Genomic DNA, 65,256 nt, shown 5'->3' on the forward strand with positions numbered 1-65,256 from the left:
TATCCACCTTCTGAAGCCTGATTCTGTTATTTCATCACACTCATCCTCCATCCAGTCTTGTTCCCTTGCTGGTGTGGAGTTGTGAACACTTGTAGGAGGAGAGATGTTCTGGTTTCAGGTGTTTTCATCCTTTTTGCGCTGGTTTCTTCCCATCTTTGTGGATTTATCTACCTGTCATCTTTGTAGTTGCTGACTTTCAGATTGGGTCTCTGAGTGGACCTCCAATTTGTTGATAATGAAGTTATTTCTGTTTCTTAGTTCTCTTTCTAACAGTCTGGCCCCTCTGCTGTAGGGCTGCTGAGGTCCACTCCAGGCCCTGCTTGCCTGAGGATCACCTGCAGCAGCTGCAGAACAGTAACGGCTGCTACCAGTTTCTTTTTCTGCCATATTTGTCCCAGAAGGATACCCGCTAAATGTCAGTCTGATCTCTCCTTTATGAGGTGACTCTTTGAATATACCGGGGTCAGGGAGCTGCTGGAGGAGACAGTCTGTCCTTTACATGAGCTCAAGTGCTGAGTTGTGAGCTCCGTTTTTCATTCAGGGCTGCTGGGCATGTACGTTTAGGTCTGCTGCAGCAGAACTCATAAACACCTTTTCCCCACAGTTGCTCTGTCCCAGGGAGTTAGGGCTTTATTTATGAGGTTCCGTTGTGCTGCTGCCTTTTTTTTTTTCAGGGCTGCCCTGCCCAGCAAGGAGGCAGCCTAGTCACTGTCTGCCTGCAGAGGCTTTACTGAGCTGCTGTGGGCTCCGCCCAGCTGTCGTGTGAACTTCCCTGCAGTCCTGTTTATATGGGTGTAGTTAGAACTGTCTCAGCATTGGTGGCCCGCCTCTGTAATGGTGGACTCTGGCTGTAATGGCAGGTTGCCTTGGCAATGGCGGGCTGCCTCAGCAATGGTGGACGCCCCTCCCCAGCAGAGCTGGACTGTCCTGGGTTCAGCTGTGCTTGCTGTGAAACTCTCAATCCAAAGAGTTTCCAATTGCTGTTCTTCTGTCCGGGTGTGACCAGCCAAGCCTGATCACCTGGCTCCCTGCCTCAGAGCCTTTTGCTCTCCAGTTGAACGATCGACTCTCTCCCAGGTGTTTCAGTCACCTGTTGAAAGGGCGCTGGGGTCTATGTGATTTTCCCTGCATGGACTCCCTGCACCGGCTGAAACAGTGGCGCTGAGATTCGTGGGGCCTTTTGTTTGTTTGTTTGTTTTTGCCCAGGAATCTCCTGGCCTGGCTCCCTGCCTCAGATCCCCCTTTATTCAGATGAATGGGTGACTGCACCTTCCCAGGGCTCCAATCGCCAGCCAAAAAGGCACCCAGACCAGTGTATGTTGTATGGAGAACCGCCGCACCAGGGCACGGGCAAAGCAGCCGCGAGGGCCGAAACAGCCGCGCCGGCCAAAACAGTTGCGCTGGCGACCGGTGGGGCTCCTCCATCTGGGAATCTCCTGGTCTGTGGGCAATAAAAATCCATCTGGAAATGTGGTGTCCACTCACCGTCTGCACTTTCACTGGGAGCTGCAATCCCGAGCTGTTCCTAAACGGCCATCTTGGATCCGGATTTTCCACTTTGCATTATTGCTACTAATTTTGCAACTACATTCAAAATGAATATTTGCTCTGATTAAATTGGCCCCTTGACCTTTAACCCTGAATGCTGGCCACCCTCTTTTTGTGTACTGTGGCTTTGCTTACTTGCATAGGGTTCTAGGAACAAAAGCTCTTCCGCCTTCAAACTCTTAGTTCTCCAATACATGCCCATTTCTCCACCTAAATCAACTCCTGGATATCTCCTGTTATTTTGTTTGTATTGATTTTTTTCTTCCGTATTAATTTGGCTATCTGCTTATATTTAGGAAAACAATAATTGAAACTGGGACCTATCATTAGGTTTGTTAAGCAAATCTCTTCCCATCTTAGGATACATGCTGGGCCTGCCAAGGTGATTCTCATCTGAAGTCTCTGCATTAAGGCTCTTCTCTTCTTTGTGGTCCTTCTCCCACTCAGCCATCTCAATTCAGTATTGGCCTTGTTTCTTCAGACTCTGATCCTTGGCAAGGGAGAAAGCTTGTTGTATGGAAAGAAAATAGGTATTGGTTGGGGAGGGCATGTTAGCCCATGTCTGTAATCCTAGCACGTTGGGAGGCCGAGGTGGGCAGATTGCTTAAGCCCAGAAGTTCAAGACCAGCCTGGGCAATATGACAAAACCCCATCCCCACAAAAGACTTAAAAAATAAACAATTAGCCAAGTGTGGTGGTGTGTGCCTGTAGTTCCAGCTACTTGGGAGACTGACCTGGGAGGATCACTTGAGCCCGAGAGGGGGAAGTTACAGTAAGCCAGGATTGTACCACTGCACTCCAGCCTGGGTGACAGAATGAGACCCTGTCTCAGAATGAATAAATAATAAATAAGAGCATAGATTTTTGAATCAGACAGACATAAAACTGAATCTTAGCTCTGTCACCATCTGGGTGACTGTGGAAAAATTTTTGCAAAATTTTGATCCCAGTTTTTTCATCTATAAAGCAAGTATTAGTTATACTTGCCTTCTGTTTGTTGTCAGGATTAAGTGGAATGTCTGTAAAGCATGTATTACAAGCACATAGCAGAAGCTGCGTAAATGGCAGTTATAAAGTTTATCGGCCCACCACCCTGAACTCTGGCCTCAGCTCTTCTTTCCATTCACACGATTACTATTTCATCAAGGCGCTCTTAGTCCAGGGCTTTCAGACTTAGTAGCCCCCTAAGCCCAGCACAGTCATGGTCAGAAATTCCAATGACACGTTGAAATAGTTACAAAGAATTTATTAAAAGAGAGTAAGAACTTGTTTGGGGCCTGTTTGATTCTAGAAGATCAGTTCTCCATTAAAGAGCCCTCCTACCAGTCTCTTGCGACTTGATGAAAATATCCCCCTACAGCTGGCTTCCTGGGTTATGATCGGTGTGGTCACGCAGGTCCCAGCACCCAGAAGGGCCCTGAGCTTGGTTTAATGCTTTGTTGTTGCCGTGTTGAAACTTGTAATAATTCTCTCTTTGAACCTGTGTTTGGTACGTAAAGTCTAATGGGACAAGAGTCTGTGCATGAGCTGAGGAGATACAATAGGCATGTCTACATTTTCAATATCACATGATCACGGAATTCCAAGTGCATCCACAATGAGTGGGACTTCAGTGAGACTCAAAGCAAGTACCAAGTGAGTGTATGACATCAATGACTGACAGCTCCAAGAAGGTATCACTTTCCATTTGATGCAGATCTTGCTTCTCATATAGGAAGAAGGCAGTGGTGTTCTAAGAAACATGAACAGCCAAGGAACTCTGTCATATTTCTCTTATGTTACGTCCCTATATTAGCTAACCACTTTTGTTGAAAATAACAGAAGGAAAGGGAAAGAGAGGGCAACCTGGAGTTGTTTTACCTTTCACTGCTTCCATTCTCATCAATAAACCAAAGGTAGAAAGTGTTGGTAGAATGTGCACATGTCAAGAAATAAAAGAAATTGCATTTAAAAAAAATTTGTAGCATTTCCACTGTTCTGATAAGAACAAAATGCATGTATGTATAAGCTATGAAGTATGAATTGTCTCATTTTAATAATCCTGCTTATTTAAATGCTTTTATAGGGCAACTTATAAAAAATCAAATCCACACTGATAATTTATAATGTTATTTTTTCTTCTTTTAGAGTGACATTAAATAGCAATAAAAAGCATCATGACAAGTCAAGGGAGAGACCATGGAATAAAGGCAAAAGTACCTTTAATGTCACCTTTTTTCTTGCTTTTTGAGCAAAAGGCCTTACATTTTCTTTTTGCGCCAAGTCTCACAAATTATGTAGCCAGTTTTGCATCTAACTATTCTCTTTTCTGCAGTCCCTGGGTAACTGCCAGGGGAGAACTTTGGCTTTTTTAAAAGGTTGTAGAATAGATGTGTTCTCAGAGAAGGAAGGCCCTATGCATATGAACTTTCTTCCTTTTGTAATGAAACCCCTCATTATTAAACCAGAAAATAGAAGCCAACTGGTTTAAGGCTTTCCCCTTGTCCTCTCAGCTTATGTAAATGTTTGAGGTGTTACTTTTCCATGCATCTGGGAAGTCCGATGACTTAACACACTTTTGCATAAACATAAATGATATATTTATCTTGAGGTTCCTCTTTCTGCAAGTCTAGAACTAACATTTGGGTGGGGGCTGTTTTTAAATCTTAAGTTCATGCCAGCTTTGGAGGTTTCATTAAACATGACAAGCAAGAGTTGAATGGAGCTGATTTGTACTGAAGGCTGATGTGTGCACAGGGTAATCACGGAACATATGGCACAGGTCACAGAGATTATATAGGTAAATTTTCTACCTTGACTCAAGAACAAAGGCAAGAAATTATCAAAGGCAGTTTCTTGTTTTTAATTCAGATACAAAGTGATATTCTGGGAGAAAGAAAGCCAATATGAATCTCAAAGTTTCTGGACATTGTTTTGGGAACAGATTTGGAAAATTAAATTCTGGTGCATAAAATGCAACATTAATAGAAAAAGAATGAAACCTCAGTATGGCCAAGGAGCTTTTAGACTACGCTGCAGTCTCTCTCCATTTATGGCACATCATTCCCCTTGGTTCCACTAAGCCAAATTCCTGGGAATCAACCTAGAAGGTCTCCTTCGCTCCCAATCAGTCACTACTTTTACTGAGTTTCCTACAAAACAAGTTTTGCACCCCTCTTCTCTAGCACATCTGTGGCTCTGGCCCTCTTTACCTAACCTAGACGATAGTCACAGCAACCAACCACTCTCCCAGTCTCTCCTACCGTAAAGTTATCTTTTACACAACCACCAGGAGGATCTATCTGAAACACAAACCTGAACATGTTGCTTGATTAAGCACTTCAGTGGCTTTCAGCTGTTACAAGATAAAGCCCCTGATTATGGCACCAAGGCCTACTAGGGCCTCACCCTCCCTGGACTGACAGGATTTTCCAGTAAGGAGAATTTTATTCTGCAAATATACTAAACTGCTTGTAATTTCTTGAACACATGCTATTGTCTTATGCCTCTGCATATTTTCTGTTTCAGTCTAAAGCCATTTCTTCATTCCCCTGCCTATCCTCTCTGTGTCTAGTCTTCCAACCCCATCTCCTTTTGCTCTTCTTCCTGTTCCCTCTTCCCTTCTCATACTTCCTCCTCTTCCTGAGCGCTAACATTTACTAAATGCTTACTACCTTCCAGATGCTGTACTTAAGATTCCACACATTTAATCCTCATAAATTTATAGATTGAAGTTTATTATATTTTACTGTTATTCCCACTATTTAGAGATTGAAAATAGGTTAGAGAGTTTGAGTGACTTAACTAAGGTTACATAGGTACTAATTCTTTTTTTTGTGTGTGTGACAGAGTCTTGCTGTGTTGCCCAGGTTGGAGCACAATAGTGCGATCTCGACTCCTGGGTTCAAGTGATTCTCCCGCCTCAGCCTCCTGAGTAGCTGGGATTGCAGGCACCCATCACCACACCCAGCTAATTTTTGTATTTTTAGTAGAGACAGGGTTTTGTCATGTTAGCTGGGCTGGTCTCAAACTCCTGACCTCAGGCAATCCACCCACCTCAGCCTCCCAAGGTGCTGGTGCTGGGATTACAGCCGTGAGCCACCACGCCCGGCCCATAGCTACTGATTCTTACCTGAATTTGAACTCAGATTTTCATGACTCCACATGTCACTGTCTTAATGTCTGTGTGCTCTCCTCCAGTAAAATCTCCCTGAATGTTTCCCTTTGTTGAGTATGGTAGTCACTTTCCAGGATGATAACCAGATCTGTATCCTCTGCTTCTTGGGCCATAGCTAGACTATTTTTCCTGCCCCTTGAGATAAGCAAGGAACTGTGACTGAATTCTGGCAGATGAAAGGTGGGAAAGATGAATGCATGCCACTTTCAGGAATGGCCCCTAGAGCCTCCTGGATCATTTGCCACACGCTGTCTCCTTTTGCAGAGAATTTGGAAGCCCTGAAGATGGTGGTACCATGAAATGTGAGGAGCCTGGGATCCTGAATGACCATGTGGAGCAGAGCCTTGCCCTTTACCCTAGGAGCAAGTGATGGGATGTTTTGTTTTGGAGAGCTCCTAAGATTTCTAGGATCATCTGTTACAACTGCTAGTGTTATCTTCCCTAGCACATAGGCTTAGTGCCTATTAGTTCTAATGTTGCCTTCATATTATATGGAAATTATCTCTTTATGCATCTATCTCTTCCAGTATGTTACTGGGGAAATTTTACAAAGAGAGACACTTTTACCCCTAACCTGTATGTTAGTCAAGAGAGAGACACTTTTTCTGATCAAACTTTGCATTTGGTATACCAAGTGCTCAATAAATGTTAGTTGACCTAGAAACATATTAGTAGTAAATACTAACACTAATAATTAACATATATCGAGTGCTCATATGAGAAAGGCACATTATCAGGTACTTACACTTATTGCTTTATATAATCCTCATGATTTATGAATGTTACTTAAGTGCTTACCATATATTGGTTTCTCTAAGATGCAGTGGGCATACGTTAGTGAACAAAACAGAAAAAGTCCCTGCCTTCCAAATGGGATCTAATTAAACTTCAGAACTTCTGTACAGCAAAAGGAACAATCATTAGAGTGAACCAGCAACCAACAGAATGGGAAAAATTTTTGCAATCTACCCATCTGACAAAGGGCTAATATCCAGAATCTACAAAGAACTAAAACAGATATACAAGAAAAAAAAAACCCATTCAAAAGTGGGTGAAGGATATGAACAGACACTTCTCAAAAGAAGACATATATGAGACCAACAAACATATGAAAAAATGCTCATCATCACTAGTCATTAGAAAAATGCAAATGAGGTATCATCTCATGCGAGTTAGAATGGCGATCATTAAAACATCTGGAGACAACAGATGCTGGAGAGGATGTGGAGAAATAGGAACACTTTTACACTGTTGGTGGGAGTGTAAATTAGTTTAAACATTGTGGAAGACAGTGTGATGATTCCTCAAGGATCTAGAAATAGAAATTCCACTTGACCCAGCAATCCCAATACTGGGTATATATCCAAAGGATTATAAATCATACTGTTATAAAGACACATGTACACGTATGTTCATTGTGGCACTGTGTACTATATAGCAAATGCCCGTCTATGATAGACTGGACAAAGAGAATGTGGCACATATACACCATGGAATACTATGCAACCCTAAAAAACGATGAGTTTGTGTTCTTTATAGGGACTTGGATGAATCTGGAAACCATCACTCTCAGCAAACTGACACAAGAACAGAAAACCAAACACCGCATGTTCTCACTCATAGGTGGGTGCTGAACAATGAGAACGCATGGACTCGGGGAGAGGAGCATCACACACTGGGGTCAGTTGAGGGGAGCTAGAGGAGGGGCTAGGGTGGGGAGGGATAATGTGGAGAGAAATGCTGGATATAGATGAAGGGGGAGTGGAGGCAGCAAACCACCTGGTTATGTATGCACCTATGCAACAACCCTGCATGATCTGCATGTGTACCCCAGAACATAAAGTACAATAATTTTAAAAAAGTTCCTGTCTTCATAAAGCATAAATTATAGGTGAAACAGTCAGATAAAGAAATGAGAAAAAATTTAGAATATCAGATGGGGACAAGTGCATTGGAGAAATATGAAGTATAGTAGGATGAAGGAGGGTGATAAGGGTTGGGGCATGTTGCTATTCTAAACAGGTGGCAACAGAAAACCTTCTAAAAAAGTTGGCATTTGAACAGGCACTGAAGGCTGTGGCTGCCAGCGGAAGGGCATTACAGCCAGAGAGACTAGCAAGTGCAAAAGTCTGGAAGAAGAAATGTGCTCACAGCAGCTGTACAAGGTAGGTGTTATCTTCATTTTGCACAGAAGAAAATTAAATCCAGAAAATGTAAGTAAATTGCCTAAGAGCTTATACTAATAAGTGGCACATTATGGACTTGAACTAAAATCTCCTGAATTTAAAAAGCTATATTCTATTTCAATACACTCCCTCTGTGCAAGTTTTATTAATTACAATAAAAGAATACAAAAAGAATACATACACACACACACACACCCTTCTAAAAGAAACATGGCGGTAGATACTGAAGAGTAACTGTTTCCATAGCAATTTAAGCTCTTTCTGGAGTGACTTCTTGTTCAGTAGGAAGTAGAGAGGTATGTAGTCTCTTTTCCACTAAACAGACCACCTACAAGACACAGAGGTGAGCTTGAGTCTAATGAAGTCATGACAGCGTGGCTCTTCTGGAAACTGGGTGATGCCAGTGGAAATGTTGCTTCTTCCAAGCTATGGCCTTTGGTCAGTCTAACCTTGTAGTACTGAGTGGCAGTTATGCAGCTTTTTGACTTGGGAACTTTTGCAGTAGCAGCAGAGGCCCCGTGGATCTTGAGTCAGCTGTGGTGACAGCAGCTGCCCTCTTCTCAGGCCAGTTTGGCAGTTCACTTCTGGAAGTTGTCCCTAGAGGCTCAGCCTAGAGCCTTACTCTCTAGTCTTTCTACTAATACCCTAAACAAATTCCTTTCTTCATCAATTAGTTAGAAAGGCCTCTGTTGTCTGCCACTGAACCCTGACTGGTACAGCAACTGGCACAAAGATGGGGTGAACATGATTCTCTTTGATGATTTTGATCAGGCTTCCAGTTTACTTTCACTTGTATGCATATGGCCTGCTCACCTGTTTTGTTCCCATGATCCACGTTCTTATCCATTGTAGTTTTGTGAGTACCATTTTCTTATTATTGTAGCCATGCCTTCTTTTGTCTCTGCTACTCTGAGACTGCATCATAATCAGGGAGTCTACTTCTGATGCAATGTCTTCACCTTTGTCCTTGACCTGTTTCTATTATACTTTCCAAAGGTGCTGGTACTTTCATCACTGAGGTATTTTTCAATGCTCTGTGGAAATACCCTTTTAAGACATATAGGGTACATGTGAATGTGATGTGTGATGAATCTACTGCAGCAATCCCATCTCTAGAAATCTTTGAATTCTTCCTCTACATAATACCAAGGAATTGTTATTATGTCAACTTTATTTTTCCAAGGCCATTGTTGCCTACAGATTTTGATCCACCAAGAGGGAAACTAATTAGAATCACTTCCAGCAGCCTGATCTAGTCCATTGAGTTGAGAGTCTCTTCCAAGTGTATCTGCATCAATTTATTTAGCTTCAAACGGAATTAACGTTCATTTATCCTTGGCCTACTATTCTCAGCAAAATATACAGATTTGTGCATTAAAATTAATAATTATAAAAAATTCTGTTAAATCTAATTCTTCCTATTTTGGGGATTTATTGTGCACTTGTCTATGACACGTTGGGATAGTAAATTAAATTGTTGCTTCTATACATTTAAGGAAGAAGCCCAACATTTGATAGGCCTCTGGATCTTGGAAGCAACAGACATCTCATTTTGTTGCCTTTTCTGATTTAATAACTAAATAACTCATGAACCTACCATCTTGGAGTGGGCCCCTGAGCAATCAAGGGGTCTTTAGCTTGTCTAGGCTACAGTGCAAGCAGCACTGACCTTGGCTTTTAAGATCCAGCATATCCAAAGAGCCCAGAGGTGTTGTGACTGATCAGGGTGTTGTGTAAAGGTTACAGTAAGGCTCTACAGGAGAATCACAGTTGAGAACTATAGGATTTTGGAGCGAAGCTATGTTCTCTTCAAGCAACTTCTTTTTTTCACTGAACACTTGAACATGGCCCACCAGAGACCTGAGCTATTCCCCATGAACTGAAAGCTGTCTGATCCACTAAGCAAAAATTCATGACATATTGAGGATTATTCCATCATTAAGTGGAAGTGATTTGCAGGAGGTCTCACTCCAGAATGGTCTGAAAGCAATGGTAAGTTGAATAAACACTGAATAGCTCATATCCTGCTGCCCTTTCACTTCTCTCTCTGAACCAGCAACTACGACCTGGTGGTGAGTTCCCTATGACCAATTGAAAGAGGAGGAAAAAAACTATCCAGATTTATATATGCCCTCATCAGCTAAGGGTGACAACTGCAGCACGACAGCCACATTCGGGAATCCCTGGAGGACTGTGGCAAAATGGGTATTCCCAGTGGTCCACTTTGCCTGGAAGATGAGATGTCCAGAGGTGAGGATCTGCTCTGATTCATGAGCAGTGGCTAGTGTTTGGAGCTGTATGGTCAGGAATTTGGAAAGAATAAAACTGGAAGATTTGGGAAGAATCATATTGTTGGATGTCATTGAATGGATCCAGAGTAGGAGAATATTTGTGTTTTATGAGAATACTCACCCAAGGCCTTACTGAGGAAGATCTCAGTAATCAGGAGACTGTGATCACCTGCTCTGGCTGAATGTCAGGCAACTCTTTCTCCACTTACTCCACCGATTGTTCAAAGGGCTCATGAATGAAGCAGCCTTGGTAGAAGGCTCAGAGGTCATGTAAGGATTCGGTAACATAATTTCACCCAGGCCACTCTGACCACTGTTGAGTGCCCAGTTGACAGACATAGAGGCCAAATCAGATCCTCAGAGGCCCATGTGCTCTGTGGTAGTAGATTGTTTTCATTGGATACCGTCCATCAGGGAGAGAACAATGATTTTCCCCACTGACATAGATGATTCATTCATTTAAAAATATCGATTAAACACCTACTATGTACTAGGCAGAATTCTGGGTACCTGGGTATGTCAATGAACAAAGAGAACAAAGGTTGTTGCCCTTAAGAATAAAAAGTAAATCTGGGTAACGGAGACTGGAGGTACTGAAGATGGGGGGAAGTAGTTTCCAAATTTAAATGAGACTCAAAGCCTTGGTGGTTATCTGGGAGGAAGAGCATTCTAAGCAGAGAGCAGCCCATGCAAAGGCCTCAAGCAGGCATTTACCTGGTGTGTGTAAGAAGCAATGCAGAAGGCAGGGCTTCCTCAGTGAAGTGCTAAGGGGAAGAGTGGCAGGAGACTGGAGGCAGTAGGGGTGATCGGGTGGAGACTTGTGGGCACCTAGGGCCTCTGGCTTTCACCGTAAGAGAGATGGGAGGCACTGCACGGTTTTGAGCACAGTGACTGCAGTGCTGAGAACGGGCTGCAGGGAGGAAAGGGACAAAGAAGGGAGACACGAAGCCACCGCTGTAACAGAAGTGAGCGGCACCTCAGACAAGGGTAGAAGCCTGGGGTGGTAAAATGAGGTGGTCTTCTGGGTGTAGATATTTTAAGTCTTTATATGGAAAATTAAAAGCATCCAAAAGTAAAGAATAGTATAAACCTTCTCTTCTTCCCATAACATACCCATCACCCAGCTCCAGAAATGGTGCACACATGACTGATCCTGCTACATCTATACCTATCCACTTCCTACCCACCCTCCACCCTCACCTCATCGGGTTATTTCAAACCAAATCACATCATTTTATCTACTAATTTAATGTACGCTGAATCTACATTAATAACCTTTCATCTGATACTTCAGTGTAAGCTCTAAAAATGAGTATCCTTTTGTTTTTATGAAAACATCACTAAAATAAACTATCGCGTCCAAAACATATGACAATTTCTTAATATTAGTGTACAAGTTTTCCTTAGTATTCCATGAGTAACTTTTTTCTTAACTTGATTTGAGTCAGGATCCAAACAAGACCCATGCATTCCTTTTGGTTGATATGTCTCAAGTCTCATTTAATGTATATGCCTTCTCCTTTTCTTTTTCTCTTTTTCTAGGGTGATACATGTGACAAATTCATACATTCATATAATTTGTAAAGATCAAATCAGTGTAATTGTGATATTTATCACTTTAAATATCACCTTAAATATTTTTATGTCTTTTCTTTATGTTGGAAATATTCTAATTAATTTTCATTTTTCTTTTCTCTCTCTTTTTTCCTCCCTTTCTTCTCTTTTTTTTTTTTTTTTTTTTTTTTGCCATGTATTTGTTCAAGAAGCCAGGTCATTTGACCTATAAAACTTTTCCTCAGTTTGTGTTTTGCTGGTTGCAATCCCATGATGTTATTTAAACAAGTTCCTTTTTCCCTATGCATTTTCTGTAAACAAGTATTTAGTTAGAAAGACTGGAATGGATTCAGTTTTAATATTGGGGGCATGGATACTTTGTAGGTGGTATTGTACACTTCCATCAGGAGACCTATAACATTTGGCTGCTGGTTTTTGTCAATTATTCAACCAGTAGGTGTTATCATGAACCATCCATATGAAATTGTGATTTCCCATTTCTTTCCTTCTTTCTTCATTTATTGCAAGAATTATTCTCACATGAACTAATTAGTAACTCAAAGACACAGTTCCCACAAGAAAAGCAACTTTATTTCCTTTCAGTAGGGAATGGTATTTAAAGAATAAAACCTCTGCAAGGAGTGCTTATTGCTAACGGGTTGGTAATTATTTCTAGGCCTTTTCAGTGGACAAATGTAGGAAATACTTATCTTTTTTTTTTTTCTTTTCTTTTTAAAGGCAGAGGTCATTATGAGTTTATACTAATATTTTCAATTCAAATTTAGGTTTGCAGAGTTGTCACTTAAGTTTTTAATTTTATATGTATGTCTCTTTTCTCTAATGTTGCAAGTCTTTGCCCCAATGATATTAACATAATTATCGTTTGCTTTTGGAAACACAGGCTAGAGCATGCATCTCCAGCTCTCCTGATGTCCTCTTTCAAATTCCTCTCTCTGTAAACCATTTCAGGTGGGTTCTTTTATCTGCAAGTGAATCCTGACAGTGTAAGCTGTGAGGGCAGAAGTGAAGGGGTTTTGCATTGTCTGTGCAGTACCTGTGTAGCCACTCACAGTTAAACAAACGGATGCAATTGAGTCTCCAGTGAGAGAATTGTTGTAGATGTATTAAGCAGAGATCCAGGTCACCCAGCCTTTTTCATCTCTGTGCAAATCCTAGTTCACCAAAATTTGTGCTTCTGTTTTTCAAACCAGTCCTTCTCTCTATGCCTCATCTCTAAAGCAGACTCTAGGGAATGTATCAGGTTAGGCCCACAGCAAGTAATACAGTCTTCTCTTAACTGTGGATCATAGTCATTTTAGTGAAGTCTTTCAGAGACCATCCCATCCCAACTTCAGAGTAGATGAATGAGTACTCCTGGGAGTGAATGCATATGGGTGAAAAGAATTGGAAAGCTGGAATGAGTTGATCATTCCAGGGGCTGTGAGGACTTCACTGGGCCTGGGGCTTTGGATAAGGGACAAATCACTTAAGTAGGACATTCTCCTAACTTTTCATTCTCATGACATTCTTCGTCCTTAGAGCAGACCTTTCCAGCTGAGTTATCTGGGTGTTGTGCCTTCACCTCAGCGTAGACAACTGAGACATCCTGGAATGGAAGAAAGAAGTGGAAACAGAGAGGGAGTGTGAGGCAGCAAGTAATGGTGGAGATAAAACAGTGGGGAAATAAAACTCACCTTATCCTCCAGAAGTGTCCCGGAGATATTAGCTGTGGAGAGAAAGAGAATCGCTCAACTATGGCCATAAGGATGAAGTTAGAACTCAGTCTGTCAGCTGATTCCTTAGAGTCTGGGAGCCACTGGGCCCTGTCCATTGATTATCCATTGATTATCATGTTTCCACACCTCATCCCTTAGCATGTCCTTCAACACATTTGACTTTTCATTCTATCATTTCTTAACCCAGCCCCCTGCAAGTTCTTTTCAAGCTCCATTGATCTGTTAATTCCTCCCTTAGTACCACACTAAGAAACCTCACACCTTTCCTCTACCAGATATTGAGAGATTATTTTTCTCTTAGTTTTAGTTCCTACTTCTCTTAGCTTACAATACTGTCATCTCACTACTGGCAATGGTTTGGCAAGTTCCCATTACAGTGCTCCAGATGTATGACCTGTGAAGAGAAACTCTCTCCTGCATTAGCAAGGTGTAGTTCTTGATTTTGCTGCCTTGGTTTCCTAGAGATGGAGCCAGAGTGAGGGGAAAGTTCAGCAGATATGAGTTGTTGAGCCATGCCTATTAGAAACTAAGAGTCTCAGAGTAAAACGTAGAATGATCAGAGCAGTGTAGTAATTTTATGGAGAGATAGAGCCTGATAAAAACATACACTCCGGGGCACTTGACATTTCTCTGTTTCTTACTGTATTGTTACCATATTCTTACCCCAAACCTTTTGAGGTTACAGATATTTTTAATGATATGATAAAAACTATGTACTCTCCCCAGAATAATGGTCATATGCACAAAACTTTGCATATGATGTCAGGGGCATCATGTAAACCTTGAGGAACAGGTGAGGAAACCATTCTACAGATCATTAATACTTCAAGTTTCTGAAATATAATGAGTCCATCCACAGAATGCTTGGCTTAAATGGTGTTTTGATAAATATGTCAAGGAAAGAGTGTATTTTGTATTTCTACTAAAAATACAAAAATTAGCTAGATGTGGTGGCTCATGGCTGTAATCTCAGCTCCTAGGGAAGCTAAGGCACAAGAACTGCTTGAACCTGAGAGGCACAGGTTGCTGTGAGCTAAGATCACACCACTATACTTTACATTGTAATGTCTGTACAATCCAAGAAGGAATTAGACATAATCCATACTCCAATTCCTAAGACACTGGCATAGAAAGAGGAAGAGGGCCGTATTTTCCAAATGGAAGTTAAGGTCATAAAGTTGAATGAGTATATATGCATGCATGGTGCAAAAAGAAGATTATTAGAAACATAGACTTCCCTGGAAAATGTAGAAAATTTGTAGAAAATCTAGTCTGTAGTCATTGTATGCATAGTTACATGGACACATTGTCTAACTTAATTATAGGACAAGAAATATGCTGTGCCAACCCAGAAAATTTGTAACCTTTGGTATTGTCCATTTAGATGAACAGACTAATGAAGAAAAGCAAAATGATCAAGGTAGCTCTGTAAGATAAGATGTACTCAACCAACCCAAGAAAGGTAGTGGCCATTCTAATTCTCCCATTCAAAGGGGAGCCTGATTCATGGAGGTAGCTCAGGGAACCAAGTGAAAGACAAAGCAGGGGATCAGGTGATATATGTTGGTCAAATATAGTAATAGACTGTTCATGCAGCAGATATAGCAAGACAGAAGACTTGGTCTTAGCTTTGTCTTTTGCTGGCTTTGTGACCTTCAGAAAGTCCTTCACCTCCCCGAGTCTTATGTATATTTCATTTCCATAGAATAGCTTCAGCATCAGGTTACAACTGAAGTTCCTAGGCGATTTTAACTTCCCAAGTGAGGTACCATGGGTAGATTTATACAAGAAGTAGAATTGTTTGTTTCCTTGGCTCTAAGGACCCAGGTTAATCAATCAAAGCAAGGAAGTGTGGGGAGGAAAATTATTAAAGGTTTGTTGAAGAGATGTCTTTAGAAGGATTGATCAGTTGATATCCACTGTGTCTCCGCTTTGACTTTCTGAGGTGACAGTAACAGGTGGAGTTTGCTATTTTATGGCCCCCAGCCAGGTGAAGGAGGTCTCAGAAATTCCGTTTGAACTTCTGAAGTGATTTTGAAGTGATTTTCCTGATACTGGGATACAGACCTCCCACCTGAGAAAGCCAAAGTGGACCATCGGTTGCAGTTACTTAGAGTAGTGTTTTTCTAACAACAGATCTCAATTCGTCAGTGGGTCTTAAAATGGATCTGAATAGGATTAAAGAAGTGAAGTAGAACTTCAAGAGACAACTCAGTTTATTCCGACCAAAATGGACCCACGGGGACTGGATATATCTTCCCATTTTAAACAATGAGAATAAAGGACAAAATGGTGGTTTTCACATATTGCACCAGTTTACCACCGAGCTGTGCATGGACTGGGAGTTCAGAGCCTGGCTTCTGGCTTGAAGCTTTCCTGACTTGAAACAACAGAGACCAAGAATTCTGTTTTACTGAAGCAGCTACAACTTGCAGGACAGTACCAGAGAGACAGGAGGAATGCAGATTGAAAGCTCCAGAGGTCTGCAGAGAGTTCTCCTTAAGTCTTCGGCTGAATACTGATAGGCATATTTGTAAGAGGAAAGTATCTTAGGCCAGGGTAAGAACCACCAGAAAAGAAGAGGCAAAATAATACCAGAAGCTGATGCAGATCTAATTCATGGACCTTCTGATGTAGAATCCCCAGAAATGCATCGCTTTACTATCAGGCTGAATTTACCCTACTGTAAAGGTTGTTTGAGACTCACCCTTATAAAGCTTAAAAGCAAGCCTCAAAAGAATCCAATTCATTCCAAATAACTTACTTGCTCCAAAATAAAATTTAAAATTTGACAGTAATTAGAGGAATACAATACTGTAAAAATCACAGTTTCCAGCTCTTAATTTAAAAATGCCATGCGTATGTACATATATATGATATATATGTATAAATATTCTCAGCACAATGCCTACCACATAGTAGACATCTTAAAAACATTTATTCATCCAGACCTGAGGGCGACCTTAGTACATACACTATAGTGATCACAGTATCTATCAGAAGGATGCTTAATTTTCATCCCGATCATTGCAAAAGTATACCAGTATTTCAGTGTCTATCTTTCCGCCTTAGAATCTAAGCTCGCCTTTGCAGGGATTTTTGTCTGCTTTGTTTGCTAGCCAACTTCCAATACTTGCAATAGTACCTAGCACATAGGAGGTCCTCAGTAAATATTTGTTGAATGAATGAATGAATGTGGTTTGCAGCCAGAACCTCTTCCCAGAGACGTACCTTCCCCTTCTTCTCCCAGACGAATAATCTGGATCTCAGGGTATATCAAATCTTCCTCTTTGGGATGTACTGGAAAGAAAAGACATTTTCAAGGCTGTTTCTGTTAGTATTAAGGTACTACAGATGCCTCTTCCTAAGCATCACCTCCACTCTTCTTGGACACACAATAGAACAATTATCTGGGAATATCTGGATTTGGGACACTTTAGGGAGTCCAGGGGCATTTCCAAGGGCCAAAAGCATATTACCTTTCCATGGCTGAGGCCAGGAACAGCTTCCTAGAGGGGAACCCTCACCATCGACATACAACCGCTGAAGCTCCACCTGGGCAGGGCAAATGGAATAGGAGGACTCTCCTGGCGCCGGAGTGGGAGGGATCCTGTGAGACACAGAAACACATAATAATCCCTGGAACATTGTAACATGCAGGACAGTGAGATGCCCAGGGAGAGAGGCAGAGGAGAAAGAGGATTTGGGGAGAGTCAGCAGCCAAGAGGGTACTGGAAACCCTGGATGGTTTAGAGTTTCAATAGGTCTATATAGAGTGAGATTGTTCTTTTGAAACAGACCCTGGAGCTCTGGAAACAAGGATAGACAGTCTCTGACATCATAGTAACAATCATTGTCTCATAGTTGGAATGATCACTCTTGGTTGGTTAAAAAATAGTGGCTTCCCAGCCTGGGCAGCATAGTGGGATCTTGTCTCTACACAAAATAAAATGAAGTTGGCCAGGCATGGTGGCATGCGCTAGTAGTCCTAGATACTTGGGAGGCTGAGGTGAGAGGATTGCTTGAGCCTGGAAGGTCGAGGCTGCAGTGAGCTGAAATGATGCTATTGCACTTCAGCCTGGGTGACAGAGTGAGATCCTGTCTCAAATATACATATACTACCTTCTTCATCATCAGGAAAGAGTGATTAAATGTCTTCACTTTATCGTTGGCCTGGTGAGGTGACTCATACCTGTAATCCCAGCACTTTAGGAAGCTGAGGTGGGCAGATCACTTGAGGCCAGGAGTTCCAGACCAACCTGGCCAATATGGTGAAACCCTGTCTATACTGAAAATACAAAAATTAGCTAGATGTGCTGGCTCATGGCTGTAATCTCAGCTACTTGGGAAGCTGAGGCACAAGAACTGCTTGAACCTGAGAGGCGCAGGTTGCCGTGAGCTAAGATCACACCACTGTACTTTACATTGTAATGTGTGTACAATCCAAGAAGGAATTAGACATAATCCATACTCCAATTCCTAAGACACTGGCATAGAAAGAGGAAGAGGGCCATATTTTCCAAACGAAAGTTAAGGACATAAAGTTGAATGAGCATATATGCATGCATGGTGCAAAAAGAAGATTATTAGAAACGTAGACTTCCCTGGAAAACCTAGAAAATTTGAAGAAAATCTAGTCTGTAGTCATTGTATGCATAGTTACATGAACACATTGTCTAACTTAATTATAGGACAAGAAACATGCTGTGCCAACCGAGAAAATTTATAACCTTTGGTATTATCCATTTAGATGAATAGACTAATGTGAAATAAGAAATCTATTATTTTGTATGTTGCAAACTATGAGCTGACAAGCACAGTTCTAGAAAGCTTCATTTTTCACCAATTGAAGGAATGTGAAAATGGGGGTATCTAGCCACAGGGCCAAAGAGAAATAACTTGACCTAATTTTGTAACCCCACAGTTTTGCATATTGTGTACTTGGGAAACAAAAAAGGAACTGGTAGAAGCTGAGGTCTCACCTGGTTTCATCTCCCAAGAAACGATCTCCTGCAAAATAAAGCAAAGATGCATTTGTGTCAACACAGAAAGCCCTTCTCAAATACTTCGCATACAGGAGCCATCTAAGAGAAGTCATCAAGAAAGTAAATTCAAACACCTGCCCAGTCCTGAATTTTCTTGAAAATGATGTGAAGAAAGATTGAACAAAGCAGATAACTTGTTGAGGCCAGGACTGCCCACTCCTGAGTTAAATATGCAGTTGTTTGAGAATTTATTAAGACTCAAGTCTGTGTTGAAATCCCTCAGGAAATATTACATATAACCAAATTGTTACTTGCAGAGTAGTGTGCTGTGGGTGAACTTCGAGGAACATCTGTGGCCATGCCCAGAGGAGCATCAGTGTCTGACTCAGGCTCACTAAGGAGATTTGGCCAGAGATCCAAAACTCCCTACCTCCAACCCAATACAGGACACACAGAAGGTACTGTCAGGAATCTGGAAAGTTGAAATTGAATTAAGAGACAGATTTGAAGCATGCGGGTAATTATTCTAGAGCTGAAAAAGGTTCTGTGCCTGTCTTCTACGCCAGGTTTCTTGGCATCCAAAGCTAGCCTGAACTGGGCTGAGGTGAGAAGCCTTTGGAAGTATGCAGCAGACAGTGCCCGGGACAAACGTCTCCGTAAGGCAGGGGAGGCTGACCTGGGGAGAGAGGGACTGCTGGAGCATAAGACAGCAGGCTCAAGCTCCGACCCAGAAAAGTCTCTTAGGGGAGAGAAGGATAGAAATTAGCCAGCTCTATTCTCAGTCATTTCTGCAGAGCCCTTCAGTTCATTTTGAATCTCCATTTATGGTGGATTTGGGATAGGCTGAAGTATTCAACTGGCCAGTCTGTATGAACCAAGAAACCGTCTCAGTAAACAGTTCAGATAAAGTTTTTGGAACTTCACATTAAAAATTCCGCTCTTCCTCCCTTTCACTTGATACTTAATCAGACTAGATATGAGCAGCTCTCATTCACAGCCTCTATTTGCAAAACTACCCCTTAAGGACGGGGCAGACGTGAGTGTGTGTGAGCGATGGGGGTGGCGACTTGGGAGTGGTGGCCTGGTGGCTACTGAGGCTGGCTGCATGCTGAGTTCAGGGGAAGGGACGGGGCAGGAACTCTGGCAAAGAGAAGATCACAAACCTGGCTTCCTCTGGCGCCAGCAGTGAAACAGCAGGACCACAGCCAGGAGAAGAGCGCCGAGCAGACCCCCAATGGCTCCCGCGGTGACAAGGCCATCTCTGTTGCCTGGAGTCACTAAGGGAAAAGGACCTGTGTGAACCTTAGTGGAGAGGTTCAGGGCTTGGGATTGCCTTTTCCTCAGCTTGGTTGGGTACTGAGCCCTGGAAGAGAGAAGAATCTGAAGGACTAGGACTCATAAAGAAACCTTGGGCCGGGTTATGGCCAAAAAAGCTCATCGTGGGTGGGCCAGGGCCTGAGTGGAAAAAGAAAGAGCTCCCTCTACCTTCAGTGAATCATTTTAGAAACTAACAATTTAGAGGAAATCCTAATGCATTCTGGTAACCTGACTTCCTATGAATTCCCCCCAGACACCTGGAGAGCTACCATGGGACTGTGGCTTGGCAGCACCTAACTTAGGAAACAAACTGTCCGATAAAGAATGAAAATTCATCACTGATTAGGGCACCAAGTGAACGAACAGAGACTCTGTTTTAAAGCTCTGCATTAAAAAAGCACATTGGAACACACAATGAAATGACATCAGCTTCCTTTCTCATAGAAGCCCATGCCTTGTGTGCTCTGAAGGGCAGGAGAGAAAAGAACTGATGGGAAAGTACAAACAATCAATAAATTGTTAGGGGCTTTTGATATTTCCATTAGGGATTAGGGGTCCATTCTCCTCTCATCCACAGAAAGGGAGGTTTCATTAAGTTTACTCATTTATACAGCAGATATTTACTGAGGCTACCCTGTGCCAGGCACTGACCTAACTCTTGAAGATATAGCAGTGAATAAGACAGTAAAGTCCCTGTTCTTCTGGAGTTTATAACCCAGGGAGGAGAGACAAGCAATAAACAAATAAATAAATTTATACCATGCCCTGTGGTGATGAGCTAAAGAGCAAAAGCAGGAGAGAGGGACAGAGGTTGGGGGCTGGTGCTTTTCATACGTATTCTTGGTCCCCAGGAAAACTAAATTCAGACCTCAGACACAGGTGCCACAGCATTGACAGAGAACATGCAGATAGTAGAACAACAGCAACACTGACCATGATTCCCATTTATTTTCATCTATGATTTCTGGCACAGAGGGGCCATTGGCCAGGAGTGGCGGGTGACATTTCTGACATTATCCTTCCCTTTCTGACAACACCAACAAACCTGCCCTTTGACCTATGAGTGGTTCTACCTATAGACAGTATTCAGTGGGCAGCCAGCTCAGCCTCCCAACCACAACAGCTGAAGGAGTAGGGTGGAGAGCAGGGGAGAAATCTAAGGACAGAGAAGCCTGGCCACTACATCCTGTATCAAATCTTTCCCCATTGCCTGCTGGGGCAGTCTTTCCCCATTGCCTTCTGTGCAAAATCAGAATCAGCCATGTCCAGGTCTAGAATTCTGGACTCAATGGGCAGAAAGCAAGTTACTCTCTCTTCCTGGTAACCCTGTTTCCTAGAAGAAATGGCTACTTTGGGGAAAGTAATTGAAATCTGCCTCAGTTAGAAAGGCACAGATTCTAAATCCAGATTGGTTAGAATTCCTGCTCCTCCATTTACTCACTGTGTGGCCAGGGAAAATTATTTAATCTCCCTTTGCCTCAGTTTTCTCAGTGAACTGGGGCTTATTGTGACTATTTACTGTTGTAAATGAGTTAATGCATGTAAAGTGCTTTGAACAGTGCCTGGCACCTAAGTGTTATGTCTAGGCAAGTACTAGTTTTTATTTATTGTCCTAATACCATGCCCTAGGCCCTCAGGAACTTCAGGCTGCTCTCTGATTAGCTTAGAGGACACCTCCATAGGTTAAGCTTGCTCCCCATAGTCATACCCCAGACAACCTCAGTCCATGAATTGAATTGTGCCGTTCTCCCCCAGATTCATATGTCGAAACTCTAACCCCAATGTGATGGTATTTGGAGATGGGGCCTTTAAGAGATATTAGATTTAGATGAAGTCATGAGGGTGGGGCCCCAATGATAGGATTAGTGCCCTTCTAAGAAGAAACACCAGAAAGGTTGTCCTGCTCTCTCTCTCTGCCACTTGAGGACACAGCAAGCAGGTAGCCTTCTGTAAGCCAGAAAGAGAGCCCTCACAAGAATCTAAATTATGTTAGTGCACCAATCTCAGACTTCCAGCCTCTAGAACTATGAGGAAATACACTTCTGTTGTTTAAGCCCCCCAGTACATGGTATTTAGTTATGGCAGTTCAAGCTGACCAAGACAGCCCACCTTAGCCCAGTGCATGTGGCTAGAGCAGAGTTTCTCCCTTGTTATAAATTCTCCTATTTCTAAGCACAGGGATTTTGCATAAAGTCCATGAATAAAAAAGATTTAGGATACTCATTCTAAATTCATATTCATATTCCAGTAATATTCCATCAAATATTACTGGATCCTTGATGTCCGTTTAATCTCTGTTTTCTTAACAGATGATCATTAAATGACATTAAATCATTAAAATGACATTAGCTCAGCCTCAGTCCTTCTCTGCTGGGAATTACACCCTTTGTTGTTCCCGGACTGAGAGGCAGACTGCTGTGGCACTTAGTTCTGGGGAAACACCTCAGTCTCTTAACCTGGTAGGGCCTGCTTGATCACAAGACTTGCCTCGAGGGAGCTGAAGATAAAGTTGAGCAGCATGTGGGCGGTTAGCATAGCAACCCCTTGCCAGAGCCTCTGACTAAACTGTTCAGGTTTATGTCTCTGACTGTCAGAGCTAACCTCATATAAACAGTGCGGCTGTCTGCTTATTTAGCATGGTTGACAGTGGATATTTGACTGCGTGGTATTTCTTTGGAGAGCTTTGACATGGCTCTCTGTGTCTCAGAGCTAAATGACTGCATCAAGGTTCAAATCTAGGCTGCCATGTGTAAGCTCTGTGGCTTTATACAAATCACCAAACCTTTCTGAGTTGTTCTTTCCCTTCTGTAGAATGGAGATAATAATATCTTCAGAGGATTGTTATGATGATCAACAGAGATGATATGCACAACGCTCACTTATTCAGCAGATGTTTACTGAATGCCTGAGTCAAGCACTATTCCAGGCACTCAGGATACAACTGTAGTAAAAAGAAGGATCCACCCGCATGAGGCTGATATGAGACACCTGGGAGAAGGCAACAAACAGATAAGGGCATTCATGGCCTGGGAGTTGGTGATAAGTGCTGTGATGGGAGAATTAAGCAGGACCAGGAGAGCGAGAGCTGGAAAGAGGACTGCCATGTTACAGAGCGTGGTTGGGAAAAGACTGACAAAGTGAGTAGAGTTCTGGAGGAAGTGAAGAAGTGAGCATGAGGATATCAGGGAGGTTGCAGTGTAAAGGCCCCGAGCTGGGGTTGGGCCTGGAAAGTTTGAGGAAGAGACAGAGGGTCAGCATGGTGGCAGTAGAGAGGGCTAGACAAAGTGGTAGGAGATGAGGCCAGGGTGACAGGAGGGTTAGATCATGCAGGGCCTGGATGATCTAGGTGAGTCATTGAGAGGGTACTGGCTATCTGCTGAAGGACATGGGAAGCCAAGGAAGGATGCTAAGCTGAAAAGTAACATGATCTGACTTACTTACGATTTAAGAGTTCCCTCTGATGCTGCATTGAGAATAGACATATAGAAGACCAGTTAGGATGTCATTGCCATGATCCAGGCAAGGAATGCTGGTGACTTGGACCAGGTGGTAGCAGTGGAGACTGTGAGAAGTAGTCAGATTCTGGCTGTATTTTGAAGGTAGAGCCATTAGCACTTGGAAGTGGATAAAATATGGGGGATGAAATAAGAAGAGGCAAGGCTGATGCTTAGATTTTTGGCCTGAGCAACTAGGGGAAGGGAGTTTTGTATTTACTGAGAGGAGGATTTAGGCAGGAACCTTCTGAAGTAAAATCCAAGAGCTTGGTTTTAGATGAGTTGTTTGAGATGTTAACTAGCTGTTCTTATGCACTTGATTTAAATACTTTAACATATGAGCCTTGAGTTCAGACTTGAGGTCTAAGTTTTAGTTCAGTTTGGGAGTCACACATAGATAGAAATCATAAGGGCATTTAAAGTTACGAGACTGAATGAGATGTTATGGAAAGTGGGCACAGCTTGTCTGAGAACAGATCCCTGGTAGTTCCCAAAATGTAGACGTTGGAAATATTATAAGGATCAGGAAAGAAAACTTTAAAAAGTGTCTGGTGAATAGGTAAAATACCAATAAGTTATGTCCCAGAAATTGAGGAGGAAAATGTTTCGAGAACAAGGGAAGGATCAATTCTTTCAAAAGCTGGAGGTAGATCAAATAAAATGAAAACAGTTTTCTACTGGCCTTAGAAACATGGAGATCATTAGCCATTTTGGTGGAATGAGGCAAACCTGGTGGTGATGGGTTTAAGAAAAAAATAGATGAAGTAAGGAGAGTGAATAGAGACAACTCTTTTGAGTTTCATTATACAGGAAAGCAGGAAAATTGAACTTTGCAGTAACTTAGTAAAAGCTTGCTTTTTTCCTTTTTCTTTTCTTTCTTTCACTTTACTTTTTTTTTCTTTTTGAGAGCCAGGGATGCAACTAAACCTGAGATTGAGAAGCGATTGAAGTCCAGTAGAGACCATTTCCTTAGTGCCAAGGTAGCTGAGTGAGAACATAGCTTGGCCCAGTGTGGCTTCTCGGGGATGGAGGAAGAGACGTAATTGAGCTAAAACTGTGAGATCCCAAAGTAAGGCTTCTCTTTTCAATGGACAAAAGTGGGCTCTGTATCTGCTCTCCATGCTTTTGAGTTTCCTGACCCATATACAATTCGGCTGCCGAGAATCCTTCAGGATTCTATTACGGTAATGAAGTCAAGGAATGCCTTGTGCTTTTGTTTCTGTGGACCTGAAGCTGCTGGTCTGATGTGTGTGGATGATTGACTGAAAGGAGAGGTGTAGTTGACACTGTAGGGTGACACTGTGGGGTGACAGAGCTGTGCCCCACCCAGAAACACTGCTGACAAGATAAGGCTCCTCTTGAAGATTAACACGCAATGGATCCAAGCACGGAGAAACAAAATCACCTCCAAAAGGCAAAATGGCTCCCGGCCAGGCCAGCATTACCTCACTACAGGACCTTACTCTGACCTGACTGAGTTATTAATATTCTAATGGAAGAAATTGTTTATCACAGTGGAGTGTGGCAAAATGGAAAGACAAAAAGCAGAGTCACAGGATAATGTTCTCTATCCCCACCCTTAATTTGAGGAGGTCTGCTGAGAGTAAATAATTAGGTCAGCAGAGAGAAAAACTCACCTCTCACAGTAACGTTCAGCACCACGCTCTGGACAGGGCCGTAGCTGTTGTCTGCTGTACAGTAGTATCCTCCTGCGTGGCTCTCTCCGATGGCAGGGAGCTCCAGCTCTGCTCTCGGGGAACGCTGAATTTTCCTCCCCAGACACTCCTGTGTGTCCTCTCGGTGCCAGGAGAAAGTGGTGTCCCCTGTGCCTTCAGCCATGGAGCAGACAAGGACCAGTGTCTCCCCTTCAACCGCCTGGCCCCCTGAGGGCTGGCTCTCCAGGAGCACCCCAGACACAGGGATCCCTATGTGAAAATGAGACCACAGGTGGGGGGCCACATGTAAGGGAGGGCAGGGCTGGGTAGCTGGGGTGTTGAGCAGGGTCACTTTTTATGTGACTTCAAGATATACTCTTCAGCAGGTACTAGCATGGTGGCCAACAGACTATGAATTTAGGGCTGAGAATATCACTAAACGTAACAAGCTTTCCATCCTGATATACAAGGCCCCAGGAAAGAAAAAAGGACTAACCCAGAGGAAGCATTTGGGTTTTGTCTGACATCTTGGCTGGAGGTCTGAGTTGTTTTGAGGGAGAGGTAATAGCAATAGTGGCCATCGTGGCACTTGGCTGGACCACATCTGTTTTTAAAAGTCCTAATTTGGTACCTAAGTGATATTTATTGGGTCTATCTATCTCCTCTTCTCTTCTGCTGTACACATCATCAGCACCCACATTGTTTGTAGCTACTGAATAGGAAAAGGTAGATGCTTGCCTAGCATCTAGATCTAGTATTCTAGAATCTGCCAACTCCCTAGCAGGGAACCTTGTTTTCCTGTTTTGTTTTGTTTTCCATAGCTCTCAAACCTAACTCCATGAGTCAGCTGTGATTCTGAAGTGATAAGAGTTTCAAAGGAAGACTGAGTTTTTAGGAAAATGGAGATAGAAAAGTAGTCATGTATTTCTTGTATTATAGTACTTCATTTTCTGGCCTAAGTCTGGTGCCTCTGTCAGGATGATAAAATCCACCTCTTCTACATAGTCCCCATGCCTACAGAGCCCAAGGGGCAGAGAGAGGCAGGGAAGATACCTGGCTCTCCAACACTCACGTTGCACGTGGATCTGTAGCGAGGGACTACGCTTGTGGACGCTACCGATCACTGTTTGAGCACCGCACCAATAGGATCCCGAGTTTTCTCTCCAGATGGTTGGGATCTGGAGTTCCGGGGACTTGCTCCAGTTTGACAGGATGACCCTGTCATCTCTGAAGAAGATGAAGTGAAGTGGGGTGTCCGACCGCTCTGGAGGAAGCTGTGTTTCACAGCTCAGGTTTATAGAACTCCCCTCTGTAGGCTGAGAGTCTGTGACTTTCAGCTCTGGATGTGGAAATAGTTCTAGAGAGAAGACGTAAATCAATTTCTGAGCACAAGAATATTTAGCACTCCGTGAGAGACAGGTTTGGATGCTCAGTCCCAGGATACTTCAGACACACAGCAAGACAAACTTATCAAGCCCTCTACCACATTTTTTCTTCCACAGGTTTATTCACATCCAATTACCCTACTTTCTCTGCCTCTTAGAGGACTTGTGCCTCTCATCTATTCAGAGTTTAAATAGTAATCCATAAATTCCTTCCTTACATGCTCAGTTTCCTGACCCTGACATTACTAACAAAATTTATATGAGGTGAAAGATTTACCTTTAATTTTAATAATTTTGTTGTTTGATTTAAATACATTTTTGTCTCCATATCCAAAGCATTGATAATTGCCACTGTTATTTGAACTTGCTTGTGGGATAAGAAAATCCGAGCTTTTATTAGATTTGAAAAGAGTTTTTTCATTCCAAGTGTATTTCACAGCAGTCAATTTCTCGTTCCTCCTTTTCTTGCATCTCAGAACCAATGTGTCACCTTCAAACACAGAATATGGGGCCTGCAGGATTAAGGAGACTGGAAAAGACACAGAGAGAAGAGATGGTCATTCAAAGCACTCCTGCTGCCTCCTCCTTCTGTGTCTCTTAAATTACAAAGGTTTTATTGTTTTCTTCTTTCTTCCACAGGATGCAATCTCCTGATCTAAGCTCAAAAACTCCTTCTAAATCAGTGTACCATGCTTCAGGTACAATTCCTAAATGAATCCCAGACATGTCTATTTAAGCATTCACGGTCAGATTCCAAAGATAAGGATTCTAATGTGGAGAATAAAAGCTGAGAGGAGGTGTGATCAGAATCCCTGACATGATAGAGTATGGCAGAATTTAACACCAACCTGCTCACCAAGTCTCAGAGCAGGAGCTATGAAGGAAGTAGCACTTGGAGAACTATGCACGGAACTCTTCCGATGCATTGGAGTGTGTTTTATAGCAGAAGTCTTGTCAGTGACACTGTCTAGGTATCAGGGACCGTGGATGTGGTCCTATGGAAATTCCATGCTGTTCAGATTGTAATGATTTTAATTTGAGATTAGCTATAACCCTTCTGTCTTAGATGACTGTGTTGAAAGGCTACTACTGTAGACCATGACCTTGGAAGTGACAAAAATCCTTATCAATCAGGTAAAACTGGACAGGAGGAAATGTGGGAACTTGATGCTAAGCAGAAGGAAAACTAGGAATGAGGAGGGCACACATCACAATGGGTGGGGATGAAAAGCCTCAGATTGGAGATTTCCCACCTCTGAGCTCCTTTGATGGCACTTTTGTCCTCAGAACATTTATGTGTGTTTAATTTCTCCCTTATGAGGCCATTAAAGCCCTGCAGGGCAGGATCTGAGACGGCTTCATTTTTGTGATCCCTAAAGCTAACTCATTTCCTTGACTGTGTAAGTGGTGTGTGGGGATGGTGTGTGGGGATGTCAATTAATATTAACCATTTAAACTCAAGTTTCAATAGTAGTTTGAAAAACATTTGTAGGCATTGAGGGAGAATGTGAAACTGAAGTAGCTGGGATTGAGTGTTAGGAATAAAAGACCCCAGTTTATAGAACTTCCAGGGAGCAGAGATAAACCGAACCCATTTATAAAGTTTCAACTAATTCTTCTTTCTCACCTGAAGAAAAGACCAAGAGCACAGGGTCACTTTGTGGGGAGCCCTGGGCCTGGCATCTGTAATTTCCGGATTGCCAAACCTCGAGGGTGTTTCCTGGGGTTAGGGTTGAAGTTTCTCCCCTACCGTATAGACGATGCCATTTTGTTTTCTCTGTTGCATTGAAGTGAAATCCATTGCAAGTCAGAGCCACTCTGTCTCCTTTGAAGACCGTGGTCCATGGAGGATGGAGGGAAATCACAGGCTTGTGTGCAGCTGCTGAGGAGGAAAGAGTAATGGGTCTGAGGTGGAGGTGCCTGCAGTCCCAGCTGCAGTGGCTTGTGTGGGTTACACTGGAGGACATGGCATGGGAGATCCCTAAGAGGTCCAAGGACGACTTCTGTTTCCCCAGGTTGCAGGTGAGCTGTGTTCACCTCCTCCTGGGTGCAGTGGCTGCTCAGTGGTCTGCAGCAGCAGATTGCCCTTTCAGAAGGAGGGCAGCTCTAGCAGGATCCACTCAGCAGTGATGGATGATGGGAGACTCACAAACTCTCTTACTTGTTTCAGTGAACCAGGTCTTCAGGTAGATAGTTGGAAATTGCATTTCTCCTGGGCTCCCACCTGGGATCCTGGTGTTACAGAGACCTCTCTGAGATGAGTTCTTGTGTGTGAAGGGTACCAGAAAATGCCATCTCCAGGTTTGTCTCTTTGGCATATAAATTATTTTGAGCTAAAAGCCATGGAGAATCACCAGAAATAGGAAAAGTTCTAAAAACAAGGCACACGTTTTCCTTTATAAATGAAAAAAGAAATTTTCACTTATAAATGAAATTTCCTTTTGTAAATGTGTCTCCCTCTCCCATACCAGGAAGAGGAATGCGCTTAACAACTTTCCTCAATAGAGAAGCCATTCACTTAAATATTGTTTAAACCTTGTTTCACTTAAATATTCACTTACACCTTGTTTACCGTGGTTTTCCTAGTCAACCTGCCATACCTTTTCCCCCACACCCGGAAGCCCAAAACTCCTTTTCCTTTGTTTAAGATGGTTACAGGCTGAGTATACCTTATTCAAAATACTTGGGAACAGAAGGGTTTTGGAGTTCGAGTTTTTTTTCAGATTTTGGAACATATGCATAAACCAAAAATCTGAAAGCTGAAATGCTCCAGTGAGCATTTCTTTTGATCCTCATGTCAGTGGTTAAAAAATATCAGATTTTGGAGCATTTTGGATTCCAGATTTTTGAATGAGGGATATTCAACCTGTGTCAACCTCAATCATCTGGCTGCCTCCTTGAGCCATGTTTTTCTTTGCAAACTCCCCTGTGTATGTACACTTGTTAATCTGTCTTTTAGCAAGATAATTTATGGACCCTAGAAAATTAACCTGTAGGAATCAAGAGAAAACTTTTTCTTTGCCCTCTTAAGGTCTGCTGAAAAATCAACTGATGAAAAGCACATTCATAGGAGAAACGGCCTACAAATTTATCAACATGTACAGGGAAGAATTACAGAGTAATTCCCCAAATATGCCAGTGGGGCCCAGATACTTACCCAGCCATTTTTAGAGGGGTTTTGGGAGAGGGATAATGTAGGTAACTCTTTTGAGGGGCAACACATAATGACTAGGGTGAATTAATGGATAAATGGTTTTATTTGGAAGCTGAATGAGCCTGAAGGAGAGACATTTTCTTATGATAGGGTCTGTTCATCTGTGGTTACACCCTTCAGTCTTCTTTTCTACAGTAGAGGATGACAACAGGGAGGGGAGGATAAAACAACTGTTCTTACTGGTGGGTTGGTTTGGTCTTTGGGTAGATAGGGGACAAGTTTCTTCTGTTGATCTTTTAGGGCCTTTAATTCAAAATACCCATTATACCAGGTGGCCATATTTGGGGGTGAAATATTTTGGTTCTCATCAAAACTAAGATAGGTAGAGAGAAATTTATCCCTTCTCTACATGTAGCATGAACATGAGATGGGATAGGAGTTGTAGATGGAGTGAGTATAGAAATCTGAGGGTCAATTAGACAGTTATGAAAAGGAGCTTAAGTAACATTTTTACTGACAAGAAGTATGCATGGGAGAGGTGGGCAGGCTGTGTCTGACATAAGAAATGTACCCAGATAGCTGCAGAAAATAAGAGTACAGGGAGCTAGATGCTCCTAACTCCCCAGACCTCAAAGACACTCTCTCATGACACTAAAATACTAACCCTACATGAAATTAGGCCATACAGTCTTTGAAGCATTGGTGTATAGAAACTGAAGAATGCAAGGATAATACAAATTAAAAATAAGAGGCTTAATTCTCCCTGCCAAAAGTAAGAGACTTCTCCTCCTCTTTCAGAATTTCTTTCTCTGTCCTTTTCAAATGCATATACATGTTTACATTGGTTAAATAAGCCTATTGCCTGACTCCCAACCCAGGAAAGTCCTGGGAACCACCTTTTTGAATACAAGCGTCTAGAGAGATAGTTACCCTGTCTGTCAGCTCCTATGGGAGGGCAAGTACCTAACTTTGACGGGCTTTCTCCAATGCGCAAAACTACCTGCTGTTGTAAAGATAGAAGTTTGTTTCCTCATGTTTTCACTCACAGGCGGGTGATGCACAATGAGAACACTTGAGCACAGGGAAGAGAACAACACTCACTGGGCTAGGTGGGGAGGAGGGGGGATGGAGACAGTAAACCACCATGGCATGTATGTACCTATGCAGCAATCCTGCAGGATGCGGGATGTGCACATGTACCCCAGAGTACAATAAAAAAAATTAACTCAAAATAGATAAATAACCTAAATATAAGAGCTAAAACCATAGAACTCTTTAAAGAAAAGACGAGAATAAGTCTTCATGACCTTGGATTTAACAATGTGTTTTTAAACATGACACCAAAGCATAAAGAACAACAACCACCACCACAAAGAAGTTTGTTTCCCTTCAGTTACTTAAGACAGGTTGCCTCCCCAGTTACCAGGATAAAGTTAAAATGAACTAGTGGGAGAAAAGGTGTTGTCAGGCCCTCTTCCTTGAGGCCTAGTTATTGTTTACCTTGAAAACATGTATGAATGGGCTGTATCTAACTGGCTGTTTGAGGGGGTGGAATTCCTTTCTGTCTTCACAGCTTCTTAGCGGATTGCTTGTGATGCTCATCTTATTCTGGCTTATTGCTTATTCAATAATACAAATGTTTCCTTTCTCTTCTACCCTTGTGGAGAGGATTTCAGAGTTGGGAGAAGATTCTGTTTTTAATTATATATCTTCTAACAAGAAGTGGTTGCTGAGGCTCTTTTTAATCTGAATGCTTATTTTCTGAGTTTTGTAGCTCTGACTTTGTGCCGGCTAACAATAACAGCTTACAACACAAATTATTCACTGTTGGAAACATCGCTCAAACAACCTGCCCAATTTAATGCTACTGTCTAGCCTTCTCCAAGATCAGTGCCTTGGTAGACTAATCTTTCAATGGGTATACAAATGAAAATTGATTGCTATTTTAGATTCTGCTGAAGATGCGGTAATTCATAAACTTGGTAAAAGTTATGTGGAACCGCTGCCCTGATGACTCACAAAATCACTAAAGAGTACGAGCAAGACCTATTAACAGTTACAAAGGAGAAATCAATCATAGGGAAAACACTTGTTTGGCATTCAAAAGTCGGTCCCAATGCTCTTCTCTCTAACCTGTCACTCACTAATGTGTTTGAAAAAATGAAGTACTAACTTTCCCACCTACAGGATCTAGGTCTGAATAAAGGAATGTCAGAGAAGTGATGTGAGGGATGGACTAAGGAATAGGGATTCTGGGAAAAGGTTTTTCTTTTATTTGAAAGAAGACATGCACACTGGGAGCTCTTTCACAGCTTCACTTCCCTACTCCACCTGCCTCCCCACTTCTCCCCACTTTCCGCCTTGAACAAAGTCATGATGGCTGGAGCTGTGGCAGCTACCACATTTTTTAAAAAATCGATATTAGATTCATGCTTTGTCCTACAAATTGCCTACAGTAATGTAACTTCTGTTTTCATTTGTATTAATTTTAAACAATAAAATATTTGTATTTCATTTGTATTAACCTTAAACAATACAGTCTCAATTTTGGGAATTGCTATTTACTACAAAATTTTAAATAGAATTACTTTAAATTATTTTCTTCTTGGAAACTTTTTTACTTAGACAAGGACTGTCTACATTTAAGGACTTATAGAAAAATGCCTTTTCAAGTTTAAAACTTTAAACCTTCTTGCCTTTGTCCAGAAGAACTTCCCAAATAGATCTTTTAGCTACAGCTAAGTGTGAAGAAAATGCCCTTTCTGTGTTTGGGAGTAAAAAAAAAGAAAACTAAAATAACCCAACTGCATGTTTTACATGAAGAAGCTAAATGTTCTGTTGGGTAAGGTAAAACATCTGTGTGTCTCTGCAGACTTTTTTTTTTTTTTTTTTTTTTTCAGTCAGAATCTCGCCCACCCAGGCTGGGTGCAGTGGCCTCATCTCAGCTTATTGCAACCTCTGCCTCCTGGGTTTAAGCAATTCTCTTGCCTCAGCCTCCCAGGGAGCTGGGATTACAGGCACACAACACCATGCCCAGCTAATTTTTTGTATTTTTAGTAGAGATGAGGTTTCACCATGTTGGCCAGGCTCGTCTTAAATTCCTGACCTCAAGTGGTCCACCCGCCTCAACCTCCCAAAGTGCTGGGATTACAGGCACGAGCCACCATGCCCGGCCTCTGCAGACACTTTTTAAAAATAAAATTCTGTCTTTAAAAATTTGGACTGAATACCCTATGTCTTCGGTGGAGATGGGGCTGTGTTTCTGCTGAGAGACTAGAAATCCCTACCAGCCATGTTCCTGAGAAGCAACTGGATGTAGGGCAGTTGCAACTTAGTCAATAGGTCTTCTACTGGGGGGAAGGAGAATTTATTTCCTTTGTTGTGTGCAACTAGACTCTTCTTTGCTTTGAGGAAGCTGTCCCTGCTATGTGCAGGTGGCCGTGTGGCCAGGAAGGGACATAACTTTTCAGGGCCTTCGTGTGTTTGGGACTGAGTTGCTGGGCTCTGAGATTAACCACATCTGTAGCTGTAGCTAATACCAGGCACTTTTTTTGTATTTCATTTCCCCATTCTAAAACAATTAGCAAAGTCTGCCAAGTTATAATCTTGTCCCAGGAAGGATGTGTAGGAAATTGTGGCCATGGCACTGATGAGGGGAAGAACAGCAGAGTTAGGAGCTGCAAGTGACAGTGCACCTCAAGGGGACAAAGGCCCTCTCTTGGCTCCAACAGCTCCTAGGGTGCTCTACAGGAATGGCCAAAACACCCATGAGGTGGCTCCCTATGGAGGATGGGACTTTCTGCTGACCAGTAGGATAGATGGTGACTCACAGTCATCATGATTTGAGCTATTAACAGAGAGGTGTGTCTCCATGGGATGCGGAAGTTTGGGATAAATTTGTTACACATGGTTAGCGGAAAAGCTGCTGGAGACCCCGCCTGCCCCTCTGAAGTATTGGCTCATTTCTTCCTTTTTCCTCTCGGATGCTATGCATTCCATCAGGTTTGGCCAGAATCCCATATCAGGTGGGGTGGCAGCTCCTCCTCCTCTGGATTCAGTGATGCATATCTCAGACCCTGCCATGTTTATCCAGCACAATGGCAGTTTTCATTTAAGAGAGTAACCCCCAAATAACCTGATTCTTAGAGTCTGGGTCACCACATCAGCAGGTGTTTCCACATTTCTGTAGCCCTCAGGAAAAGGATGAAAGGGACAACAAGGACTCTGGTAAGTATTTGAGATAAAATATAGTGATTAGGTTATCTAGAGACACAACAGAGCAAAGAAAATAAGGACTTACCAGATTGGCCACAGACTGGAGCTGCAAGAGAGTTAAGAGCCAGCCATCAGCACAGGCAAAGAGTCCCAAACTATTCACCCTGAGAGCCCCACACTCATATGCTACTTCCAACCAAGAGAAAGAGAAACATGCTCTGTTCCACCCATCCCAGAGAAGTCGGGGATCACCACGGCCAGACGCTCAGGCTGTGGACTCAGACAGTGTGGTTTGAATTTTAGCTGTATGACCCGGGACAAACCACATGAACTTTCAAGTCTTAGATTTCTCATTTGAAAAATGAGGCTCATAAAAGCGACCTCATAATATTACTGTAATGAGTTAGATTAATAAGATTTCAATTAATGGCTGCTGTCATTAATTTTTTAGTATGGGGCTGCTGCTAACCCCTCTTCTCTTGATTCAGAACACTTATTGTCATTGTTAATTTGGAACTCAAAATAAGACAGACAGTAGGGGGTAGTAGTCAAAAACATAGTTTCCAAAGTTAGATTATGGGTTTGAATCCTGACTCTGCTACCGTCCTAGCTGCATAAATCTTAGGAATAAGACCAACATCTTTGTGCCTTCATTTCCTCATTTGTAATTGGGAGTTATAAGAGTTCCACCTGATCAATTGTTAGAGAATTGGATAAATTTATACATGGGGTACCCTTAGAAAAGTGAAATGTAAGGCCAGGCGCAGTAGCTCACGCCTGTAATCCCAATGAAAGGTCTAGGCGGGTGGATCACAAGGTCAGGAGTTCAAGACCAACCTGGCCAAGGTGGTGAAACCCTGTCTCTTCTAAAAATACAAAAATTACCCAGGCATGGTGACGGGTCCCTGTAATCCCAGTTACCTAGGAGGCTGAGGCAATAGAATCACATGAACCCACGAGGTGGAGGTTGCAGTGAGCTGAGATCATGCCACTGCACTCCAGCCTGGGCAACAAAAGCGAGACTTTGTCTCAGAAAAAAGAAAAAAAAAGAGTGAGATGGAGTCAGGGCTCAGTGAAAATTAATTGACATCCTTACACATTAACTATAACTAGTTGTGTAACATTTTTCTCATATTGCCAAGACAGATGTTCTTGCAGGTGTAGGTTGACATTCTATTCAGAATGTCACCTCTTAAGGACAGAATCTGTGTCCTTCAAGTCTCCGTATCCTCTGTGGTGCCCAGCAGTGTGGTATGCCATGTATACCCATCCATTCTCTCCTTAGTTCTCATCATGTGCCAGTCACACTAACAGAACCTCCCTTAGTTGGAGTCTGAGGATCAGGAGGGAACTAGACAAATACGCTTAATAAATATTTAATGTACAACAGACTGATTGTTCTTTAATTCCCTAGCTTGAGCTACTAGGAAATCAGTGCCTCATTTGGTCAAACACTGACAGGTAGTACAAAAGCAGGAAGAAAAGCATCAGTGGAAAACCATCTTACTTCTTCTCTTCTCATGCTCTTTGCAAACATTAGAGCAGGTTTGATCTCGGAATACAGAGAAGGAAATAACTATTCTCAGCAGATGATCCCTAATACCTGAGTTCACAATTAGGATATGGTCCTTCACAAGGAACTCAGTTTATCTTTTCCTCTGGGTCCTCATAATCTGTGTGACTTATGAACTGAACCTAGCCATAGGCTTCTTTTTACATAAACAAGCCCATTTTGGGGTAAAGATGATTTTCCATAGCCAATTAATAGCAAAAGCAGATGAGAAATGCATCTTTGGAAACCAGTTCTTATCGTTTTTCCCCTTCTACCAGTAAATCGTTATCTTTCCTTTTTGTTCATTTTCTGCTTTTCTGAAATGGGAGTAAAAATCCATGATTTCAGCAGCTCAGAAAAGAGGCCTTTTGCTCATGGCAAGGCTCAGCTTTGCAGCAAGCAGAGGCCTCTTCTCCATTACTTACCAAGGACCAGCAAGGACGTCCACAGCAGCATGGAAGCCTGCTCCAGGTGGTCAGAGAAGGAGGAGATCTGAAGAGACAAGGCAGGCCAGCCCAGATTGCCCAAGTCGCACTTGGCTACACCTGCACTAGGCAGTGAGTTCAGTAAGCTTCTTCTTTGCATAAAGCTGGTTGAGTTAATGAAGTGAAAGGGGAAGTAGATGAATCTTTCTGAAAACCCAAGATAGCAATGTTGCCCAGTGTGAGAGAATACAGACTACGACAATCAAAATTTAATAGAATTCTTTAAGTACTGCTGTGACATTCTAGTGCGAATCACTTCTCAAGGCTAAAGTCACTATAATTTCAGAATTCTCTAGCCTCTGTCTTTCAAGGAAATCACAACCTATTCTCACTGCTACCAGAGATGATGTGAGATTGCAGGCCTGTTGAAATGCACATAATCCAAGCATGTCCCTGAATCTCCCTGGAGAGGAAGAATTTTTCATTCAACCCAGAAAAGCCCTCCTCTGAGCCCTGATCCATCTACTGGAACACCTCCAGCAGGCCATCTATATACCTGATGAAACATCTCAATCACAAGACAACTCACACATTGTCTGACATATATGAAAATATCCTGACTTATCAGTCTCAGGGGAAGCCACAACTTTTGATCTGAGTAGAAGGCAAGCTGAGTAGTAAATTATAGCCCCATTATACTCTTCCTAGATAATATACCATAACATTTTTACTTAATGCCCTAGAATACAAAATTGGAATGTCTTGCCAAATATATATTGATTGAAATATGTGGGCCTGGTATCTGGTAGCAGAGAGAATAAGTTGTGATTTCCTTGAAAGAGAGAGCCTAGAGAGTTCTAAGTATATGATTTTAACTTCATCACTTACAAGCTATGTGGGTCAAGGCAAATCCCTTTGTTACTTGGAGACTTTAACATCAAAACTTTCAAAAAAAAAAGTTTCTCAGCTACTTGGAAGGCTGAGGCAGGAGAATCACGTCAACCTAGAAGGCAGAGGTTGCAGTGAGCTGAGGTCACACCATTGCACTCCAGCTTAGGTGACAGTGCGAGACTCCATCTCAAAATAAAACAAACAAAAACTTGACATCTCTTCTTTTGCACCAAGAAATAAATGGCAAAACGTATATTTCACAGTGTATGTGCAACACAAGATTCAGCTTTATATCCTTTGAATGGTTGCAATATTTAGTTTTATTGTTTTATAAAGGCAAACTGCTATTTGCAAATGTAGGCAATCTGACCATGGATAGAAACTTCGCACAATAGTTTTATATTTAGAATAACTTTTTCTGAGATATCTGTAGAATTCTGGCATTCCTACATTGCCATATTGTTTTTCAGTATTGTCTTCCCTACTTCAATTATTGCTATTTGTAACTCTTCAGCCCCGCTCTCAGCATTAATTGAAAAAAGCCAATTCAACCATGCTGGTTTATTTTTAGATTTTTACTTTCTGAATTCACTTTTCAATTCAGCAATTTAGGATATGCAGTTCAATACATTCCTTTTATTTCTGGAAACTGATTTCAGTGAATAGGATTATGATTTTCAGTAATTACTCATAAATGTTTATCTGATAAAGATTCAAAGTGTTTAAATGGATTTTATTGTTCAATAAAAAGGCCAAGTATTTGATCTAATCTTTGGTAAGGAGCCAAGACTAAGATTGTTCATTGGATGAAATGAACAAGTTATTTTCTTTTCATTCACCATGCCACAAGCAAGCCACCTAAAATTCATGTATAGCTGATCGCCATACTTTGCATCTAATTCATCAAGTAAAGTGTTAACCTGTCTGTGCTTCTAACCTAAGAAACCTATCTAACTCATCATTTTAATTACTGCTTCTGAGATATGTTCTGTTTTTAACTCTTTAGCACAGAGTGATTCTGATAAATAATATAATGAGATTTAAGTTCTCTGTCGTTACAAAACATTACCATCTAGATTTTAAATTCCAAAAGAAGTTCAATGTTAGCACCAATCACAATAGGGTCACCTCTTTATTCTTTAAGAAGTTGTCCAGACTACATTCAGTTCTTCAGGACCTGTGGTAGATTACAAAAATGGCCACAAATTCTTCCCTTCCCTAAATCCATATATTTGCAATGTGACTTTGTAGCTGTTTATATAGAGAGGTGGAATTTATTTCTCTAGCTCTTGAATATGTTTTGGCCTGTGTCTTTGTGACATGATAAGCAATATATCTTTGATCTCTGTCAATGGTAATCAACTTTGATGAGTGAAATCAATATCACTTGTCATCATTCTAGTCCTGAGAAAATCAGCAGGGCTTAAGTGGTAAGTAGACTCCTCCAGTCCTCAACCCCTGGTCCCTTACCCACATGCCTTCTTCCACTTGGGTCTAGTCTGGGAACATCAACCCAAAGGAAATAATTATCATTGCAATACACTGGCTACAGCTGGGCTAACTAGAATAAACGGCTCAGAGAGGAATATAAATGACTGAATGGAGCTGAAAAACACAGCACGAGAACTTCGCAAAGCATACACAAGTTTCAATAGCCGAATCGACTAAGCAGAAGAAAGGATATCAGAGATTGAAGACCAACTCAATGAAATAAAATGAGAAGGCAAGAACAGAGAAAAAAGAATGAAAATAAATGAACAAAGCCTCCAAGAAATATGGGATTATGTGAAAAGACCTAATCAACATTTGATAGGTGTACCTGAATGTGACGGAGAGAATGAATCCAAGCTGGAAAACACTTCAGGGTATTATCCAAGAGAATTTCCCCAACATAGCACAGCAGGCCAACATTCAAGTCCAGGAAATACAGAGAACACCACAAAGATATTCCTCAAGAAGAGCAACCCCAAGGCACATAATGGTCAGATTCACCAGGGTTGAAACGAAGGAAAAAATGCTAAAGGCAGCCAGGCAAAAAGGTCTGGTTACCCACAAAGGGAAGCCCATTAGACTCACAGCAGGTCTCGCCACAGAAACCCTACAAGCCAGAAGAGAGTGGGGGCCAATGTTCAGCATTCTTAAAGAAAAGAACTTTCAACCCAGAATTTCATATCCAGCCAAACTAAGCTTCTTCATAAGCAAAGGAGAAAGAAAATCCTTTATGGACAAGCAATTGCTGAGAGATTTCGCCACCACCAGGCCTACCTTACAAGAGCTACTGAGAGACGCACTAAACAAGGAAAGGAACAACCAGTACTAGCCACTCCAAAAACACACCAAATGGTAAAGAGCATCAATACAATGAAGAAAATGTGTCAACTAATGGTCAAAACGACCAGCTAGCATCAAAATGGTGGGATCAAATTCACACATAACAATATTAACCTTAAATGTAAATGGGCTAAATGCCCCAAACAAAAGACAAAGATTGGCAAATTGGATAAAAAGTCAAAACCCATTGGTGTGCTGTATTCAGGAAACTCATCTCATGTGCAAGGACACACATAGGCTAAAAATAAAGGGATGGAGGAAGATTTGTCAAGCAAATGGAAAGCAAAAAAAAAAAAGCAGGGGTTGCAATCCTAGTCTCTGATAAAATGGACTTTAAACCAACAAAGATCAAAAAAGACAAAGAAGGGCATTACATAATGGTAAAAGGATCAATGCATCAAGAAGAGCTAACAATCCTAAATATATATGCACCCAATACAGGAGCACCCAGGTACATAAAGCAAGTTCTTAACGACCCACAAAGAGACTTAGATTCCCACACAATAATAGTGAGAGACTTTAACACTCCACTGTCAATATTAGACAGATCAACAAGACAGAAAATTAACAAGGATATCCGGGACTTGAACTCAGATTTGGACCAAGCGGACCTAATAGACATCTACAGAAATCCACCCCAAATCCACAGAATATACATTCTTCTCAGCACCACATCACACCTACTCTAAAATTGACCACATAATTGGAAGTAAATCACTCCTCCGCAAATGCAAAAGAATGGAAATCATAACAAACAGTCTCTCAGACCACAGTGCAATCAAATTAGAACTTAGGATTCAGAAACCAACTCAGAACCACGCAACTTAATGGAAACTCAACAACTAGCTCCTGAATGTCAACTGGATAAACAGTGAAATGAAGGCAGAAATAAAGATGTTCTTTGAAACCAACAAGAATGAAGACACAATGTACCAGAATATCTGGGACACATTTAAAGCGTATCTAGAGGGAAATTTATAGCAGTAAGTACCCACCAGAAAAGTGAGGAAAGATCTAAAATTGACACCCTATCATCAAAATTGAAAGAGCTAGAGGAGGAAGATCAAATAAATTCAAAAGCTTGCAGAAGACAAGAAATAATTAAGATCAGAGCAGAACTGAAGGAGATAGAGATACCAAAAAAATCCTTCAATAAATCAATAAATCCAGGAGCTGGTTTTTTGAAAAGATCAACAAAATAGCCCACTCAGCAGATTAATAAAAAAGAAAAGAGAGAAGAATCAAATAGATGCAATAAAAAACGATAAAGGGGATATCACCACTGACTCCACAGAAAAACAAACTACAATCAGAGATTACTACAAACAACTGTATGCACATAAGCCAGTAAACCTGGAAGAAATGGATAAATTCCTGGACACTTGCATCCTCCCAAGCCTAAACCAGAAAGTAGTTGAAACCTTGAACAGACCAATAACAAGGGCTGAAGTTGAGGCAGCAATTAATAGCCTATCAATCAAAAAAAGTCCAGGTCCAGACAGATTCACAGCTGAATTCTACCAGACATACAAAGAGGAGCTAGTACCATTCCTTCTGAAACTATTGCAAACAATTCAAAAAGAGGGAATCCTTCCCAAATCATTTTATGAGACCAACATCATCCTAATACCAAAACCTGGCAGAGACTCAACAAAAAAAGAAAACTTCAGGCCAATATCCATGATGAACATAGATGTAAAAATCTTTAATAAATTACTGGCAAACCAATTACAAAAGCACATCAAAAAGCTTATCCGTCACAATCAAGTAGGCTTTATTTCAAGATGCAAGACTGGTTCAACATACACAAGTCTGTAAATGTAATGCACCACATAAACAGAACCAAAGACAAAAACCACGTGATTATCTCAATAGATGCAGGAAAGGTGTTTGACAAAATTCAACAGCCCTTTATGCTAAAAACTCTCAATAAACTAGGTATCGAGGGAACATATCTCAAAACAGTAAAAGCTATTTAAAACAAACCCACAGCCAATATCATACTGAATGGGCAAAAACTGGAAGCATTATCTTTGAAATCTGGCACTAGACAAGGATGCCCTTTTTCATTACTCCTATTCAACATAGTATTGGAAGTTCTAGCCAGAGCAATTAGGCAAGAAAAAAAATAAAGAGTATTCAGTTAGGAAAAGAGGAAGTCAAATTGTCTCTATTTGCAGACAATATGATTGTATACTTAGAAGGCCCCAGTATCCCAGCCCAAAATCTCCTTAAAGTGATAAGCAACTTCAACAAAGTCTCAGGATACAAAATCGATGTACAGAAATCACAAGCATTCTATACACCAATAACAGACTAACAGAGAACCAAATCATGAGTGAACTCCCATTCACAAATGCTACAAAGAAAATAAGATATCTAGGAATACAACTAATGAAGTATGTAAAGGACCTCTTCAAGGAGAACTACAAACCACTGCTCAAGGAAATAAGAGAAACATACAAATGGAGAAACATTCCATGCTCATGGTTAGGAAGAATCAATATCATGAAAATGGCCACATGCCCCAAGAAATTTATAGATTCAACGCTGTCCCCATCAAGCTACCAATGGCCTTCTTAACACAACTGGAAAAAACCACCTTAAACTTTATATGGAAACAAAAGAGAGCCTGCATAGCCAAGACAATCCTAAGCAAAAAGAACAAAGCCAGAGGCATCACACTACCTGATTTCAAACTATACTACAAAGCTACAGTAATGAAAACAGCATGGCACTGGTACCAAAACAGAGATATAGACCAATGGAACAGAACAGAGGCCTTAGAGGCAATGCCACACATCTACAACCATCTGATCTTTGACAAACCTGACAAAAACAAGCAATGGGGAAAGGATTCCCTGTTTAATCAGTGGTTTTGGGAAAAGTGGCTAGAAGTGTTCAGAAAGCAGAAACTGGACCCCTTCCTGACACCTTACATTAAAATTAACTCCGGATGGATTAAAAATTTAAACATAAGGCCTAACACCATTAAAACCCTAGAAGAAAACCTAGGCAAAACCATTCAGGACATAGGCATAGGCAAGGACTTCATGACTAAAACACCAAAAGCGTTGGCAACAAAAGCCAAAATAAACAAATGGGACCTAATTAAACTCCAGAACTTCTGCACAGCAAAAGAAACAATCATTAGAGTGAGCTGGCAACAACGGAATGGGAAAAAATTTTTGCAATCTACCCATCTGACAAAGGGCTGATATCCGGAATCTACAAAGAACAGTTTTAAAGAAAAAAACAAACCCATCCAAAAGTGGGAGAAGGATATGAACAGATACTTCTCAAAAGAAGACATATGAGGCCAAAAAACACATGAAAAAATGCTCATCATCACTGATTATTGGAGAAATGCAAATCAAAACCACATTGAGATACCACCTCACACCAGTTAGAATGGCGATCATTAAAAAATCTGGAGACAACAGATACTGGAGAGGATGTGGAGAAATAGAAACACTTTTACACTGTTGGTGGGAGTGTAAACTAGTTCAACCATTGTGGAAGACAGTGTGGCGATTCCTTAAGGACCTAGAAATAGAAATTCCATTTGACCCAGCAATGCCAATACTGGGTATATACCCAAAGGATTATAAATCATTCTATTATAAAGACACATGCACACGTATGTTCATAGTGGCACTGTTTACAATAGCAAAGACCTGGAACCAACCCAAATGCTCATCGATGATAAGACAAGGAAAATGTGGCACATATACACCATGGACTACTATGCAGCCATAAAAAAGGATGAGTTCATGTCCTTTGTAGGGACATAGATGAACCTGGAAACCATCATTCTCAGCAAACTGATACAAGAACAGAAAATGAAACACCGCATGTTCTCACTCATAGGCGGGTGTTGAACAATGAGAGCACATGGACACAGGGAGGGAAGCATCACACATTGGGGTCTGTTCGGGGGGTCCAAGGGAGGGACAGCAGGGGGGTGGGGAGGTCAGGGTAGGGTAATATGGGGAGAAATGCCAGATGTAGGTGACGGAGGGATGGAGGCAGCAAACCACATTGCCATGTATGTACCTATGTAACAATCCTGCATGATCTGCACATGTACCCCAGAACCCAAAGTACAATAAAAAAAAAAGAAAAGTCATGGTGCATAGGAAGCAATCAATATATGCCATTATTAGTTTATATTATCTTTAGCTGTCACGCACTTAACTGATTGTTGAATGGTGTTAACATTTTGTTGCTCTTAAGTTTTGTGAATTTGTGATTGATCAGCAAGCTGCTGTCACATATGAAATAGGAAAACAACAACAAGAAAAAAAACTCCAAAAGATATAATACATAATTAACATCTATTTAATTTAAAATATTCACTAAATGCACAATTTCTAGAAAAACATAAATTATTTACATTGATTTACATGTGCGTATAACCCTCAAAAAACCAACACACAAAATATCATAGAACATATATTAGTCTTTTCTCTTTCAAGGGCTTAAGGATCAAATCCTATTGACAGTGGATTCACTCAAACTAGTAATGAATAGATCATTTTTGTAATAACAAATACAATGTACATCTTGGCAGAAGATAGAAAGCTCTCATTTGTGGTTCAGAAAACTTGACAAAAAAGGAAATAAAGTCTGCTTGGACAGTTCTCACTTCCCTTCTTCTGCTGGAAATTTTTTCTTGGTGAATTCAACTCCCAGCTTTCCAAGGAGCCCGAGGAGCAGGAGGCCTTTCGCAAGCATCGTGCACAGTAATGGGAATACGACTGAAGTTCCAGTCCCTGTTGGGTGGGACACAGAGCAGGGAGAGAGAAGCCACTGGGTGACTGACTCCTGGGGCGGCTGCGCTTCCTGCGGGGGGCTAGCTCAATGCCAGGTACTCTGCTCCACCTGACAGTTTGTGGCTGGGAATAAGCCTATATGATTTTGTCAAAGAGAGTTACCTAGAATCTAAGAATGTGCCGTTGGCAGGAAACTTCCCATAGAGTCCTGCCCCTCTTGCACTTACAACACCCCCACCGAGTGGCTATGGCTGTGCTTACACCCCACCAATGGCCAGGACCTCACTGTTGTCCTAAGGCTTCCATTCCATTTTTGTATGACTCTGACCTTAGAAAGCTCTTCTCTAATATCATGAGTCAAAACTTGCCTTTCTCTAACTTCTTCATGTTTCCCAGTTGAAATCACTTGCTACAAATATGACTCCTCACACACTCAGTAGCTGTTCAAGTAGGATTCAGAACAGAGCAGAAGTAAATGCCTAGTATAGCTCTTCTTTTCTCTTCCTAAAAATCCCTGATTCCATCCCTTCCCTGGATAGCTTCCTGGAGCATATGCAAATTTTTACTGGATCTTCCCAGCTTGCATTTATTGTCAAGAGGCGGCAAGGTTGGAATGGGGTGGTCAGCACAACTCCCCTTCCCCCAATCTCCAGGAAAAGAAGTGTCTTCTGAGCTGAGCATACTCACCTTGCTGGACACTTTTTTGAGCCCAACATACTTCCCCAAGGTCTTTGGTGGCAGTTTTCTGGTCCACATTGTTGCTGACCACACAGGTGAGGCTGGCATTGCGCTGGCTCGGGGACAGGCTCACAGCCAGAGTCCATGAGTTGGGGGCTGGTCCTAGTGTCCCTCTCTGCTCCAGCTCCCTGGGGAGACCCTGGGTCTCCCAGATTACATTCAGGTCCTCTGTGGTCCCTAGAACCCTACACTTCACGGTGAGGTTGCACCAGCCTGGTGTGATGGATGATGACTCAGTCAGGATCTGTGGGAGGGGCACAGGCTCTGGGAAGGAGGGAACAAAATAACGATAATTATTATTGTAAGGCATATTCTTCATTGATTATCTAATTTAGTTTCAGAGCATCTTGCTGAGCAGGCAAGATATTTCACAGCCAAAGAAACTGAGATTTGAAGAAGTAAAACAGTTTGCCCAAAGTTATATCCTGGGAAAGTGGTAGAGAAGAATCCCAGATTTAGAGAAGGGGTAGCAGCCAGAGTCTCTCAGCTTCCTCCACAACTGTGTGTCCCCTGCCTGTACTACATGAAGCCAAACCCACATTCATTGCCCTTCACATACCTCATCAGATCCTTACAATCCCCAGAGAACTTGGAGGGTACAATAAAACCTTTTGGGAAAATACCTTTTACCAAAGAATTTGCAAAACTAGTTCTGAAAACCAGATTTGAGACGCAAGCTCTCATTTATACTGAAGGCATACAAGCTTAGGATCTGGAGATCACGGGAAATTAATTTCTTTATAAAGAGCTATGCTGTGAGTCCCCTCCATACCTCATGCATACCTGCCCTTCACCTCAAGCTTGGTGAGAGGAACATCAATGAGACCATTCAGAGAGCTTGGGGTGTGTTCCCTGCAGCTTGGGGATGCACTGGACAGGTTCCTGACTCACATCTGAGAAACTCAAAGTGGGAGATGTTGCTGAAACAGCCCATGGCCGCAGAGTCAGGACTGCCAGTAGGGAAACTGGATCCCCATTGAGGAGTCAAAGGAACCTGGTTTTCATCTGCTGGACATGGGACCTTAAAAGAATTTGTCAAGAGGGCCACTTGAAGGAGCAATAGAACCCTGGTACGGAAAGTCTGTATTCAAATGGACCAGCCAGGAAGCAGGGGCCAAAGAGAGAGTCATAAATGGTCACCCTGAGAGTGCATAGTGAATGACAAAGTAGGTGACAGATTCCTACTGTCAGATAAGAGGCTATCTATCCAGAGAATCTATGAAAATGCCCTGGGGGAGAAAGAATCAGCCTGGACACTATCAAGCTCAGAGAATCCACTGGTGCCCATATAGAACTACTCAGGAAGGCCTTTCCCATCTTTTCTACGCCCACCCTCTTTACTGCTTCTCTCTGTCTGCCCTCATGGATTTGGGAAAGGAGTTCCATCTTCTGGCTCTTCTGTCACCTTTGTAGATGTTTGCAGGGAATTTTCTCCTGATCTTTGGGTATCGTTCTCCACACCTGTTGCTGATAGGACTGGTCCTGCTTGTCTGGGGCTGGGGTGGGCAGGTGTAACTGACACCTGTGGTTCCTGCCACAGCCTCCGTAATGAGGTCTACACACTCTGACCTTCCTTATTTTGACCTCGGGCATCTTCTGGCCCATGACCCCTCTCAGTAATTCATTTCCCTACGGAGGCCCATGAGAACTGCAGAATCTCCCAGTATCGATGCACAGGCTGAGGAGAGCTTGTTGCACTTCTAGATGCCCTTGTTCTGCTGAAACATACTATGCCCCAATTTCTGCTCAACAGGGCTCCCTGGGAGGAGGCCCTGCCCCCCCCCCCGTTCAAAGGTAAGTGGGACCTAATCCCTCTGCCTTTGTTTTTCTAGTCAACCTATCTGGAGGTCCTATCACTTGGCCTGCTCTGCTCTCTTCTGCCTCACAGCCACTTCTGTTGAGCCCTAGGAAATGGTGATATCAAGTCCCTTCTAAGTTGTAATCAGAGTTTCAACTTTAGGCATTTCTTCAATGCTTACTTAGTTCCAGAATGTTACATACAGATGTTGGAAAATTACTCACATTATCTTACCTGGCATTTTTTTTTTAGTTTGTGACTTGGAAGAACTCTATCCTCTGAATCTACAGTCTTTGATTTGGAACACACAAATCTATTTTTTTCAAGCAATACAATTTGGTTCTTGCCTATTTTGGCAGTCAAGAGGCGAACACTGCGTTCTGCATTCTCAGCAGGGTTCTAACCTCTGCCTGAAGTAATAGCCGCCTGCACCCCAAATGTCGGACATTTGTGGGCAACAAGAATTACAGAAAAGGAAAAGATACTTTGGAAACTTCCAGAGAAGAAGGCACTTGAACTGATTGAGCAAGCCTCTCCTAACACTCTGACCACACAATAGTGCTTGATAAAAACATAACAAAAATGTTTTAATTATATAGCTTAGGTTCAGAAAAACTCCAGGTACAGAAACAAGATGTAACTCAATGCTAAGTGGGTGAGTGGGATTTGAAGTTCTGGAGACCCAAGAAGTTATCAGAACCAGAAACCGACCGTAGAGGCTCATGTTGTAATCTCCCTATATAAGGATGAAGCCTAGGCTGTGCTTGTGCTTGTAGTGAGGCTGACAAAGCCAGATGAGGGGTTGGGGTGGATATAGTCTGTCTTCTCATTTGGGAAATCAGGCTGGGGAATGCCATCTGTCCTGTCTTAAAGATGGTATCCGTGAGGAATTGGAATCCAATCCTGCACAGTGAATTGGTGTGGACATTAACTGTCACTCCGTGCTAGAACTCTGAGCTTAGAAACTACCTTAAAAATAGATGAAACCTACAGGACCCCAGCAGACGAAACGGTAAATCCATGAGGAGACTTCCTCAGCTCAGGGCACAGTTTGGACTCTTGTAAAGAACAATTACTGCTGAAAATATGGTAACAGTAAAAAAAATTACCAACATGTTAGGAAATGCACAAGCTTCTGATAGAGAGTTAGCAAAGGCCACTAACCAGAAGTGACAATCTGGTAACCACAGTTAACAGAGAAATTTGCCACGGAGCTTCAGAGAACTATGCTTAAACTCTAGAAAGAGCTAAAGTCAAGCCTGTAATACAAAACAAAACATTTTGAAGAAACAACAGGCAGGAGGAAATGAGAAGGAAAAATCTTAAGCAAAGAAACAGATAAAAGACATCAGCAAATATTAAAAAAGTATTGATGGTATATATATAGCTATATAGTCAGATAATATTTCAAACTTATTACATAGGAAAGTAAATCCAGGGAGTTATAATCTTGGGCGCCTGTGCCTGTCAGGAGTGGACCTCCACTGACTAAGAATATCTCATTAAGGGCCACAGTGGGATCAGGTGCCTTCAGGAACCACTGGGGCAGGCCTGCTCTATCCCCAGTGGTGGAAGCAGAAGGCTTAGTTAGCCCCAGACACCTACTGTAGACATGGGCTGCCCACTTTCCCCAAAGGTCTTTAATCATTTCTTATATACTTTGTTTTCTTGGAAGCATTGATTGTATCATAAATATTATGTTGTTAATTTTCTGTTTTTTAAATGTATTAATTGGTCTAACTCAGATCTTCATTTGGCACTGGTGTTGTCTGTGATTGGGTGAGCTATCAACCCAAATAAATGTACTACAAATTTACCACACCCTATAGACAAAGATAAAATTTCACAATAAACAGAGGTAGAAAAGGTGGATTATCTACAAAAGAATGAAAGGAAAATTACAACACAGCAGGATTATTAATAATTAATTAAATTATTAATTTAATCATTGAATTATCTATTCAATGGAACTATTATTCAACAAGGATAAAGATATTCCCAGGCAAATTAGAACGGAGAATGCACGCCACCATTAGACAAGCACTAAAGAAGTACTTCATGAAGAAGGAAGATGGTCTTGGAAGGAAAATTTGAAAAGGGATAAGAAATAGTGAGCAGAGAAAATGGCAAATGGAATAAATCTGGACACTGATTTAAATAAAAAGTAACTTATAATTGTGGTTGTGGAAATATAGAAAAAATAATATTGGATAAGACAAGAAGAAGAAAAGTTTGAAAGTGCTCAAAAGCCCTTTAATTTTTAGGAAATAGATATAAAGATATATTTATGTAGGCTTTGTGTTAGATATACATGTAAAAATTTTGAGTCTCATCTCTACATGATTAGAAATAGTGTATAAATTCCAAAAAAGTAGAGAAATAGTAGAATAAAGATTTAAACTTGATTGAATGAAGGAAAGAAGAAACTAGATTAAACACAAGAAATAGAAGGAAATAATAAGGTGATGGAAATAATTCCATATAGATCAGCAGTTACATTACCTTAAATGGGAGAAACCTCACCAATTAGACACTAGAAATGAAGAGATTTGAGAGAAAGCTAAATCCAGCTACTGTTTATAAGAGACAAGACAGGGAGAAAGGAGATTGTCTGAGTCCATTTGGGCTGTAGTAATAAAATACCATAGACTGGGTGCCTTATAAACAATGTTAATTTATTTTTCACAGTTGAAGGCTGGAAAGTCTAAGGTCAGTGCATCAGCAGATGCAATGTCTGGTGAGGACTTACTTTCTGTTTCATAGATGGCACTTTCTCACTACATCCTCACATGATGAAGAGGGGAACTAGCTCTTTAGTATAAGGGCACTAGCTCCAGACATGAGATCTCTGCATGACCTAATCATCTCCCAAAGACCCTACCTCCTAATGCCATTATCTTATGCATTGGGTTTCAATGTATGAATTTGGGGTGGACACATATATTTAGACCATAGCATGGGTCATATAACAATTCTTCATCTACTAGCAATGTGTAACAATACTTTTAATCACATACCCTTGTAATATATAACATAAAATTGACAGAATTGTAAGAACAGAAAGACAAATCTATTTTTATAGTAGGAGACCTTAATAGGAATCTCAGTAATTGAAAAATACAGACAAAAATATATAAGGAGAAAAATTCTAATTTGATTTAATAAAGAGCAAACCTAACACTCAATAATTAAAGGATGGATTTTATTTTCAGGTACAAATGGAACATTTATAAATGTTGACTATCACTACTACTGCTAGTAGTCCACAAAGAAAATTTCAATGAATATTCAAGAGTACTCTCTTTCCTTTCCACCTATAATGTGAGTTGTTTCTTGCCTCTAGGGATAATGCTTCAAAGATCATCTGTGTCCTCCCCAGCTTCTATAGCACAATTACAGACGCCCAATAAATATCTGATTATTTTGCAACATGAAAGGGCAAATTTAGAGAGATTTAGCAAAGATCCAGAAGTCTTGAGACTTTTTGGAGTCTACTGATAAATTATTCCACTCCTAATGCACTAGCAGAGAGAAGACCTCAAGGTAGCACCAGAATCTAAGATAGACCCCTGCTCACCACTTCAAGGAAAAAAGGAACTAAGTTGTAACCAATGTCCCTACTCTACCTTCCTTCTTCTGGCTCCAATGTCCTTTCTTACAAAAACTTACTCTGTACACGAATTTGGGATCTCAGGCTTTCTTTTTTGACGGTGTGAGCCACAGTATCTATCTCGCACCAGAAGGACCCTGAATCTTCACTCCTCATGGCAGTAATCTGGAACTTCGAGGAGTTGGTCCAGCCTAATCCCAGGGTCTGGCCATCTCTGAAGAAGCGGAACTGGAGCTGGACATCTGACCTCTCTAGAGAGAGCTGGGTCTCACAGGTGAGGGTCACTAGGCTCCCGTTGATGGGCTGGGAGGAGCTTGCTCTCAACACTGGACGTGAAAACAGCTCTAGAGAGAAGAATCACAACAACGGTCCCAGAGCAATGAGGCTGAGATGTGCTCTGGAGAAAAACACACTTCAAGCAGTAGCACATCCAAAAAGCAAGCAAAGAAAGGGATGTCATCAACCCCTAGCTTTCTTCAGTCCAAAGCACTGCTGTGCCTCCTCTGGTCCTTGCAGGAATGTCCCTGTGATTTAATGGTATTCCAGCCCACCCTTTTCCTCCTGTTCTACCTCTGTGACCCTGGGGAGTCTCCTTTTGACCAACTCACTTTTCAAAATGATGAAGGCTTTACCTTGGACTTGGATTTTGACTATGTTGGAAGAAACAGGGAAATTACTTCTATTAAATCCTGTACAGTGATATGCACCATTGTTCTTGAGACTTGCATGATGAATCCGGAAGTCAGAGCTTTTATTAAGAAATGCCAGGATATTATCATCCTTGTAAATAGTATTCAGTGTTATTTCCACCTTTGCCCGGCACCTTAGAACCACGGAGTCTCCTTCAAACACGGAAACTGGAGATTGCAGGATCAGCGAAGCTAAGGGAAACACAACCGCAGTTACTTGGTTCATCTCACTGTTCCCCTTTCCTTTCATTGTTTTTCCAAGTAGACTGTATTTCAAAGAAATGTGTTGGGAGAAAGGATTATTACAGTAATTATGATTTCTTTTTTTGCTGTTTAAACACATGAGCCTTGAGAAAAGTTCAAAAGCAGAAAGTTGAAAGGTAAAAACCAGCCACATTTTGGCATATGTTTTTCCCATTTTCTCTTCCTTCTTCAACTACTTGACAGTCTGTGTATTTTTTATGGAATAGAAATTATATTTATAGATTTGATAACCTGCTTTTCAATTCGTATATTACAAACACTTTCCTGTGTTATTAATATCATTCCTGAACCTGATTTTCAGTGGCCACAAAATGTTCCCTTAGTGGCAGTAACGTAATTTATTAAATGAGGCTTATTCTTGACCATTTAGGGTCTGCAATTTTCAAGGATGTATATCTATGATTGTTTCAGTAGGCAAATTCTTAAGAGAGATTGCTAAGTCAAAAAGCATAAGCATTTTATTTGTTTCTTGCTACCAAACTGCTGCTTTTTTCACTAAATGAAAGGACTTTAGGATGCCATGGTTTCAATTTCAAAACAGGTGGTTTTAGGACAAAAAAAGAAATGTCTCTTCTTTTAGCTCTCATTCTCTCTCAAATACTATCTCATCTAACTCTCTTTTTCTTTCTCAAAATAGAAAAGAATATTCCTTCTACTTATTATTCCAGACACATAATATGGCTTAAAACTATAAATAGATTTGAGAATTCTTCAAATAAATTATTCCTCAAATATTCCTTTACCAGAACAGCTTGAAAACTACGAATTCCTGGGCCCTACTCTTGTTTTACTCGGTAAACACAGGGTAGGTCCTGAGTATCTGTATGATTAATAAGCTGCTCAGGATATGTGACTCAGATTGAACTTTAAGAACCACGAGTTTAGAGACATTAATCCACTCAATGGAAACTGCAGTGTTTGTATGGTTCATCCAAGCAACCTTTAGTTGTTATTTGTGATATGTATGTCCTCCTAGATACACCGCTTGAAGTCACTGTCCCTTGGGCTGGATGAGTTTTATAAAGAGAATTTAAATTTTCTTCATTTTAATGTTTAAAATTAAGCAGCTAATCCCATTCCCTGTCTGGTTGTATTCCAGCTTTTTACTCTCTCCCTGCCTTACCACAGTGTGAAATAAAATTGTCCACTCACGAAGGGTCTGAAGTCATAACAGCTAGAGAGAAACATGGGCTGAATTGATTTCTAAAGTCGGTGCGTCTTTCACTCTCTCTCACCTGAAGAGAAGACCAAGCGCACAGGGCTACTGAGCGAGGAGCCCCCGGCCTGGCATCTGTACTCTCCAGATTCTCGAACCTCGAGGGTATTTGCTGGGGTTTCTCTTGGTATTTCTTTCCCAAGGTACAAACGGAACCATTTTGTCTTCTGTGGTGAGTAGAAGTGAAATTCCTTGCAAGTCAGAGTCACTCTCTCTCCTTGGAAGACTGTGGTCCATGGAGGCTGGAGGGAAATAACGGACTTGTGTGTCCTTGCTGAGGAGGAAAGAAAAAAGGAGTCTAAGGTAGAGGCGCCCGCAGGCCCAGCCTCAGGGCCTCCTGTTGCATAGCCTGGCCCTCACCTCACCCAAGGGAGAAATTGCCCAGGGAATGACAATGAGCAAAATGATTTCAGGAGGGTGACACCGGCAGGATTCACCATCAAACATCACAGTTAGGTAGCCTTACATGGAAGGGGGTCCCAGAGAAAACCACCACTGCACTGCCATTTCATCATGTTCATACACTCACAAGAACCTCCAAAGGTGATTTTTAAAATCACAATGTTGCACTTACCCTGAGAGACTATATCATATTATCTTAAGATTTGTCACTGAAAAAACCTTGGCAGCTCAACTTAACATCTTCATTTTGTAGATGATGATTCAAATGCCCAGAAAAATCCCATCATAGCTAATTGTGGCAGAGCAAGAAAGGGACAAGTCACTCACTGGCATCCAGGGGTGGTCAGGACAAGGTGACAGCTGCGGCACTGATTTGGACAAGGAGAGGGGTTGTAGAGGGTTCTTGCTATTCATAGATTCTCAATTATTCACTCTTAGTTGAAGGAATGGCAGTAAGAGCCAGAACTAATTGAATGTGGGATGCTGATGACTTGTCTTCTCCCCTATCTCCCCTTTCTGTGCCTTTCTTTTTTTTAAGGGCCCAATTGTAGGATTTTCTGTTCCCCACACATTTCCTGGAGGATTTTACTCCAAAGCTGTAGAGAATGCAGCATTCCTGCTGACATCAGCACAGTGGGATGTTTTCAGAGGGATTTTTTTGGTTTGCTGATTGGAGAGGATCCTAACTTGAGCCCAGCACAATTGCCATGGAGTTGAAGATGTCCTTCCTGGCTAAGTGGGGTCTGTTGGCAATAACAGTAAATGCAGAGCCTAGCAAAGGCCAGGAGCTGCTTGTGCATTCACCACTTCACCCAGGGAGTGTTGGAGGGTGACCAGGCACTATCCTGGCCCTTGATGATGCCAAAAAACCAAGCATCACTTTGAAATCCCTGCTGACCTCAGCAAGAAAACAGGAGATATTAGAGATCTCAGGCAACTGTCACAAATGTCTTCTATTCATTAGGAAAAGACACTCTTATCTAGAGACACTGAAGAGCCAAAGACAGGAGAACTCACCAAGCTGTCCGTTGACAGGAGCTGCAAAATATAAGAGCCAGAGATGAGCACAGAGCCAAGATTATTTGGCTTTAAGAAGATAATTCCCTTTTTTTCCTCATGCATATGTTACTTCTCCCATTAAAAAATTCATTTTTAAAAAATCTAATAATTATCCATCAAATGTTCATATATACTAAGGCATGGTGCTTGGACTTTAAAAATGGTATCTGCCATCAAGAAGTTGACTGGTGGAAAAACAGAAACACTATGTAAAGTAATATAATTGTAACACAGGGTGTAAGTGCAATAACAGAAATACACATGGGGTATCTTGGGGGCAGAAGGGTCACCTAGTCCAGTGTGTAGGATCTATGTGCGTTTGTAGAGTGTAGAGTGTGTGTTTGTGTGTATATGTGTTGAAGAGGGTGGATGGATCCTGTAAGGTATCTGAAGGAGATGATACTTTGGAAAACTGTGAGTGAGAACATAACTGTGAGTGAATCTGCAGGTGGATGTTAGCTTTTGTGTGTGGCTAGAGGTGGTGGGGAGGGTAATCAAGACACAAAGGGCACAGAGATGGAGAAAAAACATAGGTGCTCAGGAATTGGGAGTGTTGCGGAAAATAAGATCAGAGAGGAATGCAGGGCCACAGTAAGTGGCTGTAATTTTATTATAAAAGCTATAAGGAGTCATGGAAAGGTTTCAAGGAGGAGGTTGACAAGGTTAGAAGCTGAACTCAATGGAGCAATCTGTCAGTAGACACACCTCAGTGGGACAATACAAAGCAGGGACAGTGATTAGAAGGCAGGGAAAGGAAATGGACATGAATTATAAACCTCCCTTGGGCACCAAACTCCAGGCTACACTCTTTTCATGAAATCATTGGATTCAAGGGCTTGTTATCATCTTGTTTAAGTTTTAAATAATTAAATTAGTCTCAGATTATTTTGCCCCTCATCACAGAGACAGAATGTTACAAAGATAGGATAAACCTCATTGTCTCTAAAGCTTAGTATCATGCTCTTTTATTAAACTATGCTCTCTGTTTGAGAAAGTCTGAGAAAGAGACGCTAATGTTAGATAGGCTAGCAAAAGCCTTATCCCTTGCTCAGGGATGGCCAAGGAACCAGAGCGTACACATGCTATAGGGTAGTTATGGGACTTTCTTCATATGATTCCTTGTATCAGGGTCTCAAATTGATCAGAACAAATAAGTAAATATTTGGGGACAGAATGTTCCTTACTTACATCAAAACAGCTTCTGACCCTTGTGCAGACTGGGGGTTGGGAAGGTGAAACATAGTATTGTCAGTATCAAGTACTGACTACTGGGCACTCTGCTAGGTCTGGAGGATAAGCAATGGGTTTTACGAAGCCTGCAGGCCAGTAAGCAGCAGTTACAGGGAGTGTTTGCGTATTCTATAATTCTGCTCTTTTTCCATTTACCCAATCATATTTTCAAGCTTTTCTGGCCAATGAACATGAATTCCTTCTATCATATCTCAATTATTTGGCTTACTTGCTACAAATATCCTAATACAACATTAGTTTCTATTAAAGTTGTGTTATTATTATAATACCTAAGTTTTTAACTTTCAGATTTAAAATCTCTACTGCTTCAGTGTTTAGGAATCCATATTAAAAAACAGCCTTAATTTTATTTTCCATTAGTTTTTAATAATTAGAAATATAATTATAATTATCTAGACTTTATTTTTAAATTTATAGCAAATTGAAAATATCTATTGTTATATAATGCCTATTTTTGTATATTAGGTAACATGTAATTAGATACATTTATGGGTTTCTATTATTTTCCATTGACCTATGTTTATGTGAAATCTATTTTTTAATGTATAAATTAGATTTCCGACATTTCTGTTTTTTTAGAAAAGAATCTATCCTTTGGCATTCTTACCGAGATATATATTTTTCTAGGTATATTTTTGAACATTTTAGTGAGTTTCATGGAAAAGTCCACAGGTAGTTTGAAATTACACAGCATCTACAAATCCACTTGGGGAGAACTGATCTTTTTATAATATCTCTACTTTACTACTCCTATCCAGACTGATGCTATGTCCTTATTCATTGAAGATTCCTTTGTACAATTTTATATATCTCCTTTTCTAGGTTAAAAAAACTCTATTCCCATGTTTTCACTTTTATTGCTATTTTAGATGATTTCTTCATTATAATCTCCAAGTAGTAATTCATAATATTCCTGGATTTCATAATTTTTGATACTTATCTTGAATCTTCCCAATTTATGAATATTCATACATTTCTAACTATACCACATAGATGATATGATCAAGAGCACGGGCTGTATAGCACATAGCAATAATAGCAAACAAGCTGGTGATAAGTAAATGCTGTGGAAATGAATAAAGAATAAATAATACTTTTTAAAATCTTGGCTTCCTATTTGTCTGCTGCCTATTTTTGCTACTAATTTAGTGTGTTGGCCAGGATTTAAAAACTATTGCAAATTGTGATGATTGCAGTCATCTTGGTTCTAGCTTCAATTTGAATGGCAATTTTAGTCCTGTTTTTAATGTGTAATCTTGCCTGTCAATCTAGAACACATATTCTTTATCATGTTAAGTAAGTATTCTTGTGGCTTAAGAATACTTCTTTTTGGAATGGATACTGATTTTTAATACTTATGTCAATACTTTTGACACCCGTTGTCACCATATGATTTCTTTTCCTGTTTGTTTTTTTTTTGTTTTTATTTTGAGAGACAGAGTCTCAGTCTGTTGTCCAGACTGGAGTGCAGTGGCATGATACCAGCTCACTGCAGCCTCAGCCTCCCAGGTTTAGGTGATCCTGCCACGTCAGCTTCCCAAGTAGCTGGGACTACAGGTACACAACACCACACCCAGACAATTGTTTTTGTAGAGATGGGGTTTCACCATGCTGCCTAAGCTGGTCTCAAACTCTTGGGCTCAAGCGATCTGCCCACCTCAGCCTTCCAAAGTGCTAGGATTACAGGCATGAGCCACTCTGCCCAACCCATATGATTTCTTTTATTCAGCATTTTGATGTGTTTTTTAAATATAATAAAAGTGAATGTCCATATAGTCTTCAATTCTGATACAAATCCTATGTGGCAGTATTTAGTGTAAAGATTAAAATGAATTAACACATATAAATTACTAGCGAGCACTCAATAAATATTAGCATTTCTATTATCACCATTTTTGTTTTGATGTGCTCCTAAATTCTTATTTAGGAGGCCAGGGGCTTATATTCCAAAAAAGCTTGCCCAGTTCCCTCTAAGGCTAGAGACTGCTTTAGGGCAGAGCACAACAGAAGCTTTTATGAGCATCTGAGCTTAGTGCTCAGCCCCTTCCCCCATCCAGGTCCTAATTCATAGTGTCTACTCACCTAGAACCAGCATCAAAGGCCACAGCAACATGGGGACCTGTTCTGGGAAACCCAGAGGAAGTTTATCCTGGAGATTGACCATACAATTCAGGTCTGAGGACAAATGCTCTCCACAGTGGCACCCATGAGCACTGCCTAGGAGATTTGGAGAATTTGAAAAAGGGAAGCCAAGGATACTGCTATTAGCTAATTGGCATTTCCTCTGCTGTGGGTCCTAAGGAAATGAAGTTGCTTTCTTTTTTTTTAAGTCTTCCTAAATACAGGGTGACCTTATGGTTGAACTAGACAAGAAGCTATCCAGGGACTTTAAGACATGCTATCCTATTAGAAAGGCTCAAGTCTCCTTAGCTTCTGTGTCTAGGTGACTTCATTCACTCATTTAACAATTATCTATTGAGTATTCACTGTGTTTCACTGGTTGTGCAGTGTTGAACAGAGGTGACATGATCCTTGTCTTCATGTAATTTCTAGTTTAATGAGGGTAGAAAGACTTTATAGAGAATAGCATGTCCTCTATTTCCTGTTAGGATCTAAAAACTCATCTTTCAACAGAGTACTTCTTATCTGCCACTTTCTATATACCATGTGGTTCCTTATAGATTCTATTTTGCCTATACCCTGCAAACACACTCCTATGCTCTAAAGGCTATTGGCTCTCACCTTGAGCAAAAATCCCAACTTCTTCCTCACTATTAAATGAGTTAAGAGGCAAAAGCACTTCAAATAGTGCCCAGCATATGATACATAAATAAGTGAAAAGTAGATGTCTATTTGTCTCGAACTGGGCATGCACTAAATTGCTCCAGTCCACTTCCAGAGTACATACTGCCTATCTCTTTTTCACCCAGTGGATCCTTAGTGCTCCATAGATTTTACAAGTATCCCAAGTTTTTTCCATGACAGTTCCACAGGTGAGTGTGTGGCCAGTGCTCTGAGTGACAATAATACCATACAGGTGTCCAGGCAGCTTCCTTGGTAAGAAATATCTCTGGGGGGATCCCTGCTTTAGCCACCAGTAAAGAATGCAAAATGGTCTTCCCAGTAGTGGATTCTATGGTTGAATGACCCTGGGACTTCCTGTGACATACACAGGTCCTGGAAAGTGTCAGAGAGATGCTAAGGAACACTGTTCAGGAGCAGATGACTACCTCCCTCCTTCACCCAAATCTTTTTCTTTCTTTTCCTCTCATTCTCATTCCAGGTCCATCCACCACTTCCTTTGAGTGCTGAATTCAAGATATTTATTCTCTTTTCCAAAGTAGATATTAGTTGTCTATTAGGGAGGGCTTAGCCCGTAGAAGCTCCTAAAGACCTAGTTCTTCTAGAATTAAGGAGGGTTAAGTTCTTCAATCCCAAAGGCCTGTTTATCTTCTTGGAGGTGGAGGTCACTGTTCCAGGGGCCCTTCTCCATGCCCCTCCCCCACTACAAGTTCACACAAACATATACAGTCATCATGGAGTGAAGACACTTCCTGTCATATTTTTGTTAAAAAACATAAAGCAGTCTAAGGTTTTACTGGAACATATTGCTACATGTAAAATGATTCAGCACGTAACAACTGTTTGCACAGATATAACTGGCTTCTTAAATTTCATATCCACTTTATAAAGAGTTATAGATACAATTACCTCTACCTCAGATGTTATTTCTATTCTTTTTTGACTCTGCTGATTGCAGTATGTTGTAGCTGGAAGGTGAGGAAGGGAAGTTTTCGGAAATCCGAAAAGGCCTTCTCTATGCAGTCTTGCATAAATTTCAAGTATAGTAGTAATACTAAACATAATTGTCATCATCATCATCATAGCTCATACTTATTAAGCACTGACTTAATGTCATATGTTGGGCTAAGTAATTCATTTTCTTCTCATGAAACCCCTGTAAGTTAGATTATGCTGTTATTCACATGTCAGAATGTCTTAAAAGTTAAAGCAGATTGTGGCATCTTGCACCTTCTTATTACTAAAGAGGCACAATACCTGGTGGATATCTTTGGAATTTGGATGCAATATATCCTCATTTAAGTGCATCACTCTTACCCATTTGCTGAGGAGCCCATAACACTATTGGTTTTGAGTGAGGCTCAGGGCAAGAGAAAACTTTGCAATCATTCCAGATTGCTTTGAAAGCTGTTTGACCACTTGAGACTTGTGATGCGCTAGATCCAATCAAGCCTGAAATGACTGTAGCAAATATGGATGTTGTATGGTGCTTCTAAGCCAGAAAAGGAAAATTAAAGCACAGGATTCTAGGATTTGAGAGAAAAGTTATACTGTCTTATGGAGATAAATATTCTTTTAGGAGATAGCATCTAGTTTGCCTAGACCTTACTAAAAACTTAATACATAACATAGGACATCAAATGACCATGCAATCTGAACTGCTTATCATGAGTGGGGTTTTATCTAGCCACAAGATTATACACATACAACAGCAATCCATCCTTAAAAAGATATATGCTTGTATATATAATATGTGTGTGTGTGTGTGTGTGTGTGTGTGTGTATGACTAAGTTTAACCAGACTAAAGTAAGTTCTATGAGCAGGTGGCTTAGACTGCTAAGGTACCAACTTTTACTGTATTCCCTCCTCTCCTGCAGTTCACATCTATAGCTTCTTATGGAATTCCTTTTAACTAGATAACTACAGAAGGAAAACCAGGGCTTGTTTCACGGATGATTTTGTCTAATACGTTAGCAAAACTGGAAGTGGACTGTTGTATCATTGTAACCGCAATTAGTATTGTTCTTGAAAGAAAGTGATGAAGGAAATTCCTCAAAGGGGGCAGAACTTCAAGTAGTATCAGTAGTACTGGTCATCTACTCAGTCTGGCTTGAAACTAAATGAATCTTGATCGATTCTGCCCTACAGATGAGCTGAATCAATGGGCTCCCTTCCACGGGCTAGGAAATCTGGCTTTTAGCTATGGAGATAGAAAGAGCCCTGGGAATGAGAGAGAGTTACAGCTTTCAGAGCAGAGGTACTCAGAGGACTGAGTCAGAAACAGGCTGAAAGTTCTCTGCTCCAGCAAAAGGGACACATGGCAGAACACTGACTGCCTTCCCTCTACTGAGGGTGTGATAAACCTTAAATACTAGAGGAGAAATCCCGTGCTTTACAAATAAGCAATTAAGTAAGTAAGACAATTTCAGAGAGTGGCAAATTCTTTAAAAGAAACAAAATAGAAATCAACATATGTGGGCAGATAGTATAAAACAACCAGCAACAGTAACTAGTATTTGAATGATTAGTAAATTTTAGACATAGGCTCAAGCTGTTTACCTGTGTTAACTCATTCAATCCTCACAAAAATCTTTAAAGGTAAGTATTGTTCTTGTTTTACAGATGAGGAAGCTGATGCGTAGGGAAGTTGAGCACTTTGTCCGAGGACACAGATGGCAAGTAGAGAAGTCTGTCTGATTGCAGGGTCAAGGTATTCCCAAGGATTCCAACAATCTCCCACTTCCTGATTCCAATTTGTTTATGACCTTCCTGCTTAGCATTCTAACAGCTATCCATTTTCCTTTACAATAAATTCCCATTTTTACTTAAGATTGCGTAATTGGTCCATGTTTCCTGCTACCAAAAGGGTCCTATCAGTATTTATAAATAAAAGAGCAATTTCCACTCTCAGTAGATTTAAACCTGCTTGGAGAACAAGGCTCTTCTCTTTTCCATGTTAGCATTGGAGGTCTTTCTTTCCATCAGGTACTGAAGGACAAAAAGAGATTGTATGAAGAAAATTTGAAGGATCTGGTGAAACTGAAGCTGAAACTAAATGGCAGTGTTGGATATTGAAAACAGATAATGATCATAATGATATTGCTCTATTCTAGACATGGAACATGGGTTTATCTGTAAAATTCCTTATGTTCATATTTGTTTTTAGGGTCCATCTCAATGGAGTTAAATCAACTACTGCACCCTAAGAAGATTTATAGCACAGACTTCGGTCCACCAGCAACCACTTACAAAATCTGCCCTTCCCTTTGAAGATCTCTTCTCCCTCTCTCATTGGCATTTCTCAGCAGACATGTTTACTTTTTAGGGCAGGACCTGCTCATACAAAATGGAAAGCCGGTGACTGGAGTGGAGATAAATGTAACTATTGCACTTTCTTGGCCCGAGGTGATAGAAGACCACACTCTTGCCGCCATTAAAAAGAAGGGGCTTAGACAGATATTGATGAGTCTCCTGTGCACTGGTCAAAAACCCAGCCTTGCCTGGAGATCATGAAGAAGGCACAGAAGTCACAGATTATTTTTTCTTCTGCGTGGAGCTGCCAAAAAGGAGAAAGCAGAGATTAGCATAAACCTGCTAATTTTTTAATATTTTCACTTTGTAACCTTTGGAGAACTTTCTCAAGAACCCACTAACCACTGTTTCCTCTTTTTGTGACTACTTCCTTCTGTCCTTATTTGACTCAGCACACTGTATGTAAAGCAGCCCTATCCTAGTGGAAGGGCTGAAGAAACAGTAGCTGCTAAAGCAAAATCACAGTAATTGCCCATCGACAGGAAAGAGTATAAAGATCCATTTTAAGAGTAGTTTGTGTAGATAAGTTCATTCAACTTTCTTCAATCCAAGGAAGGGAAAGAGAAGAATTTATAATTGTCAGGAAGAGAAGAGTTTGTAAATATAATTTTATCTACAAAAAGCAGAGTAGGCAGAGGAAACTGAGGCATCAAAGGGACGTGTAAGAGGCTCCTACATTGTCAGCATTGTCAGTTACATTCTTTTAAAAAAATATATAGGTATGAGCCATTATGCAAGCCTTTTGTCAGCTATATTTTTGATACACATGTCTCTTTATTCATCAGCAAGGCCCTGCTTTTGTCTTGGATATTAAGAATTTTCTCCTGTAAGTGTGTAGCACAGAAAAAAAATAATACTTTAATCTATATACCACAATATTCACTTTTGCAAAAATGAAGCTGCTCTCTAGAATGAGTGGCCCAAGGGTTATAGTTCTCTTGGGGAGTAACCCTTAGTCCATGATTCTGAAATGGTCTTTTTCTGTTAGCAATTCCCATTTCTTATTCTCTCTCTCCTGGACCTAATTTTAGGAGGTCATGACCATCAAGACACTACACTACACTACAATTTAAAGACTGCAATTGGAGAAGTGACTTGTCTTCCATATTACTTGTGATAATTTCTTCTCTTAATCTCAAACTCAGATGAAATCTTGGTTCCATATTTAGAGACGTTTCAATAAATTAGCACATGTTCATAATCTATTAGATAACTTTGGCATGCTAAAAATACCATAAACAGAAGTAAAAGGCAAAAGACATACCATGGATAGCTACATCAAACATAATTAATAAAGGATTAATATCCTTAGTTCATTTTAAAAAACTCACATAATTTATTAGGAAAAGAGTATCTTAATTTGTTGAAAATGTGAAAAAAATTTACCTTAAATGGACTATTGATTTAAAAAAGTACATCCTCCCAAACACAAAAAATTATATTCTACTTCACTAATAACCAAATAAATTAAAATTTAAACAATAATATATAATTTCTGTTATCATTTTTGCAAAAACAATAAAGAAGTTACAACATCCAGTGTTGGAACTCATAAACTATTTCCTGCTGGTAGCATACAATGTAAAAACTTTCTGGATTATGAGATGCCAAGTTCCTTATACTCCTTTCCCCAATAAAAGTTTATTCGGAGGAAGTCACCAGGGAGAAAAAGATTTTCTCTCAAAATTTTTATGAAGGTAGAAAAACAAAAATATCCAGAAGAATGGTAAATTATAGTACATATATATAATGCAGTATTACAAAGCTATTAAATTCATGTCTTAGAAGAACATTTTTAAAGCATGAAAAGGGTTTGAATATGTAAAATAAACAAGCATTTAATACAATTACAGTCCAAGTACATAAAATGCATATATACGCATATGTAGATACATCCTGAATAATGCACATCTTAGTGAACAATGAATACAAATATGTCCATTTATTACTTAAGCTGGAAATTAACTTCTGGAATAATATTGTAAATTCCCTACAGACAAGCCATCTAGCTGGTAACAATTATATGCTACATAAAATACAGAAAATGACTACCAGAGAATTTCAAAGAGTAAAAGAGCAGCCAGGGTGTAGTGGGAAGATGAAAGTTGGAGCAGTGACTGGCAAAAGTTTTCCATTTTTATTGTAGATTTGATTTGTGGATTTATTTTTTGTAGCAGAGGAGGCATATTGTAGGTGGGTAAAATTTTGATAGCTCACTGTCTTTCTGGCCAGACGATCTAAAAAGGAAGTCTGATTAATAGCAGTTATTAGAAATGAAGGGAGAATTCTGGAGAGGAGAGAGACAGAGAAGGAAGTCCCTTAATTTTCTGTGTGTTTAAATACACAAGTTCAGGCTGACACCTGAGCCAATATAAGCACAGGACTGTCTCGAAGCAGTACAACAAGGAGCTAAATAATTGAATTAAGATTTAAACCACCAACTACAGAAGGAAAGGCAGAGCATACACAACCCCCCAACTGGGCTAAATGCCTGCTAAGACAAAAAATCAAAAACAAAAACAGCATGATGGATGTCACAGAACACAGAATCTATACAACACAACATTAAATGTCCAAGATAAAATCCAAAAGTACTCAACATACAAAGAAGCAGGAAAATGAATTCAATTTTCTAGAATAAAGATAATCAGTAGATGTCAGCTTCAAATTCATTTGACATTGGAATTGTTTGATGAGAATTTTTTTAGTAGCCACAATAACTATACTCAATGAGATTTAAAAATATATATGTAAAATGAATGAAAAGATATATAAATAGAGAACCAAATAGAAATGTTTGAAATAAGTCTATATTTTAAAAATTTACTGAATGGACTTACAGCAGAATGAATAGGATAAAGGAAAGAATCAATAAAATTAAAACTATATCAATTAAATTATTCATCTAAAATATAGGAAGAAAGTTTGAAAAAATAAACAGAAACTAGGGACATGTGGGACAATATCAAATATATCAAAAACTATAACACACATATATTTGGAATCCCAGTAGAAAAGAAAAGAAATTGAACATAAAATAATATTTAAAGAAAATGCAGCTGAAATCTCCTCAGATTTGATGAAAAACGTACATTTACAGGTTTGAGAAGTTCAGTGAATTATACACAGGATAAATTCAAAGAAAACCATGCCAAAAAAGATAATATCAGACTACTAAATATCAAAGATAAAGATAAAATCTTGATTGTAGACAGAGAAAAATGCTACAGTATTTATAAAAGAGTAATTCGGACGACTAGAAACTTCTCTCAGAAACCATAGGCACAAGAAGACAGTGGAACATTCTTAAAGTAAGGAGAAAATTTTTACAGAAAGGGAAAACAATGATCAAACTTAGTTTTTATATTGAATAAAAATATCCTTCAAAAATGAATGCAGTTTCTTTTAAAAAATTTAAGCAAAGCAAAATGTAGAGACTAATTGTCAGAAAACATTGCAAGAGATTCTAAAGAAGTCCCTGTTCAAGACCAGCCTGGCCAACATGGTGTAACCTGTCTCTACTAAAAATAAAAAATGTTCTGGTTGTGGTGGCATGTGCCTGTAATCCCAGCTACTCAGGACGCTGAGGCAGGAGAATTGCTCAAACCTGGAAGATGGAGGTTGCTGTGAACCGAGACTGTACCACTGCACTTCAGCCTGGGCAACGAGAGTGAAACTCTGTCAAAAAAAGAAGAAGAAGAAAGAAGAAGAAGAATAAAAAAGAAGAAGAAAGGAGAAGAAGAAGAAGAAGAAGAAAGAAGAAGAGGAAGAAGAAGAAGAAAAAGAAGAAGAGGAGGAAGAAGAAGAAGGAGGAGGAGGAGGAGGAGGAGAGCATCTTAGGCTAAAGGGAAATAAAACTAGAAATAATGGGGATTATCAGAAAAAAAATTAAGAACATTGTAGATGCAAATATCTGGGGAAAAATGTAAAAGACTGCATTTTTCTGTTAAAGTTATCTAAAATATAAGTATTTAATAAATCCCACAATTTTTTGTGGGATTTTAAAAATATACATTGATATAATGCCTATATATTCATCCTATAAATGACTGGACATTTATGGGATATAAAGGAAAGGCTAGGACAACCACCTGATAAATGATTGAAGGGGTAGACATATAAATATACCTATTGATTTCAAGATTCTACATTTTCTGTGGAGAGAGAATCAGTTTTAAGTAGGCCATGAAAGGTTAAGAATGTATATTGTAACCTCTAGATCAACCTTTTCAACAATACAAGAATGTATTTCTAAAAAGAAAATAGATACATTAAGATGGAATACTAAAAATATTCAAATAATCCAAAAGAGAAAAAGAAAAACAAATGGGCAAAAAACAGTGGCGCAAATGGAAAATTAATTTTTTTAATTCAACCATATTAATAATTACCTTAACTATTAACAGTATAAGAATTTTAACTGAAGGAAGAGATTATCAAAATAGATTTTAAAAAGTAAGACCA

The 65,256-nt window shown here is 40.6% G+C and overlaps 1 protein-coding gene across 1 annotated transcript; it reads right to left on the reverse strand.

Moving 5' to 3' along the window:
• Positions 1 to 11,842: 11,842 nt before the first annotated feature.
• Positions 11,843 to 57,036, reverse strand: FCRL4 (Fc receptor like 4). Its single transcript, XM_032260722.1, has 18 exons — positions 56,760 to 57,036; positions 53,385 to 53,405; positions 51,985 to 52,239; positions 50,429 to 50,677; positions 49,856 to 50,140; positions 44,338 to 44,652; positions 35,654 to 35,860; positions 33,762 to 33,782; positions 27,935 to 28,189; positions 26,585 to 26,836; positions 25,995 to 26,279; positions 24,905 to 25,192; positions 19,620 to 19,733; positions 18,454 to 18,481; positions 16,999 to 17,081; positions 16,703 to 16,771; positions 13,430 to 13,461; positions 11,843 to 13,341 (listed from the first exon to the last, which is right to left on the reverse strand). The coding sequence occupies exons 1-18, from the start codon at positions 56,839 to 56,841 to the stop codon at positions 13,222 to 13,224; spliced, it is 2,961 nt and encodes a 986-aa protein (XP_032116613.1). The 5' UTR covers positions 56,842 to 57,036; the 3' UTR covers positions 11,843 to 13,221.
• Positions 57,037 to 65,256: the final 8,220 nt, after the last annotated feature.

Source organism: Sapajus apella, unplaced genomic scaffold (genome assembly GCF_009761245.1).
Source record: "Sapajus apella isolate SASKATOON/1434 unplaced genomic scaffold, GSC_monkey_1.0 scaffold119, whole genome shotgun sequence".
NCBI classification, from domain to species: Eukaryota; Metazoa; Chordata; class Mammalia; order Primates; family Cebidae; genus Sapajus; species Sapajus apella.

Excerpts from the sequence above, each read along its gene's own strand:
- FCRL4 (XM_032260722.1), bottom strand. The coding sequence starts at position 56,841 with ATGGTCAATCTCCAGGATAAACTTCCTCTGGGTTTCCCAGAACAGGTC. Across the intron at positions 53,406-56,759 it reads GCCTTTGATGCTGGTTCTAG|CTCCTGTCAACGGACAGCTT; the intron begins GTGAGTAGACAC and ends TATATTTTGCAG. Across the intron at positions 35,861-44,337 it reads TCAAAAAAGTGTCCAGCAAG|AAAGATTCATCTACTTCCCC; the intron begins GTGAGTATGCTC and ends TTGGGTTTTCAG.